Genomic DNA, 71,406 nt, shown 5'->3' with positions numbered 1-71,406 from the left:
CAAACTATTCTTTATAAATTAACATAGATTTTAACTTCCACTATTTTCTGTAAATGTCCGTCTAAATTTAGAAGTTTGACATATCTTGCAGAATCTAGACGTGACTAACTAATTAAGAATGTGGAGGCTCAAGTGTCCTTTTCAAACAAATAAATAATTAAAAATAAACTTCATACAGATTTATTCGAGGGCTATAAGTTGTAATCAACAGTGTAAATTTGCAACAATACAAGGGATATTGCTACTTTGAATTTTATCAAGATTGTGAAGATTATTCACAACTATTCTCAATCAAGAAATCTAGATCTCCAAAGACGTAATTTGTTTCTCATCTATGCAAAAGTTTATTTATTAAGAAAAACTATGATTAAATATTCGCATTCTAATGATTGAAAACGCAATTGCTAGTTACTGAATAATATTGATTTCCCCTTTTCTTTGTCTGATTGGTGGTAGTCGAGTCTTCTAGCTCATCATAATTCCTCTAAGTGTCATCATGTTAAACCTTGACAAAAAATAAAGATTGCACACCCGGAGAAGATGAAGATGGAGGACGAAGACTAAATCAATTTGAAACACAAAAACATACAAATAAGAAACTTGTTTTTGCTAATTTATTGTACCCATTAATTACCCTATAAGTATTTGATATACAAATAAGAAACTTGTTTTTGCTAATTTAATGTACCCATTAATATACTATTATGGTATGGAGATTAATTTATTTATAACATTTTATATAGTTTCAATTAAATAGTTTTTATAGAAATTCATTTAACTAATCATTAATTTGTATTATTTTCTAAAAAAATGGAACTAGCTAGTGATTATAATTTTTTGTATATTTTATGATATTATGAACGTGACGTGTTTAAAGTAATATATTTGTTTACTTACTATATTGTTAGATTGAATTATATAAGTTATTGAACTATGCAGTAATTATCTGGGAGTTTACGGGTAAAAATAATAGTTAATGATTAATAATAGTGTACTGTATATAATTAAGGTTACCGCTCTCTTGCTTCCGTCCCCCAAATTTTGCTCCTCGTTAAATTGCACTGATTATTGCAAAAAATGTGGTTGCAGAATATCAATCATATATAATAACTGAAATGGTCAAATGGAAATATAGAAGCAACGTTAATAACAACAATTAATATATTATATAGGCTGCATTACCTCTTAGAACCCATTACAATATTTTAAGTAGTAGCTCTTGTCTCCAGTAAAGCAATTAGATCTCGAGAATTTGAGCTTAGAATAATAAGTAGACAATAACAAAAAAAAACGTCATTCGAGTGCAGCAAGTTTATTTTTTTAGGAAAAACCTGGATCGCGTCCATGTTTAATTGATATAATGCCACAAGTTTATGTGCCACAAAAAATCAGAACCTAATTTTGTAAAATAAATTAATATATCAAAATTAATCTTACATAGATTAATTCGATCAACTTTTTACCTCCAGCCTAAATCAATTTTAGTATAAATATCATAGTGAACTTCCTCAGCTTCTAGGGTAAACCTATTTTCTTTCTACCACCACAAATTCTACTTTTTAATATCTACAAAGAATTGTCATCACTAGATAAAAGAATAATTTATTCTCGACTACATATCCAACTAAAAATTTATATTCTTTGCAATATCTCAAAATTTAAGTTTAAATTCAACTTATTTATTATAAATTTACATAAATTTAAAAAATGCCTTCCATTTATTAAAATTGTCCTTCAAATTTAAAATTTTGACTTAAATCCTGCAAATCTCTATTCTATTATTAAGCACGTTGGGTGTCCGATCCGCCAACGGCTACGATTGAGGGATGAAACTACGGATTTGATCTCAGCTCTCCAATTACATATTTTGTCTTCTTTTGATTAAATACATCTGTTTTATGTATAGAAGTCTAAATTTAGTTAAAAACATATCCACCACATATGCTGTCACACGATACATTACAATTAAAATTGAATAAATTCTGAAATTTAGCGATATATTTATCCATTTCTTTATTTTTTTTCTTTCCATATTTCTCTTTTTCAATTGAGAAGACTCCACATTTTATTTTCTTATTTATTGTTTCCTTACTTCTTCGTTTCTATACGGATCACAATGGAAATCATTTTTTGTTTATTTTCTTATTTCTCTTTCTTTGTTTCTATACATATTGGTGTGGACAATTTAGAATATATTTCCGATATAGAATATATCAATGTGTGTGTCTGTGTTGGAAACAAAGAAGAATCTAAATTGGAACGTGTGTGTGAATATACATTTTTCTTATAATATGTGTGCGTGTATATATATCATATACATACACACGATAACACTTTTTATTTATGTTTTTTGATATCATATTATATGTTGATATTGGATTGTTGTATGATATTTGATATTAGATTCGAATCGAGCTATTATTTGATATCATTGGTACTTAAAAATAAAAAATTATCACATCATCAAATTGTTATCAGAGATCACGATTAAAGTTAATTAAAAATACAGAATCATATAAATTTTCTATTAACATGTGTTTTAATTTTTAGATAATTATTATTTTCATTGATATATTTATTTTTTATAATATGTCCTCATTGTAACGCACGGATATAATACTAGTATTACTATATATTAGCTAACTTACAAGAAGCACGCGTTTGTTAAACAAATGATTAAAAAAATAGGAGAACTCCTCTCGTCTCAAACCAAAATGGAAAGATAATATGGTCGCTATCTAAAACCATTGTCGTTTGTGCCCTTGCACCCTCCACCCCCCGCCCCACGGGAGTTTGGTAAACAAATAATTAAAAAAACAATCTACTTTCATTTCATTCTTACTAATCCGCCATGGAAACGACATAAAGGGATACAAACCTTTCCCTACTTTCCCCACTGGCCCACAAATTCCCCGGGGATAACTTCTCTTATTAGTACTGCTCACTTCCAAGTGAATAACTTGAGAGGTTTAATTTTAGCTCCGCCTTTCACATCATGAGAAACATCATATATGCAGGTATATTTGCTCATATCTAGAAGCAAAATTAAAATTTTCTGGTAATTAAGATTATGTTCCTTTTAACAGACAAATTTCCCCCAACTTTAATAAATTTTAAGTTGTGAACACAGATGATGGGCTCCAAAGCATAAGGCTTATTTTTGAAGCTCTGATCACCATTGGTTTTCTCAAGGATACTCCGCCCGAGAAATTTAAAGATATACCAACTGTGGATGTTTATCAAGGTACTTTATTACTTGATTTTAGCTCCCTTTGTATCTGACCCCAACTCCAACTCTAAACCCTATAACCTAATTTTCTTTGAGTGGGAACAAACAACAGATGACTGGAAGGCACAATTAAATGACCAAGATGAAGCATGGATAATTACTCCCCTTCACTACTTTCCCGGAAGTAAGAGAATTCATAGAAAGACATCAGGAGGTGGCACATGGAATAATCGTGACCAGAAAGAGAAGAACAATAAACAGGCCACTTGGTGTGTACGCAAGTTCAAATTTGTTGAAAGCACAAATGAACAGCAAGCCACAAACGATGGAACGGGACTTCAAAAATACACCATGATTGAATACTTACCTAAGGAGGATAAGGTAAAGAATGAAACCCTATATTGGGATGAAAGTGTACTTAATTTTCTCTTGTTTATATTTAAACTCATCTCTAATTACAGCCATATTCCAATTGATTTCAGCCCGAGTATGCTCTATGCCGAATTACTGTAGATAATAAGAAGTCTGCCCATGACAAACCACCATCAAACTCTCATCAGCAGCCAAAAATCATGGTAAATTAATGCTCTTCTGATCATAGGTAGAGATATATAGTCTTTCACAATTGCAGTTGGTCCTCTACACAGGCATTGCACCTTACGGGTACATTAATTTGATTCATGCATTAAGTATCAAATTTATAAGTTATTAAACCATAAACTTGACCGATATAAGATAAATTTTGGATGAGTATAGAGAGACAAATTAAACAGTATGTTAACTTTTTATCTTCCTGCTAATTAAAATTATAATTTAAACAAACTGGTTTTGATGATAACAACTTCATTGCAGGAAATTGATAACACAGACGCCAACAAGGGGGATAAAGGTGAAACTTCTCAATCGCACGAACCCTTGCAACAAGGTAAACCTGCAATTGCAGCCACGGCTATATAATTTTAGAAAATGGCTGCTAACACAGGGTTGACATGTCTATAATTACCTCCAATTACCATGTTTTCAAAATGTAATGACATTAATTTCTGCAAGGCAATGAAAATAGTTAGGCAGTTTAGCCTACGTTTAGAAAGCAAAAAGAATAAGAAGAAGAAGACCACAAAATTACCCCAAACTGAAAAAAAATTAAGGAGATGACAAAAAAGTGAAAAACTTGAAAGAAATTTATTCCTTTATTCTCCCTGCTACTCATTGCTTCAAACCTCGTCCCTACCCCCATTATAGAATCTAATCCATCTTTCAGGATGCCCCTCTCTATACAACTACTCATTGCTCCTATCTTACAATCTTTCATTTTGGGTTATAAGAGGTTGGAAAATTTAAATTATAATGTATTCTAAGTTTTTGAATCTTGGTTACTAGTTCCTCCAAATGGTAAAATGTACTCATACCGACAATAAAGTATAAAACTCTATGGATCCACTATTGCTATTTTAAACGTTTGAAAAACTCTTTAAGTATATCACAGTGCATTGAAAAGTTAATACTTGAATTTCTTCTAAAACAAAGTTCAAATGAACTCATCTACTTGCCATTTATTACACTGGAGTTCTAATTTCTTTTTTTAATAGTCTCAAAAGCTAAAAGTATACTATAGGTAGGGCTATCTTTTTTCGTAATTGAATGGAGAATTCACCATCCGTATATATGGTAATTATAATAAGAGTTTAAACCCATGACTTCTTGGAGGTTATCCTAGTAGTAAGGCCAATTTTGAAAGGATAACTAAGCAATTACTAAAATATCTGTCATGCATAGTTATGATAACATAATTTCCACCCAGTTCACTAAATTTGGTACTTATTCACAGATTTTACCACAAGCTCTTGTCCATTTTTACAATGTTTCATAGTAAGTTTTTTAACTGCTTATATGGTACAACAGGTGGTACCTTTGAAAATGTTACAGGGAACTATAAACTGCCATTTCTTGGGGTAAGCCAGGACAACATAGATTGTTTTCTTTATTCTTTACAGTCACATATCTTTCTGCCAAGTTATGGTTCCCTAATGGGCATTGTGTAAATTGTACAGAGAAAACTACGTAAGCTTATAAAACATCACTCATTTGCTGACATACGCAAGGTAAACAAAAATTACCTATCATTAGAATATTAGGGAACTCTCTGCATTTGTTATTTGCTAATAAATGCAATTTATGATAGAGGCATGAAAACAGTCGCCCAGAATATTTTTGATTCTGGGCTCCCTCTGTAATATTGTGCGACAGCATCATCCTCAAGCATTACTAGTTTTTGTACAAGATTTGAATTCTATGCAAAATATGGTTCACACTTTTAAAAATAACCTACCGTGTTTTACCATTAAAGATATATATCTTAATTTGCTATGTTCCACATTATCAGTAATAAAATGGACAAAATCATATGTTTTCCCCTTTCTAATTGATGTTTGATCAGGAGCAAAAGCAACCAAAGAGGAACAATAATAAATTTTTTATTTTATAATTTTATGTATTTGATGGTTAGTTACACAATCACTTTTGTCCACACCAGCTAGTCTTTTGTTCCTATTTATGCTCTTGCAGGTATTAGATCAGATTGAGAATGAAAAATTACCAGCTGCAAGCCCAAAGGAACACAGTACTGAAGCACCAGTGAGCAATACGTAAGAACTTTTCCGAAAGAAACTCATATTTTGATGCATAACTAATTACTGAGACCAGGCCATAGGTTTAATCTTGAACAGTTTGTTCAGTAATATACTTACATTTGTAGACGAATTCTGAAAGTTACTGACAAATAATTCTCGAACCTTCAAATATTTTCATGTTATATATGCTTGACGTTCTTGATATCCTTTGTAAAGTTAATTAAATTACAGAAATAAAAATTGTACATCACCTCCAGAAATGGAAATATAGTTAACAACATATAGAAGCAGCATAAATTATGGACTTTAATTTGGGACTATGATAGCTTTTATCTATTCCTGTCTCAAACCTTATATTGTAGTAAACTAGTAATCATATATACTTGTGCACTTTTACTCCTATGTTATCATATACAGGAACATCTTGTTTACATTTATTTCTTCTTCAATAGGAAATGTGGTCATTGCACTTACACGAACACAATGGAAGCAGGTACATCCACACAAGGGCAAGAACAAGTCAAAGTGGAGGTAATGGTAGAATCATGTACATGCTGATAGCATTTTTATTACGGTTGTTAAATGTCATTTATTCAGATTTGAGAGTGCAATATTCTCATTTTGCATTATGAATTGATGTCTTGCCATGCAGTTCAATGCAATGAACTCACCTACCATATACCAAGGGAAAATTCAGGGTTTAAGCAGGCAATCTAAATGAAGATAGTATTTTGGAAAAAGAATGTCAAGGGACCTAGTATACTTGGTCAATATAAAAGAAGAGAATTTTTTCTTCTTGTATGAACTCTATGTATGTGTTTCATTTGAAGGGTAAAAAACTGATAAGTTATGCAGTTTATTACAAAAGGTTACGCTCATTGTTAATAAAAGTTCTCTTTACTCTTCTTTAATGCTTTCTTCCATACTTGTATTTTCGGTTAAAACCTTGTTGCTTTTTGGTTTTCCTCTGAATCGATGATTTATACATTTGTCTTCTTTGTGCAGATGGTGGAATCAAATTCATGTCGAGGGGATACTACTAATTTGCATGATGGTACCTACAGAAACTGTATAGAGCAAAGTAGTCATCATGGCAACTGCAACGAGAAAAATGCTGAACAGGGTTCAAACCCAATCAATCTTGCAGATTTTGCTGAGCCATGCACTTTTGATGATTACGAGGTAATATATATACAAGGACATAATTTTTTTAACTCATGAAATAAGTTAAAAGGAATCTTTTAGTGTTCTTTCATTTACTTGTTTTATTTCATACTTCTCGTTTAATTGATTAATCTTTTTCTTTATGTGCATCCTGCTCAATATAATGTACTATGCTTTTGTATTCATGCATAGATGGTTGAACCGAATACAGCTCTACACGATCCTAATCAATTATCTCCAAATTTTATTGCAAATTCTATAGAGCCAACCGACAACCAGAATATAATTGCACCCGATCCAAGCACAATAAGCTTTAATGCAACTACTGTGGGCGGGTTGGGTCACCAGGTAAAATGCTAATATGCTACGTGTAGCATAGAGGGCCTCCGTGCAAGGGCTCAATATTTGAGTTTTTAAAATCCTAACGGTCAATCCGAACCATTCAACATGATCTCCATATTAATATGTACTTGCAAACAAAATTTTACCTTTTTTAGAATCTTTTTACTATTTTTTTTAGTTAGGTAGAAAATCACTTCATCTGAAACTATTGTCACGGGACATTTGGTGCTTTACGCCCTTTTGTACTATTGTCAAGGTCCAAACAGCTGATCCAAATGCTCAACATGATATCCATATTGAAATGTGTTTGGAGACCAAATTTTACATTTTTTGGAGTTTCTTTTACTATTTTTTAGGACTTTTGAAAACCATTGTTGTTTAACGCTCCAGAATTATATGAAAAAACATTGCTTTTCAGAAATAATAAAAAAACCTCCATAAAATGTAATTTGGTCTTCAAGCACATTTCAATATGGATATTATATTGAGCGGTTCAGATCGGCTACCATGGAAGGGCGTAAAGCACCAAATGGCTCGTGCTTTATAAAGCACCTTAACCCATCCCTATATATATATATCGCATCCCTATATATATATATCGCTTTCTTTTCATCCGATGTTCAGCAAATGTTCAGCAAATTTAGGGTTTAAGCAGGCAATCTAAATGAAGATAGTATTTTGTAAATATAAAAGAAGAGAATTTTTTCTTCTTGTATGAACTCTATGTATGTGTTTCATTTGAAGATTAAAAAACTGATAAGTTATGCAGTTTATTACAAATGGTTATGCTCATTGTTAATAAAAATTCTCTTTGTTCTTCTTGTGCAGATGTTGGAATCAAATTCATGTCGGGGCGATACTACTAATTTGCATGATGGTACCTACAGAAACTTTATAGAGTTTGGAGAGCAAAGTAGTCATCATGGCAACTGCAACGAGAAAAATGCTGAACAGGGTTCAAACCCAATCAATCTTCCAGATTTTGCTGAGCCATGCACTTTTGATGATTACGAGGTAATATATATACAAGGACATAATTTTTTTAACTCATGAAATAAATTAAAAGGAATCTTTTAGCGTTCCTTCATTTACTTGTTTTATTTCATACTTCTCTTTTAATTGATTAATCTTTTTTCTTTATGTGCATCCTGCTCAATATAATGAACTATGCTTTTGTATTCATGCACAGATGGTTGAACCGAATGAAGCTCTACAGGATCCTAATCAATTATCTCCAAATTTCATTGCGAATTCTATAAAGCCAATCGCCAACCAGAATATAATTGCACCCGATCCAAGCAAAAGCTTTATTGCAACTATTGAGGGGGGGTTGGGTCACCAGGTAAAATGCTAATATGCTACGCATAGCATAGAGGGCCTCCGTGTAACGGCTCAATATTTGAGTTTTTAAAATTCTAATGGTCAATCCGAACCATTCAACATGATCTCCATATGAATATGTACTTGGAAACCAAATTTTACCTTTTTTAGAATTTGTTTACTATTTTTATAGATAGGTAGAAAATCACTTTATCTAAAACTGTTGTCACGGGACATTTGGTGCTTTACACCCTTCTGTACTGTTGTTAAGATCCAAACAGCTGATTCGAACCGCTCAACATGATATCCATATTGAAATGTGTTTGGAGACCAAATTTTACATTTTTTTGGAGTTTCTTTTACTATTTTTTAGGATTTTTGAAAACCATTATTCTTTAACGCTCCAGAATTATATGAAAAAACATTGCTTTTCCGAAATAGTTAAAAAAGACTCCAAAAAATGTAATTTGGTATTCAAGAACATTTCAATATGGATATTATGTTGAGCGGTTCAGATCGGCTAGCATGGGAGGGCGTAAAGCACCTTAGCCCATCCCTATATATGTATTGCCTTTTTTTTTCATCCGATGTTCAGCAAATGTTCAGCAAATTCAGGATTTAAGCAGGCAATCTAAATGAAGATAGTATTCTGTAGATATAAAAGAAGAGATTTTTTTCTCCTTGTATGAACTCTGTGTATGTATTTCATTTGAAAGTTAAAAATCTGATAAGTTATGCAGTTTATTACAAAAGGTTATGCTCATAGTTAATAAAAATTATGTGTTCTTCTTTAATGCTTTCTTCCATACTTGTATTTTTGGTTAAAACCTTCTTGCTTTTTGGTTTGCCTTTGAATCGATGATTTATACATTTATCTTCTTGTGCAGATGTTGGAATCAAATTCATATCCAGGGGATACTACTAATTTGCATGATGATACCTACAGAAGCTGTATAGAGTTTGGAGAGCAAAGTAGTCATCATGGCAACTGCAACGAGAAAAATGCTGAACAGGGTACAAACATAAGCAATTTTTCAATTATTCCTTCATGAACTTTTCAACATGTGCAGATGGTTGAACCGAATGCACGTGCAGGATCCTAATAAATCATCTCATAATTTCGATGCAAATTGTACAGAGCCAACGGATAACGGGAATAACCTTCCCATCTGTAACCAGCCAAGCACAACCAATTATGCAACAATTGAGGGTGGGTTGGATCACCAGGTTAGTATATATTGAATTAATCAACATACGTGTACAACAAATGTTAATTAGCATTTATTTTGCATTTTATTTCATCTAATAACTACATACGTGTAAGCATGTCATGTTTACGAATTACTAGGAATTCAGTATTACATTGTGATTTCTTGTACTTGTTTTTTTCATACTTTTCTGTTAATTGATTAATGTTCTTCTTCTTGGGAATCAGGCTCAATATTAACTATATTGTATTCTTGTACAGATGGTTGAACCGAATGCAGATGTACAGGAGCCTAATAATTTATCTTATAATTTCAATACGGATTCTACAGAGCCAACGGATAACTGGAATTACCATCCCATCTATAACCAGCCAAGCACAAGTTATGCAATTATTGAGAATTGGTTCGATCTCCCGGTACTGTATAAGGAACTAGTATTATTTTCACACAAAAATAAGTTAAATAGATTGTATCTTTTGCTCTTGTTATCAAACTAATGTTAGCTATTATGCAAGTTAAATAGATTTTATCTGGTAACTACATACCGGTCATGCTTATGATTACCACGAATTCAGTATTGCAATGTGATTATATTTGCTTGTTTTCTTCCATATTTTTCTTTTAATTGATTAACCTTTTTCTTTGTGTGCATCTTGCTCAATATAATGAACTATACTTTTGTATTCGTGCACAGATGGTTGAACCGAATGCAGGTGTGCAGGAGCCAAATCCATTATCTCAAAATTTAATTATGAATTCTACAGAGCCAATGGATAACCAGAATAGAACTGTACCCAATCCAAGCACAAGCATTTTTTCAACTACTGAGGGCAGGTTGGATCACCAGGTAATGTATAACGATCTAATATATTTTCACTCAAAAATATGTTAAAAAGATTTTTATAAATATATTTCATTTGATGTTCAGCAAATGTTAACATATATAAATTTTGCCTTTTATTTCATCCGGTAAAAACATATGGGTTATTCTTCGGATGCAATTAGAATTCAGTAAACTTTCTTTTCTTTCATATTTTTCCTCTAATTGGTTATTCTACTATTTGCATATTTCGCTCAATATCAGGGGTGGATCTAGGTCCATTGTTTTATCCCTATGATTTTAAAATTTTAATTATGTATATTGAAATTTAATTGAATTTATTCTTAGTATTTTTTGTATAGTCTAGACCCTCTCATAGAATATCAAATATTTACTTTTAATCTAGGGGTTAGAGTCCAAATTTCACCCACAACATTATACATTTTAAATTCCAGTCCTCCCTATCAAGGTTTTCTAGTTCTGCCCATACAATATAATGAACTATACTTTTGTTCTTGCGCAAATGTTTGATCCAAATGCAAATGTGCATGATAGTGATAATTTATTTGTCAACTTCATTGAAAATTCTATGGAGGGAATGGAAAACAGTAATCAGCATCCCTGCTATAACCAGAATACAATTGCACCCGGTCTAAGTACAAGCAACCATGCAACTACTGTGCCCGAGAACATCGGTAGCAATAATAATTTTGCAACTATTCCTTCATGGACTGTTGAAAAAATGAACAATTCATATGTTCAGGGGGTAATATATATACAAGGACCTAATTTTTTTAACTCAGAAAATAAGTTAAAAATAATCTTTCAGCGTTCTTTCATTTACTTGTTTTCTTTCATACTTCTCTCTTAATTGATTAATCTTTTTCTTTATGTGCATCCTGCTCAATATAATGAACTATGTTTTTGAATTCATGCACAGATTATTGGACAGAATGCAGGCCTACAGGATCCTAATCAATTATCTCCTACTTTCACTGTGAATTCTACAGAAGCAACGGATAACCAGAATAGAATTGCACCGGATCCAAGCACAAGCACAAACACAAACATTTGGTTCAACCAGGATCCTAATCAATTATCTCCTAATTTCATTGCAGCTACTGAGGGCAGGTTGGGTCACCAGGTAATGTATACCGATCTAATTTTTTTTCACTCCAAAATAAGTTAAAAAGATTATTTATTTTTCTAGTTAACAAATTTATAAATATATTTCATTTAATGTTCAGCAAATGTGTTAACAATATATATATTTTTCCTTTTATTTCATCCGGTAACAACATATGGGTTATTCTTCGGATATCAATTAGAATTCAGTAATTCAGTGTGATTTCATTTACTCTCTTTTTTTCTTTCATACTTTTCTTCTAATTGGTTATTCTACTATTTGCATATTTTGCTCAATATAACAGGGGCACGTCTAGTTCATTTTTAGGCTCGCTAAGCCACACCTGTGATTTTAAAATTTTAATTATGTATATTAAAACTTAATTTAGTTTAATTTTTTTTAGGGGCAGATCGACTTCCTTGCGAATTCTGCTGAGGGAATGGAAAACAATAATCAGCTTCCCAGCTATAACCAGAATACAATTGCTCCCGGTCCAAGTACGAGCAACCATGCAACTATTGAGCTCGAGATATCTGATTGGAATATCATAGGGAAGGAAATGTCAGATTACCTTGATTTCAATTAGTTGTTCTTGTGGATTTGTATTGGATACATTAGTTATACAGGGGTATACTTGTAATTAGTTGATCATTTGTAACTAACTGGTAGTTAAGCTGCTGTCTTCTGTTATGTAGAGATACAGCTGATTACAAAGACATATGCTTGTTATATATACCAAGCTATTGTATCATTTGAAGGTTAATGAAAGATATCATTCTATTCCATAATAATTCTCTCTATCTCTCAATCTCTCTGACTTCTATCAATTTGGTTATCTCTGGCCTGAGTATTAGCAACCCACTCTGTTAAGCAATTATATCCACTCTACTAAAACAGATTCTAGTATACATTAGGTACTCGTACAGGTTTGCATCATTTTTTCTCTCTAGCTTTACTTGCTAGCTGAGAAAGCTATTGATAGAAGCCAGTTGAATCTGATGTAGTATGTTTTTTTAAGGTTGGAAACTTCAAGCTCCAACAATCTGAGGTAGTATGTTGAGTCTGTGGAACAAATTTTCAGGTTATTTGGTGATATTGATGAAAGTACTGGTACATAATGGATACTGCTGTACAGTAAAAGGATGTTACATAATTTTGTGGTGTTAAATTTATATTACGGATGCTGTCAGCTGCTTTTTATTTTTTGACTGACTAAAGGATTTAGGTACCTCCCAACTATTAGTGAGTTTCATATATTCTCCTTTATTTCTTTAATTTTTTATATTTAGTTCCTACAAATTAATCTCCGAACCCTTTTATATTAGCCCTAATGCTATAAGAGTTGAGAAAACTATCTGTCTGTCTGTCTCTCTCTCTATATATATATATAAGAACAACAGTTTAGTTTTAAAATAATGGACTGCGGTCTTTATCCTATCTTTTACATATTAGCCCCCAGCTTAAAAGTACAGTTCCTTCACTCTGTGTTCTTGGACTTTGTGCTTTTGTAGTATTAATTTGTGTATTAACATTCTACAAAATAGATGAATTATCGGTATATAAAACTATGCACTAACTAAGATATATTTGAAAATATATCTGTTGACACCTAAAAAATAATAAAGAAAGAAAGAAATCCGAAAAGAGGCTCTGCTACTCCAAGTGAAAGAAAAAAGAAGAAGAAAGTCTTCAGCCCAGACTTAAGGAAAAGAGATGAGGTTTGGGCCGAGAAAAGGAAAAGAGCAAAATAAAATAGAAGAAAGAGCGTAACTGGATATATCCAGCACTATGGGAAACTGGAGAAGTTGAATAAAATGAAAAGAGAGGACTCATTAACCCTTACAGACGGGGCCCTTTTCCGGTAACCTTTTCCTACATAAACCCGGTTTCCTACATAACCATGAAAAGAGAGGACTCATTTACAGCTCATGTACACCGGGTCTAAATGAATGAAGGGATCATCTCTGACAAGGTCAAGGATCTGTTTGAAATAATCGGGATGAAAGTTGAAGGAAGAAGAAAATGGTGAAAAGGAAAAGGAGAAGGGACGAAAAATGGGAAAGGCAGAAATTGATCTCCTCCGATCAAATCATTTGCAGCCAATGAGGGGAGGGAGTGAGTAAAATTTGGTGCTACCTCTTGTTAACTGAGGTAGGAGGAGAAATTGATCTCCTTCGATTAAATCAAGATCCGATTCAAAATCACTTTCATTGATAAAGTCAGATCCTGACACGGCTGACATGATCATCACCAGACACCAAAAAAATTCATAATGTAATCTTCTCCCTTCAGCGACGCCATTGTGTCAAGACCTCAAAGCCATACACAATCTCAGATCAATAAATAGAGGAAGAGGAACAAAAGAGAGTTGAGAACTTAGCTCGATTTGTATTATAAGAGAAAGATACTGAGGCTATCGCCTATTTAGTTATAAGAGAAATTACAGAATAGAATTGTTCAAAGCATGAAATTGAAATGACCTATGCCATCCCTATATATAGGCGATGCAGTAAAAACAGAAATTATTCCAATTGAGTAAGAAAAGCGCTCTAACGCTCCAGCGAGTGCCACATCAGCCAAGGACTTCGCGCGTTGCCAGTGATTCAACAAACTCCTCAACAGAATGGTTCGCTTCTTCTCCAGTTATGATGCCCATCTTCTTCTCTGGTTCTTTCTCACTGGGACCCTTGTTGCAGCTGTTCAATTTCACTTGTCCCGTTATTTCACTGGGACCCTGCTGCAGAGGCACTTCTTCATTTACTTGGCTGCCCGCTCTGCCCTTGGTCTCTTCTTCTCCTTCTGAACTCTTGACCGAGTCAAAATTGAGTTCTCCTTCCATTATAGCAAGCCCAACTCGTGACACATTGATGGCCGGACTTTGATGAGCCGTGGTTAGAATCCTCTCCTTCGAAGTTAGGATCGTTATCAGGTCGAAACCCTAAACAAATCAAACCCAATAGAAGTAAACCCAACAGAACTACTGATTACATTTGAAAACTAAGTATAAACCTAATATCTTCTAAAAACCCATAAATTACTTCATGCATCAACAACCACACTCAATCTAAACTACTGATCCTTTTGCATCTCAAATTAGCATCATAGACAGAAATCTAAACACACAATTTTACCCCCAAAACCTTAACCTTCCTAAAATTAACACATCTGGTTCACTATTCAAAAATATTTTTAAGCATATATACAACAGAAATAAGAAAAATTATACCAAATAGTCTTGAGTTGTGATTAGCGACATCATGTTACAAATAGTTTTGAGCTGAATACCAGAAAAACAAATCTCATTTCTCAATTCTCCACAAACACCAATAAATAGCACTGATAACAATGAGAAATCTAATCCAATTGCTACAAGAGGTAAATAATAACAACCAAAGCAGTAGCTTCAAGTCGGTTAGTTGTAACACAACTGCTTGTGCTAATACTAGTAATTTAACTACACCTAAACCTGAGGTGGTGAATCCACCAATGGACATGTCTAAATTGGACCAAATCATAGACTTCATAGAATTTTGTCTTGACTGATGAATCCTTCTACAAAAGAATCGTTCTTTGGTTTGAACATTTCATCAAACACCTCAAATGCATTCATCTATTCAATAAAATCAACTAAAATATTAAAGTATTCTAACAATTTGATTGTATGAGATTACTTACGGTTTTTGATATCAACAACTTCTTTTGTGCCTTCATTTTTCTCTCAAAAAAAAAAAACAACTTCTTTTGTGATTTCGTTTCAATCTAAATCTTGAGAAAGAACAGCCTTGAGGTGTTTTGATTGAGCCGCGCAATAGTCTTGTGCAGAAATATTAGAGAATCGAATAAAAGGGTGACAAATCAAACTAATTCGATTACATAGTCTAGTAGCAGGAATTGTGTTCTTTTTCTTGACAAGTGAAGAAAAACAAGAATCGCAAGATGATTGAAAGAGAGAAACGAGAAACATACGAACTCAAGACTCTTGAACCGGTTTTGTTTTGCGGTCGATTCATCCGTTTTTTAATAAAAATCGACCGGTTAAATAGTTTTTTACCGGCCCAACAACGGTCCAATAACATAATGATATTTGAAAAGAATTGAACCGGACTGGTGATCGGGTCCGGTTTTTTCCAGTCGAACCAACCGGTCTGATCCGGTTTCGATAACACTGGTTACAACAGTTACAATTCAATTACTAGATATAAAATTAGGGAAGAATGATACAATTAGAGAGAAGGGAACTTTAGAGTTGAGCATTTCTATTTTGGCCAGTAGGGAGGAGAGCCATGGGAGAATAGGAGCTCTACTCTTCAAACAAGGGGATGATCATGATGTTGATGGAATGGAAAACAAAAAAAAGAAGAAAATAAGGAAAAAAAAAATTAAGAAAAGAACCGTTTAAGTAAACATATTAGATAACATATATAAGGGCTTGATAAAATTGGTTTAAAGTGTTAAAGGGGGTTTAATTTGAACCTACAAAAATAATTTATGATTTTATTTAAATCAAATTAATTAAAAGTTTATGCCGGAGTTGAAAATAATTTTATCTCTGGACCAAATTGTAATGTAAGAACTTTCCATATAAGCTATTTTACACTCCTTTTTTCGCCTTGAAAAATTAAGTTTGTGTTTCACTGTATTTATACTTCTTAAAGTAGTATACTTTAATTCACGCGATATATATATTATAAACCCTAAATATTATATATACTTTGTAACCCTAAAAAATTAGGCGGCGGTACAAGATGATATATATATAGTGTTTGAGATTACGGCTCAAATCAAATCCCCCTTTATAAAAAAATTAGGCGGCGACTCTCTCTCAATTTCTTTGTTCCCTCCCGCAACCCCCCTTCATAAAATAATCTTCTAAATTAAATTCATATCCTACTAGATACATCACACACAAAAGGAATGAAAAAAAGATGAGTCTCACGAGCTCGTTCTCAAATTCAAGGTCCAACTCTGTTGGTATCGGCCACTATTTTATTGGTAAGCCTATTTCTTTCTTTTAGTACTAATTTTACGTATTTTTATTGTGGATGTAAATCTCCTCTTTTATTGAAAAAAAAATGTTCTTCCATTAGATAGATGCATATTAATTTGTAATAATTAAATATTCTTTGTGATTAGTGCAAATTATATCTAAAAGTCGAAAAGATACAATTTATGGTCACAGTTAATCAGAATCTCAGATATATTAGTATTATAACTATGTGGACTTTCTGGACAATAATCTGAATGTTCAGCAAATCTTGTAGATCTTTTCGTGAGCTTTTCTAAATTGAGTCATAATAAGAAATTCAGAGTTTTTTACGGTCTGAAATTCCATTTTGCTTTGTTGAATTTCTCCAGCCTACAAATTAATTTATTTTAATTACAATATATTAGTTGTCAACAAATTACTTTTCAACAAATTAATATACGATCTAAAACTAAAAATTAATTTATTCTGTATGTTTATGAGCATACTCTCTCCGACTAAAATTCAACACGTTTCTCTTTTGATTTACATAATTAGTATTATATTACAACATATAATATGTTTTTTCATATATAATATTATAAAATTGTATAATTTTTAATAAATTAACTTTTAATTTAAAAATAATATAAATTTAATTTTTTTCTTTTGTAAATTTATAGAAAATTTATTAAAGAGATGGTCGGAAAAATGAAATAAGAGGATCGGTTTGGTTCATACTACCATGTTTATAATTGTTGTGAAATCTGTACCATGTTTATATAAATTGAATTTTATTAATTAATGCTATTAATAAAAAAAATCGGCTGAAGGATGCCATTGACACCTACTGAGTCCGTAAAAGGTGTCATCCCACCGGGTGCGTATCCTCTGAGATATCTCATATTTTGCATGACCGACGTGTCCGGTGCCTATTCGGGAGAGACGTGGGGGCAAGTATTATTTTAGCTTTGAGATTCGCACAAAACATATTGTAACGGTTGAGATTTTGCAAACTGTAAAGCAAAATATGAGATGTCTCAGAGGATGCGAATTCATCCCACCGGTCCCTCTTACGGACAAGTATCGTCTCCAATATTGTATAAATTCCTTCCCTTTACGGTTTGAGATTAACTCCCATCTGCTTTGAGATTCTGGTTAGCTCAGAACGCATTATTAATGTGCTTGTAGATTCGTGTCAAGTTAAAATGAACGGTCTAGATCCAATAATTCTAAAAGATTCTCTATTACAATAGTGGAGAGGATCTGAATTCCCCCCTTACTGCGTTAACAATAGAATATATATATATATAGACTCACTTTAGACAAAAGTAGAATCTCGCGTCGTTTGGTTTCTCAGGTCGGCACCGCTGCTCGGATTCTAACAACTAGAGAGAGGTCAGTCTCCCTGTCATTTTCTGATTGCGTCGATCGGATCGACAAAATCGAGTTTGTTAATTTCTTCAAATCATTTGTTCGCTCAACTGTGAAAATAAGGCAATTTCAGTTTTGAATCTAATCAATCGACGACGTCAACTTCGTTCCTTTGATTGATTTTGAATTTGCATGCACAAATTAGTACAACATGTTGCTTCCGGTCACAATTTGTTGATCTTAGTTGAAACCCATAAAGTTTAATTTTGAAGAGAATTGGAAATGATATTCCAAAAATCTTAGTGTAAATCTCAAAATCAGGGAAAAAAAACTTATTTAAGGCGCAATTGTGTTACCATGGAAAATCATTTGTGAGGCAGTGGTCTTCAACTGTGCTGAATCATACAAAAATTATGGCTTCTGAATTTAGAGCCCTTTTTAAAAATATATATATAATTGGTAAACAAATCAGTGGGGGTTATAGAGAACCAATTTGGGAAGCAAACATTGGTTTTGGAATGAACGTTGATAAAATTGACTCGGTTAAATTTTCTGAAGAGGGAATAGAAAGGAACGAGCCGTTAACTCTTGCAGTAAAATAAGGGAAAAGACCGACAGATGGGGTCGTGACTGTCAGAGTTAATTGAAGGACCCACTTTAGACAATGACGTGGGGCCAGTCAACTCAAAAGTAACAGACAAAAGGAAAAGAAGGGGGATGATGGATCTGTCATTTAGGATCCACCATGTCAGATCGTTTCACCCTGAACCGAGTTCGTTTGAGGCAACTGCCTGTGATAAAGGAAACGGAGGTCAAAGGAGCAAAAATATCTCCTAAATTGAGAACTCTTATTACTGTTATTCACTTTTCCCTAATTTTATCTAATTAGTAACTAGGAGCATGATTTATTAGTTGGATATTAATACTGTAATTCTCTACTGTGTTTATTGTTTGATCAAATCAAGATACTCTTTCTTTCCCAGTATTTCTTTTTGTGTCTGTCAGACGTATTCGAATTTTTAAGTAAAGAAGTTTCATGGTTGAAGCCCCTATAGAGAGGAAGATTACTGGTTGAAGCCCCTATAGACATATATAGAACAATAATCACCAGAAATATATAGAATGAAGTTATTGTATAGAAATATATAGAATAAAGTTATTGTATAGAAAAACATGGATAGTTCCTTTGTAATTTAAATGCAGTAATGCACTCAATAAGTTTGGAAAACCAATGAATTGTCTCTTCTTCTTTGGGCCTTTGCACGGCTTATGCACTTACATTTCTTTCTTTTTCTTTTGTTTGCACTTTTTTCACAGAACTGAAGTTCTCGGTTGACGAAAATGGCTCCGCACGAAGACAGACTAAGCAACCTACCGGATACTGTGCTTCACCAAATACTCTCTCTCTTGGACTCCCAAGAGGCCGTTCGGACGTGTGTGCTTTCTAAACGATGGGTCAACTTGTGGACTTTTATTCACTCGTTGGATCTGAGCCTGCCGGACTTCAAGAAAATTAATACACAGAGCCCGAATTTTGAAAGGAGTTTCATGAGATTTGTCGACACCTTGCTTTCCAGGCGGGAACCCTTATTACATCTGCATGCTTTTCGTCTCTTCTGTGAGGAAGATAACTTCACTGTTAACCACCAGAAGATCAACGCTTGGATCCTCTATGCTGTTAGGCACAATGCCAAGGTGATAGAGGTATCTGCATGCCTATTCAGAAAGCTTCCAAAAGACATATTCACCTGCGCATCTCTCCAGGAGTTGAATCTGGACATATCTGGCCTTGGTAAAGGCCTTCGTAAAGGGGTAATTCCTGGGGGTGTTAATCTTCCCCGACTCAAGAAATTGCACCTCTGTGGAATAATGTCATGGAACCGTTGTATTTTAAGAAGACTCCTATCTGGCTGCCCTGCTTTAGAAGATCTACACCTGAATGTGTGCAGCATTGATATGTGTTTTATTTCCTCTCCACAGCTCAAGTACTTGACCATCTTTTCGGGGTTGGATAAAACAAGGATCAAGGCAATCAGAGCCCCAAACCTCATATCGCTTTGCTTAGAATTACGCGGAGATGTGCTTTGCGCGGCAATCTTTGACGAGATGCCATTTCTGGTGGATGCGAGTATTACTGTGCATGACGGCACAGGCTTTGATGGAAATTGCAATATCCTTTCTGCCCTTCCAAATGTGAAAAATCTCAAGCTACGCGGGAGTGTCATGAAGGTATGGGTTTCATTGATGTTCACCATTTGAGTTTAGTTATGTTGCAACTTGAGAAATGGTTGTGTGTACTTGGCCAAGTAAGCAAATTATTTGAGATGTGGAAAAAAGCCCAGGTGTCTGATTAAATGCTTGTTTTGTATGCATACAAGTACTGCGTAGAATATTTGATTCTACATTGTACCAAATGTTTTCAGTTGTTTCTTATGAATACTTCATATCTGACGAGTTGGTGTCCAATCTATTAACATTTTTTGAGAAAACATTGACAACTATTAGCTATTAGATCTCTCTTTTTTGGTTTTTTTATTATAGCTGAGCTTATTTCTTCTGTAAGTGCAGGACTTGCTGAGCATGGAATTACCAAAATGTCCTACTTTTTTCAACCTGACGGATTTGCACATTAGCGAACAGTGTATGTGTTTCAGTTCCAATCTGGTTTCTGGCATGTTGAAATATTCGGCAAATCTGGAGAATCTGCAAATATATAGAAACAAAAGAAGTTTGTGTTATCAGGTACTCAATTCTTGCCAAACTATTGTCAGTTGATTTTTTTGTGAACCTTAATTAAAGAAGAGTGCCCTAATATTAAATTGCTTTTGAATGTAATAAAATTTAAAGAAAATTATAGAATGTTTTGACTGTGTTGAGAAGAACCTTTTTTTCTAGGTAAAAGTTGGACTAAATGTTACGAAGGTAGTTGTTAACTAACTGTGAAATACTTGAGAATTTTGTTACAAATTTAATTCTTAACATAGTACTAAAAGATCTTTGAAAACTCCTGGCTCCTTCTGGGTCCATTTAATGATTAATAAAGGCCTTTATTGAAGATGCTTTACAATATCTTTTAAGATCAGAGGTTGTAGAAGATGGGGTTAAAAAACCAAAGTTGTCTTTGTTGTAGAAAATATGAAGGTAACTTTTTTGGATGGTAATTGTGTCACTTGGGTCATGCGTTCTTTCATGCTGATGACATGGTATTGTGACAGATGTGAAGAATTGCATCTCATAAATTCTAAAAGTTTGGTAGGAGTATCCTTGACCATATGTGGCACAATAATTTCATATGTTAAGGAACCGGCAAATGGATTTTTTGCTTCTGATGACTTGGCACAATCAGAGCCTTGGAGGGCTGATTCCCTATAAACCCTAGAGACTGTAGATTTTTTATATGATAAAATTGTGATGCAAGATATCACATCCACAATTTTTCTCATCTGGACCATTGATTCTTTTTTGTTGTTGATATGGTATAATCACCTCCACACAAGCCCCGCTTCTGATAAACCCTACAAGTTTAATGTTTTGTATCCTTAAGCCAGCCAAATTGCGGCGCAAGAAGTTTACATATTATGACTGGCACACCCACCCCCGACCCCTCTCTCTCTCTCTCTCTCTCCCGTCCAGAACAAATGAAGAAAATGCCTTTGCTTAGCTCAGTCAGATTGCTGATTGTTAATTTGTTGGTACCGGCCACTGTTTTTCAGTAAGCTCTTGCTTGTAGAAAATTGTTTGGTGTCAACTTTTTTTTTCAATGCTACATCTCTGATTCTTACATAAGAAGTAATCCTTGCACAAGACTCCTTTATCAAAATAGTACATCCTTCCTTTATAAGAAGTTTGCATTTAGATGTATCTGCATTCATTTATTTTACTAATTCATCATTCTAATTATTGAATTTTTCCTTTCTTTTTTTGGATCAACAGTGTCGAGGTGATGCTCTAATCAATCATGCTTAAAGAAGCTCCATTAGTCATGGCTTTAACAGCAGTAAGTTTTTGATTTTCTTTAAATGTCCTACTAATTTATATATTCCCTCCCCTTTTTCCTTTTGTCGAGATAGAACTTGAAAGAATTAAGTGAAAGGTACATAATCAATTTATAAAATGCAAAGAGGGCATAAATGGGGAAAAGGGGGAGTGAGAGAGTCAGTTTGGGTGGGTTGAAAGAGAAGAGAATAAAACACTTGCCAGCCGCTGAGAATAATACACTTGCTTCAGAAGGAGCTAAGGGCAGAATTGTCAACTAACAGTAATGCATTTATACTTCAATTCCTTTGTTGTTTTGGATCAAATAATATATTCTCTTTGTCGTTTTGCAGAATTGAAATAGTTTAATCAGACTATACATGGAAAATGATTGAAATTAGGGGTGAGGGAAACTAGGTTGTTGAATGATTTATATAGGCTCAAACAATAGATATTTTACTAACAATTAGTCCCTGAGAAAATTACATTAAGTTACTACATTTTGGCACTTGTTCATTTTTTTTTTCTTTTTCTATCCTTAGCAGGTTTAGTGCTTGTTTCTCACATAATAATGATGATAAAAATGATGGGCCTCTTTCTATTGTTTAGACCTTCGAGTAGTGTACTAAACCATGTAATAGACTTTATTAGTTATGTGGCTTTGTGATATTAGTTTACTATGTAAAACTAAACTTTGGCAAAGTTTGTATGGAAACGACTGCTAGTTTGCATTCACATTGTTAACTCTGGAATATGCCACATATAACTTTTGGGGTCCAAATCCCCTACAACAACCCCCCAAAAAATTTGAGTTTGCATTCAGACCGTTCGATCAGAATCTGAGCCAATAGTACGGTCTAAGTTGGAATGCATGAGGCTTCTTTAATATTCATACCAAAACAGATCGGGCGGTCCAGATCCAAACTCAAAAATTTAGGTTACTTTAGGGTATATGAATTATGTGGGTTATTGAGGCATCTTTGTGTTGATAAAAATATGAATAATACATTATTGTCGATTTGAATTATGCACGTTATTGGTTCCAAATAATGAGTCCTCTGTATACTATAGTATAGGTGTGCATTACGAAGAGGTACGCACCAACTTTGAATTTATTTTTTCTAGTTTTATGCTCTCTAAATATATTATGACTGCGTAGGAGGTGAATGTTCATTAAGACTTGCATTCATATTGTTAAGGAGCATAGTGACAAATGAATAATTCAGGTTCGGTTCAGCAGAGTTAAAAGTTCGTGATAAAGGGATAATTCATAAATTATTCGAATATATTTTTAAATTTTACAATATCAAATAAAAAAAATTATAAGAAAAATTAAGAACACAACACACAAAGTTATACATATTCATCGAACACAAATTTTGGGATAAAGATGCTCCTCGAAAACACAAAAACACATATTACTTCATCTTCTTTATTTAACTTTTCTATGTCAAACTATTTATCTGAAAGGTTAAAAGTTTGTTAAAAGTACAAATAAACGGTTCACATTGTCTAGGAGCATCAAAAGTGTTCGTTCTGGAGCGGTGTTGAAGAAGTCCAAATAACTAAACTTAAAAATCTTACATTTTACCCTGTAACTCATGACCTAAGACTAATAAAACATATATATTGTTTAATATTTTATTTATATTTAACTTTTTTTGCATGATTTTAAAATAATCGGATTAAAATAATTGTTTTGAGTAAAAAGAAATTAATGAAAAGCTAACTAATATGATTTGTATAACAATCAGTTTTCTCCATCACCTTATTCATTTTTATTCTTTTTAGAAAAATTTATATTTTAATAGTTTATATTTTTTTAATTTGTATGTTTCAACTTTAACTAGTAGTCACCAGACAAACCACTTTTTCATTTGTGGTAGATATATGTTTTTTATTTCACAATGTTTACATTTTTCATGATTGATCATTCTATCTACGTTGATTGAATAACTAGTGTCATGCCAAATTTATGAATGCGAGATGAAAACAATTTACAATTTTGTTAATTTGTACTATCATTATTATGTAATCATCGCTTGGTATTTGTGTTGCTTGTGTAATAGATTACTTACCAATGTATAAGAAATAATTGAAAAGATTATTAAATATAGACAACGGTAAATATAGTTGTTTTATAAAGAACAAACTTGTGCTATTTTCTATTATTGGAATCATTGTTGAAGATGATGAAAGTTCAAATAAATTAGCTATTGGTTCAAATCAATTGATACTTAGAACAATTCTAGCTAGTTTCTATTTTGCTAGAATTTTAGAAGGAATTTTATACGTAGTCCTCATATCTTTAAAACTACTAACTGTTTTTGGTCATTTTTTTTTTTCTAAAAAAAATATATAATTAAGTGTGCATTGACACAGTAACTAAGTATGCATTGGTGCAAATAAAGTGTGTATTGAGCACTAATCAAGTGTATATTTTACAAAGTTTGAGAAACAAGTTTGAAAGATCAAAACAGCTGTCAAAATATATTTTAATTTAATCCAAACTAAGTGACAACTTTTAGATGCTTAACCCCACAGGCTTTACCCCCATCACAGTTCACCAATGATAACTCAGAATTCCCAAAACATTTTGCAATATATAATTACAAAACTTCCCAGTTCAATTTTTTATTTAACCTTTTTAAAAGCACTGATAAAAACTTGTTAAATAATCATTGTAAAGTGATCCCTTCTCTTATAAATATATAACATATGACCCGAATATTATTGCCTTAATTAATTATTTATTCTTATAAATTTAATTTGTTGTGTTTGTATTACGGCGGCTATAATTATTTAATTTACTTATTCTAGAATTTTTTTTATAAACCATAATTAATTAAATTAATTTTAGCAAAGCAGCATGATTTATACCTTTTTTTTTTAACAAAAACCATAAGGACCGAATCCCCAATCCGGTCTCCACATTTTCCTCTGTTTCGGCCCCTATTTCGGCCATGTTTCGGCTTTTCACTAACACCTTGTATTTCTGTGATTATGTTTCGGCCCTGTTTCTTCCAGGGACAGCCTCCTGTTTCAAAATAAAGGGAGACCGAATTCCCAATTCAGTCCAGAAAAAAAGTAAAATGTGGAGACCGAATTAGGGATTCGGTCCTTATGGATTTTGTAAAAAAAAAGTAATTATGCTGTTTTGCTAAAATTAATTTAATTAATTATGGTTTATAAAAAAAATTCCTTATTCTATGTGATTATTTATTTTGTAATTAATTTACTGCTATAGATTATTTATTTTGTATTTGATTGATAAACCAATGAGTCAACCTTTTCATCCTAACAAGTGAATTTAGAATTTGAGTTGTTCAATTTCAAGTTTAAAATAGTGATGATCAACTCATAAGTAGTTAAAAAAAATTAATCAACTAAAAAGATATGCATTATCTATTTGAGATTAAAAAAAATAAAATAAGATTTTGTAATAAGATAAAAAAAATTGGGCCGAAAATATCTTTATTCAATCATGCATAATTGTGACATTTAATTTAGCTACTACAATTGTTTTAATTTATTTTAGAAAAAAAACTGTACAAGCAGCATGAATTGATCAAAAATAAAATAATTGATCCCATTTAATATGGAGTTGTGCTAATGAAATAAAAAAATTAATTGAATAGTCGGATATTTTCTTTAAATAGAATTTATCTAATAACATGATAATTAAAGAACTTTTTTTTTTTGTAAAAGTAAAATCATGCCTACTTGTTTAATTCAAAAAAGGGTTCCTATAATAATATCAAATAATTTGTACCGAATGATAATCAATTTTATTATATTAGATCTTTATAATAATTAACAATTTATTTTTACTTATTCAACATAATTGAAAAAGGCTAATATAAATTTGTATAGGTCAGTTTTCTCCATCACCTTATTTTTTTTTTTTAAAGAAAATATTATCTTAATAGATTAATTTTGAACGCTCAGTTTACAACATTTAGAGCAAAGAGAATATATTTTTTCATTATACCAAGTGTGTCCTCATTTAATACTATTAATTTTTTTAATTTAAAATGAAACATGCTTATAAATATTTAATTCATTTTACATTTACTAAAAAACTAGTCTTGTTTTTTTTTATTTTTATAAAAATCATAATTTCGAAATAAAATTTTCTAGCTTTTAGGTGATTATGCAATATATATATATATATTTCTCCAATTATCGTTACTTTATGCGAACATGTACAAAAGCAATTAAATAAATTCAAAACAACTAACGAAAATCACATGCTGGTAGTAAATACAAGAATTGTTGGTTTAGATTTTCAAAAATAAAAAAAACAATGAAAAAAGTAGGCCTCTAGGTGTAAGATTTATGAAATTGTAAAAATAATAAAAATGTGAAACTGATATATATATAATACAAATTTTAAATTAAAATAGGAAATTAATGCAAATAAAAGGGAAGCAAATAAAATAAAAATAATAATTTAAGAAAACATAACATAAATAATGAAAACTCAATATAATATTTTTTTTATTGGAGAATCACAGCAAAAGTATTCATACATGGATAGTTATCATTAGAATCAAAATCAGTCTAGAAGAGCATTAATTTTTCCAAGTAATAAAAGTTATAAATCTAACTATAATAAAAAACAAAAAACTATTATAGCGTAACAATCAGTTTTCTCCATCACCTTATTTCTTTCTATTTTTTTTAAAAAATAAATTATTATTTTAATAATATATTTTTGTTTTTGATATGTATATTTCAACTTTGTGGTTAACCATATTTTTTTTTACCATAACTTGAGTGGAACTTCATAGTCATGATCCAAAAGAATCCACTTAGGGCGTGTTCGGCAGATAGACGGGAATAGGAATAGGAATAGGAATATGAATGTGATTGCAAAATTTTTGAACTAAATTTTACTGTTCTCGTGGGAAAAAAAATTCAGTCTGAGTGAATTTTTTTTTTCCCACGTGAACAGTAAAATCCGAACACGCCGCCCTTAATGTCATTAATTTTTTCACCAATTTTACGGAACCACTTAACATTTGTGGTAGATATATGTTTTTATTTTCATAATGTTTACATTTTTCATGAATGATCATTCTATCTGCGTTGATTGAACAACTAATACTGTCATGCCAAATTTATGAACAGGAGAAGAAAACAATTTGCAAATTTTTAAATTGTACTAGTGTTTTTTTTTTTTTTTTAATTTGTACTACAATTATTATATTTATACGTCTATACTAAAGGAATTATTTGATATCAATAAGTTATTGGTAGTAGTGTTGCTTGTGTAATAGATTACTAATTATCAATGTTTAAGCATATCTAAAATATTAGTAAATATTATTTAATATAGACCACCGTAAATATAGTTGTTTTTATAAAGAAACAAACTTGTATGTACCATTAATCTTTGATCTTTTTCTATTATTGGAATCATTATTGAAGATGATCAAAGTACAAATCAATTATACTTTAGAAGGAATATTATACGTAACCCTTATCTTTTAAGCAATTAATTGTTTTTTTTATCAATATTTAAAAAAAATATTGAATAATTAAGTATTCATTGATACAATAGCCAAATGTGCATTGGTGCAAATACAGTGTGTATTTTACAAAATTTGAAAAACAAGTTTGAATTTTGAAAGATCAAAATAGCTAACTGTTAACAACTATTTAAATGTATTTTGACTTAGTCAAAACTACGTTACGACTTCCAATAGTTATGTCTTAACTAAAATAGACAAGTATGCATTGAAATAATAAACAAGTGTGTCAGTACAATAGGTAGGTGTATGCACGAATCTTAAAATTTTCATTAACTCAAAAGATTCCCTTTTGAGTTAATGCAGAGGATACAAATTCCTACTGTACTGACACACACTTGTTTATTATTTCAAAAAGTCGGTTTAGTTGAATTGATGTAAAATAGTGCATACTATTTGCTGGTGTTTTCAGACAACACTTAAAACTCCCTTTCCAGTTGAATCCTAATTAAATAAAATTCCAAAAAGACATAAAACAGGAATTGTTGATGCGAGATTAGTGCGGTTCCTGACCCACCTTAAATATTCCACTTGATACAAAATCAACCCATACCAGTACTTTAGTAGACCAGTAATTAGTAACTGATACAAAACATCATTGGTACTAGGGTTTAAATGGATTAGAAACAGGATTCAGGGAAAGAGAGACACTACTGGACCAATGCTGGTACCAGTACTGCACTGACTACAAGCATTCCTTCTTCATATATACACCTCAAAAACAAAAATATTCAGAGAAAATTTAGGTCGTCAAAATTTATACGAGTTAAATAAACATTTCTCGGCAAAAAGTTTCAGGTCATCAAATTTATTGTAAAATACTCATCGGCCTAGTTCTATAAACTCTCTGTATAAACTAAGGATGCAAAAACAGAGAGAATCAAATCTTGAGAGAATCAAATCTTATTCAGAGAAAAAATATTTCTAAACATTAAACCCTTCTGCACGAAGGCACTGCTTGTGGGCCTCGATCCATTTCGTGCAAGCATCCTCACCGTGCTCCACTATACACTCATCTCTCAGCCGTTTCGTGTCTGGGCATGCACAGCAGATCTTCTTCTTTGGTTTTACATCAGATACAGGTGCAGATACACTGGCAGTTGAATTTCCATTTGCAGCAAGTTGTGAGTTTAAATGCAACCCGACTTGCTTGTTCTCAGCCAACTTGCTTGTTCCAAAGTCCATTGTACCAGTATTCTGAAATTATGGAAAGGGATGAACAGATTAGGAAAGGCAAAAATCAGAGTATCAGTAAAAAACAACTTAGACCTGACTGGTACAGTACCAAGCCCATTGTACCAGTATTCTGAATTTATGGAAAGGGATGAACAGATTAGGAAAGGCAAATATCAGAGTATCAGTAAAAACCAACTTAGACCTTACCAGTACAGTACCAAACTGGTACAACAGTTATGTACCAGAGCAATATTCATGGACACAGTACCAATTAAGTCTATTGTAACAGGACAACACAGATACCAGAATGAATGGTACAGGATTGGTATACTATTATCCAAAAATTAGTCTGGTTGAGCTCTAAAAGATAAGCCCCATTTTGGTTCTATTTAATTATCCAGTTTGGGGGTATTGTTGGGTTAATAGAAGAAGCATAAATCAAGCTGAATACAAGTTACAGATTAAAATAATAATAAATTCATCCTTTAAAAATGTTATACCAAACACAAAATTAGTGAAGAGATAAGCAATTAGGAAGATAAGCAGATAGAAAAACCTTCATGCCTAGGGTTTACTCCTTAACTATACGCAAGGAAGGAGAGAGCGAGAGAGAGAGGAACTTACTGTACAGAAAGAATGGTCTGGTCAAGCTTGCGTAACAAGAAATGGAAAGATACGGAGAGAGTTCCTCTTTGATCGCCGCTTGCGTAGAGGAGAGAAATGGAGAGAATAGAACGATAGCACTCTGTTCGGATCGGGTCCTACTTTTATTGGGTTTAATCCGTTTTATTCGATCGGACTTCTCTCTCTTCGTAATCCGATTTGTCAACGAATATCCATAATCCGATTATTCGATCGGACTTTGAATGAATGAATGAACTCAGGTATAATAAATCTCAAAATGCATTCGATATCTTATTTGATCCGAATCTGAAATATGTTTAAGGATTTGATAAGTAATATTATTCTAGTTTATGTTATATATAATTATATATATCACATAAATTTAAAGCATTAAATAATAATTAGTCATTTAAATTAACTTAATTAAAACAATTATTTATAATTTCTTTATAATATAAAATCATTATATTATATTCACTTTTGATTCAAATATAATTCGAATCCGTTACAACAATAAATTATAATTCGCATGTAGATTCCTTTTGTTTATAATTTTTTTAATAAAATTATGTTTATGATTCTAACTAAAACCTATTAAAATCCGATTCATGGAATCTGCCGTAAAGCACTCTCACATTCTCTGATACAATTTAGTCAAAATGTTGATCAGCATTCTCAATTTTCCAGCAGTTTCTAACGGTTAGTGGGTTCAACCTCTCTTCAAACCGCACCCGATACCCAAGTCGATTGCTCCGTTCTAATTACAACTTCCACCGCCACTTTGACTCCAAACCTCTCAGTTAACTCAAATTTTGGGTTTAGCTCTTGACCGTACGATAAAAATACAGGTCAATCCGGTCCGTTCCTGTAATGCCCAGGATATTTTAATATTCGTGCCGATATAAATCGAACGGTCCAGATCTAAAATAAAAATTTGAGTTAGACCAGAGAAAGTAAATCCAAGGTTAATTTTTTTAACAGAGCAGTGTTAACCTCCTGCTGCGCAAGAACCATATGCAATGTTGTTTTGACTCTATAGTCTTTGCGCTGCACAAAGCAAAAGCAGCTCTGTTAAAACATATACCCGAATTCCGGCACTTTCACAACTTTCTTGAGAAAACAAAAAACACTCTCTTGCTATTTCTCTCACTGCGACAATGGTGGCGACGAATCTGAAATCGGAAACAAAATCCTTGATGGATCAAAGAGCAGCCACGGAGGCGGAGATGAACGCCTTGATCGAGACCCTCACCGGTCCCGGTGGCCCTGGCCTCTCTGGAAATCTCACTGATTCCGAGGTAAAAGTAAAACCCTGATCTTTCTTCCATTTTGAAAACCTAGTGGCTGTGAGAAGTGAAATTTTGATTCTTTGTAGGTTAAGTGATTGTGATTACTTGAAATTTAGTGGCTATATATTGTAATTGGTTAACCACCCCCATTTATTTTTTAGGGTTTTCCTAGGTCAGATATAGATGTCAACACTGTTCGAACACAGCGCAAGCGACTGACTGGTAATTTAGCCATTTATTTATTGTGATTATGCTATTTTATTAGTTCAGAGCTTCATGGGTCTGTTCCAGATTTGAAGGAAATTTGAGCACTTTAATTACAATAACTTGCTTTCATTGCAGAGCTTCGCAATGATCACAAGGATATAACCGACAGAATTCAGAAAAACATAGAAATATTGCACTCGGCAAAATTGCCCCAAAATGCCAATACAAAGAACCAAGGTATGCGTGAACCTTTAAATTGTTTAAAACTGCATCTTACAACTTAAAAAATTATTTAAAACTGCAGATGTGTTTTTGCTTAGAAGGATTCATACATTAATCGGATTGTCTTGCAATTTCTTCTTTCCTCTTTTAAATAAGAAGGAATTTGTTGTGTATGGCTAAAAAATAAATCAAAATTATGTATTTCCCCCTATAAACTTCATAATATCATATTACCCTTATAAAATTGAAAAACTCACAAAATTACCCATTTTATTGTATTTTCTATTAAAACTCATTTCAGACTTATAAAATACCCATTTTATCCTTTATTAACAAAATTAAAAAAATACGTTGTCAGTCTTCAAATTTGTCACTTTCTGAGAGGAAGCGGTCTATTTCTCTACTTCTGACATATAGACAAGCGTATAGCTTATGAACAAGTATGAAGAGCGAGGTACCTTTCAAAGTAATCTGATAATTAAGTTAACCCTTACTACTGCTTCTGGCAGGTACATCAGCATCATCTGAGAACCATCCAATGGAGGTGGACCCAGTTGTCAGGATTCCATTTGCAATGATCGATGAAATTGCGGAGGACTCGCCAGCAGCAGAGGATGGGTTTCAGCTGGGAGATGAAATTGTAAAATTCGGAAATGTTGAGATAGGAGAGAGGCTGCAGGAGAGGTTCATGTCAGAGGCACAGTCAAATCAGGGTTGTCCCGTTTCTGTGGTTGTGAATCGCCGTGGCGCACTTTTGAATCTGACAGTGACACCTCGCCCGTGGCGTGGCCGTGGTCTACTCGGGTATTTTTTTATATTAGTAATTTTATGAGTTAGTCTATTGTACTATATGTAGCGCAGATTTTTCCATACTATTGATTAATATCTCTGTTTTTGAAGTTCAAACAGTCAATCTGAACTATTTCAACATGATCTCCAAATGAAAAATGTACTTGTAGATCGAATTTTACATTTTTCAGAATATGTTTACTATTTTTGTAGATAGGTAGAATCTTGATCTAAAGAATCTGGACCATCAAAAAAATTAGTAAAAAAATTGTAACAAATGTTAAATTTGGCATCCAATCACATTTTCATGCGAAGATCGTGTTGAGCGGTAGGGATCTACTGTCCGGACTTTGAAAATGGAGATATACATCCATAGTACAGACCAAAGTGTGCTATGCATAGTACCATAGCCTCACTCTTCTCTTTTTTCTGTGAACTCTGTTCCTAATGTTTGGCTAAATTAGTCCATTTAAACCCTGGTACGAATTGCTTTTGTTTTATCTGAAATTAGAATACTATTTTTTTTTTCTACCATGTCAGTTTCTAATTACTGGTCCTGTTATGTACTGGTATGGGCTGGTTTAACTCCTTTTGTATCAAATGGAATAGTTAAGGTGGGTCAGGAACCACACTAATCTTGCATCAACAGTTCCTGTTTATGCCTTTTTGGTATTTTATTTTATTCGGATTCAACTACGAAGGGAGTTTTAAGTGTTGTCTGAAAATACCAGCAAATAGTATGCGCACCATTTTTGGTGCTTCTACTAATTGAATGACTTGTTGGAGAACTTTTCACTTTAATTTTCTCGGCTTCTTGAGCCTAAATTGAATCCATATTAGGCAATTTTTTAAATTTTTACTGATATGCTTCTTTTTTAATTAATGCAGCTGCCATTTCCGTTTTCTATGACGAAAACCCAGTGGAGGTGCATTTACTCCAGTGTTTGATAAATCTCTCGTCATATACATCTTTTGTCAAGCATTTGCTTCTCTTAACTCTTTTTTTTTTTTTTCCCTAGGTTGTAGCATCTCGAGTTTTATTACTCCTAGATTTTGCTGGTAAACATGTTTTATCCCTTTGGAATTGTTCTAACATTTGGTTTTGGAATCAACTCCATGCTTTTATTAAAATAGAAAATATTACAAATTGAGCATTTGAAATGGGCGTTTTCAAACCTCATGTTTTTGCCATTATTTTTATTGTTTAAAATTTATCAAGTGCCATGGCTGTGGGACTACTTTCCTTCGGATGATTTTTATTTGTAAAGTTCAGTTGAATGTAATTATTAAATTTTTTTTTGTGGAAATATTTCAAAATTTGGATTTTTGGAAGCTACAAGGAAATATCGAGTTTTGGATGTATCAAACAATATGAATCCGAAAATTGAAAAGCATGAACTTTTTGACTTGAGCGATTTGAAATTTGAATTTAAGCAAATGCAAAAGATAACTTGTTTACGTTCTGAACTAAAATTAAATATGCTTCTGTAGGTTTTTTTGGGAATGCGATATATCAAATTTTCGGATATTTTTGCAAAATGTAGTGGTTTTGAATTTTGAAATGATAATACAAATTTCGAATGTAGTAAATAGAAAGTATAAAAAGTTTATAAAGAAAATTTTAGTATTTACCATTATTTTAATTCTTATAATAAATAGCCTAAGGTTTTATAATATGATTTATTGAAGACTAAATACAATGTTCCTTCTAAATTTCTAGCAAATTAGGAATTGGAATTGTAATTTTCAATTGATTTGAACTTTGATAATCCTCAACAATAGTTCCAAAAATGGTTATCCATATAAAGAACAAAGATTGAAAATTACAAATTAGATTTATAAATAATTATATTTATAAAGTATTTATAGCACCAGTTTACAAAGATTGATAGCACCAGTTTTATTCTTTATAAAGTATTTATAAAGAACAAAGATTGATAGCACCAATTTTATTCTTTATAAATAATTATATTTACGGTTATCCATATATAAATACTATCTAATTAGATTTCAAATTATGCTTTTACATTATCAGATAGGTAAGTAATTATCTATTATTCCAACAATACAACTACCAACTTATTTATGTCAAATAATCACCCTTAAGTGTAGATATAATAATTGTAAGTGGTCTAATGTGTTCATTACATCATAAAGATAATACAAATTAATTAAATTAAATTAAAAATTAAATTGAAAATTGTTTTCTCCTCTCATTCATAAATTTGGAATGACACTAGGTATTCAATCAACGCAGATGGAATGATCAATCATGAAAAATGTAAACATTATGAAATATAAAAGAATAGATCGGTGAGGATAAGAGGGATTCAGATGGAGATACAGTGTGGAGCTGATTAGTTTCACCCCAGATTAGTGAAAGGATGATGTATTAAGTGGTTTTGTTTTGTGACGAGTAATTATTGTATTCCACTCGAGTTATACTGACATAGTAGTTAAGACGCAAAGTCCAATATACAAATTACAAACAAAAATAACCTATTAAGGTAATAATTTCTCAAAACAAAAATAAGGTGATGGAGAAAACTGACCGATATATAAATCATATTAGTTTTTTCTTTTCTTAATAAGTAAAAAAAAGTAAATTTTTTAAAAAAATTCAAGATAACTAAATTTAATTTAATTCAGAAATATTTTGATATTATTGTATAGAAATTTTTTTTGGATTAAATTAACATGCAAGAGTTATGGTTTTACTTTTGTCGAAAACAATTCTTTTATTATAATATTATATATTATATAAATTAAATCGAATGGAGATTTGAAATAAATATTGTACTAGTAGATTTTGTTATTTCATAAATTACGTAATAAAAATTGCCATTTCATTAACACAAGAAAAATTAACTATGGCTCCACATTTTCCAGTGAAATTAATGAGATAAATTGTTCTATTTATGGCTTATTAATGATACTTGTATTATTTTCAAAGATAAATGAAAACATTTGTTATAGCTTAATCAAAAGTCATAATTATGCAATATTGAAAAACAATTTTGGTTCAAAACCTTTATGTTATTGTAAAATCACATATTTAAAAAATAATAATTTCAAATAGATAATGCACATCATTTTTTGAGTAAAATATTATAATTACTTGATCAAAGAGCTTCAAACTTGCAATTGAGCAATTCAAATTCTTAATCCACTTGTTAGTAGGATGAAATGGTTGACTTGTTGGTTTATGTATCAAACACAAAATAAAAATTTAATTAAAGAAACATATAAATAGACTATAGCCGTAATACTATCACACCAAAGAACCAAAGTTTATCTTTAACATTTTACAATATGAATAAATAATTAAAGCAATAATATTTGGGTCATATATCCAGTGGAAAGAGTCATGTACAATTATAACAATCTCTTTTGGTCAATTGTTATGTAGGATTAGTGTATATTATATCAATCATTTTTACTTTCAGCACAAAAAGAACCTCTGTACCCACAAAAGTTATATGTGGCTTATTCTAGATCAAGCTTACTTTCAGCATAAGTTTGATATGAGCAAATTTCCAACTAGCAGTCACAAACTTTGCCAAATTACATACCAACTTACATAGTACACTAATCATAAAGCCAGATAACTAATAATGCCAAATTACATACAAACTTACATAGTACACTAATCATAAAGCCAGATAACTAATAAAGTCTATTATGGCTTAGTACACTACTCATAAAGCAAGATAACTAATTATGTCTTATTACATAACATCTAACATGTCAAGGAGCCCATCATCTTTATCATATTTATTAGGCAAGAATCAAGCACTAAACCTGTTACAGATAGAAAAAAGAAAAGAAAAAAAGTTAACCAGTGCCAAAATAAAGTGCAATCATTCATAAAGTGATATCTTATTTAATGTCAATTTAGTAAACCATATCTTCTTTTCTTCTTCTTCCCTTTTTTTTTTTCTTTATTTTGAAGACTTAACAGCGGCTGGCAAGTGTGTTATATATTCTCTTCTCTTTCAACCCACCCAAACTGACTCTCTCGCTCCACCTTTTCCCCATTTATTCCCTTTGATCTCCGGAGCGAATCTTTATCAATTGTAAAAAATACCTTTTGCTTTATTCTTTTTGACTAAATCTTTTTGACCGATTTAGTAATAGATTACAAGTTCTATCTCAACAAAAGGGAAAAAAAGAGAGCAAAAATATAAATTAGTGGGACGTTTAAGGATATAACCAAAAACTCACTGCTGTTAAAGCCATGAACAATGGAGCTTCTTTAAACATCATCCATATCATCACCTTGACACTGTTGATCCAATAAAAAGAAAGGAAAAATTCAATAATTATAATTTTCAAGAATAAGCATGATGAATTAGTAAAATAAATGAATGTAGATACATCTAAATGCAAACTTCTTATCAAGGAAGTCTTGTGCAAGGATTACTTATAAATTCTTATCAAGGAAGTCTTGTGCAAGGATTACTTATAGAAAATCGTTTACTTTCAACTTATTTTTTCAATGCTACATCCTGGATTCTTTTATAAGCAACAGCTTACTGAAAAACAGTGGCCAGTACCAACAAATTAGCAATTATCGTTACTATAAGCAACAGCTTACTGAAAAACAGTGGCCGGTACCAACATATTAGCAATTAGCAAACTGGCTAAGCATCAAAGGCGTTTTCTTCATGCTATTTCTTTCTTTTAGTTCGGGATGGGAGAGAGAGAGATAGAGAAAGAGACCGGGGGTCGGGTGTGCCAGTCATAATATGTAAACTTCTTGCGCCGCAATTTGGCTTTAAGGATACAAAACATTAAACTTCTAGGGTTTATCAGAAGCGGGGCTTGTGCGGAGGTGATATAAATTGTGGATGGGATATCTTGCATCACAGTTTATCATATAAAAAATCTACAGTCTCTGATTGTGCCAAGTCCCCAGAAGGAAAAAATCCATTTGCCGAGATGAAATTTTTATTGGAAAGCAGGCTGATTCCTTAACATATGAATTTATTGTGCCACACATGGCCAAAGATACTACTAACAAAACTTTTAGAATTTATGAGATGCATTCTGCACAGCTGTCACAATGCCATGCCATCAGCATAAAAGAATGCATGACCCAAATGACACACATACCATCCCAAAAAGTTTCCTTTATATTTGTAAATCATCTGTAATCTAGGGTAATTTTCAAAAGCAATTTAATATCTTTTAAGATCAGAGGTTGTAGTGCCCGAATCTAGGACAGAGAATTAAGGAGCTAGTAACTCTAGTATTTCACAGTTAGTTAACAACTAACTTTGTCCAAGTTAGTCCAACTTTTACCCAAAAAAAAGGTTCTTCTGATCTTCTTCTCAACACAGCCAAAACATTCTATAATATTTTTTAAATTTTATGACATTCAAAAGCAATTTAATATTAGGGCACTTTTCTTTATTTAAGGTTCACAGAAATATCAACTCACTATAGTTTGGTGGAGTACCTGATAACACAAATATCTTCTGTTTCTGTATAGACGAAGATTCTCCAGATTTGGTGAATTGTACAACATGCCAGACACCAGATTAGAACTGAAACACATACACTGTTCGCTAATGTGCAAATCCGTCAGGTTTGAGAAAGTAGGACATTTTGGTAATTCTACACTGAGCAAGTCCTGCACGTACAGAAGAAACAAGCTCAGCTATAATAAAAAACCCAGAAAGATCTAATAGTTGTCAAAGTTTTCTCAAAAAATGGTACAACAGATTGGACACCAACTCGTCAGATACGAAGTATTCATAAGAAAAAACTGTGAACATTTGGTACAATGTACCATCAAATACTTGTGTGCATACAAAACTATTGGAACAGTACCGAGGGCCCAAGGCCCAAATAGTTCTTTGTGGATTGTTCAAGAAACATCGGTAAAAGATTAATGTATCCGGTATTATCTAGAGGTCAAAACACTTTGCTTATGTCGGTAGAAATAAATGAAATTTGTAGAAGATTCTTCTACCGACATATACTACTATAAATAGAGCTAATCATATATGAGTGAATCATAGAATCAGAGAAATATATAGTGAGGCGTGAGTAATAGTGAGATAATATATCATAGCCTTGTAATCTTGTATACTCCATTAAATAAAAGAAATCAATTTATATAAACTCCTCTTTCAATTTCACAATCCGATTATAATTTCCAACAAAAACAAGCATTTAATCAGACACTTGGGATTTTTCCAGAATTCAAACGATTTCCTTACTTGGCCAAGGAAACAGAACCATTTCTCAAGTTGTAACACAACTAAACTCAAATGGTCAACATCAATGAAACTCATACCTTCATGACACTCCCGCGTAGCTTGAGATTTTTCACATTTGGAAAGGAAGTAAGGATATTGCAATTTTCATCAAAGCCTGTGCCGTCATGCACAATAATACTCGCATCCACCAGAAATGGCATCTCATCAAAGTTTGCCGCACAAAGCACATCTCCGCTTAATTCTAAGCAAAGCGATATGAGATTTGGAGCTCTGATTGCCTCGATCCTCGCTTTATCCAGCCCCGAGAAAATGGTCAAGTACTTGAGCTGTGGAGAGGAAATAACACGCATATCAATGCTGCACACATTCAAGTTTAGATCTTCTAAAACAGGGCAGCCTGATAGGAGTCTTCTTAAAATATTACGGTTCCATGACATTATTCCACAGAGGTGCAATTTCTTGAGTCGGGGAAGATTAACTCCCCCAGCAATTACTCCTTTACCAAGGCCTTTACCAAGGCCTTTACCAAGGCCAGATATGTCCAGAATCAATTCCTGGAGAGATGCGCAAGTGAATATGTCTTTTGGGAGCTTTCTGAATAGGCATGCAGATACCTCTATCACCTTGGCATTGTGCCTAACAGCATAGAGGATCCAAGCCTTGATCTTCTGGTGGTTAACAGTGAAATTATCTTCCTCGCAGAAGAGACGAAAAGCATGCAGATGTAATGAAGGCTCCCGTTTGGAAAGCAAGATGTCGACAAATCTCATGAAACTCCTTTCAAAATTGGGGCTCTGTGTATTGATTTTCTTGAAGTCCGGCAGGCTGAGATCCAAGGAGTGAATAAAAGGCCACAAGTTGACCCATCGTTTAGAAAGCACACATGTCCAAACAGCCTCTTGGGAGTCCAAGAGGGAGAGTATTTGGTGAAGCACAGTATCCGGTAGGTTGCTTATTCTGTCCTCGTGCGGAGCCATGTTGCACTTGAGTTATATAAAATAATGCACAAACAAAAAGAAAAAAAGAAAGAAATGTAAGTGCATAAGCCATGCGAAAGCACAAAGAAAAAGAGGCAATTCCAATGTCATTGAGTGCATTACAGTATTTAAAATACAAATATCATGGGTTATCCCATGACTACCTGCTTCTATCCATGTTATTTGTTTCAATAACTTTATTCTATATATTTCTGATGGTTATTGTGCATTTTACATGTTCCTTTTAGTTAAAGTATTTTAAAGTTTCCTTCATTTGGTATTAGATCACCACATGCATCTCTTGGGTTTTCTTCTAGGAAAAAGAAAGTAAAAATAAAAAGAGGTCAGTGAGGTTTTAAGGTGAGAGGTCACAGAAGTGTGTTTCATAATATAACCGTACTTATATTTATAATTGGCTATAGAGGCTTCAAACAGTAAACTACCTAGGCCATCTTCCTCTCTATTTTCTTTTTGATAAAATAAAACTTCTTTACTTAGAAAACTAGTACAATTGGGATGAAAAAAATCTGACTAAAAATGCAACATTACAAACAGCATTGGATTATAACACCTATTTGATATTTTTTTGAATTTCATTGAAACTTCTACCAAAATTTCGAGTACGTTTGACAGAGACAAAAATAAATACTAGGAAAGAAAGAGTTTCTTGATTTGATCAAACAATTAACACAGTGCTGCTAGTTACTAATTAGATCCAATAAGGGAAAAGTTAACTACAGAATGAAGAATAAAAGTAATAACAGTTCTCAATTAAGGAGATATTTTTGCTCCTTACACCTCCCATATTTCCTTAATCACAGGCAGTTGCCTCAAACAAAATTGGTTCCGGGTCAAACGATCTGACATGATGGGCCCTTAATGGTACATCCAGCATGCCAGCACGGCAGCACTTTTACTTCTGTCTGTTGCTTCCGAGTTGGCTGGCTCCACGTCACGTGTCTACAGTGGCTCCATTTAAATCTGACATTCATGACCCGATCTGTCAGTCTCTCCCTTTCCATATTTTTCCGCAAGAGTTAACGGGCCCGATCCTCCTTTCAATTCCCTCTTCAGGAAATTTGACCGAGTCAATTGTCACAACGTTCATTTCAAAATCTGGTTACACCGTTACTGACATGCAATATATGGCTCTGCTTCCCAAATTAGTTCTCTACAACCCACCGATTTGTTTAGCACTACTCTAATTTAGCCATAGTACTACTCTAAATTAGCACAGTTCAAGACAAGTGCCTCACAACTGCTTCTCCATGGAGACACAATTGTGCCTAAAACAAGATTTTCCACCTGATTTTGAGAGTTACACTAGGGTTTTGGAATTTAAATATTTCCTGTTCTCTTCAAAATTGAACTTAATTTAAGGATTTCGATTAAGATAAAAACAAGCAGTCGCAACTACCAGAGATTAACTAGCGTTAGTAAAACCAATACGTTCAACATCATTATTTTGATTTGTGCATGCAAAATTTCTTATCAAAGGAGACAAATTGATAAGGATCAAAACTGAGTTGTCTCATTTTCACAGTTGAGCAAACAAATAAATTGATAAGGATCGAAGAAACAAACCCGATTTTCTTGATCCGATTCAAATAAAAATGAAATAATTAAGCTTGACGAATAGCACAAGGAGACTAACCACAATTTGATAGAATCCGAACAGCGGTGCCAAATTTCACCTCTAATTGATAACACCAAGCGAGAGGAGATCTTGCTTAATTTGTCTCAATCTCAAGTGAGTCGATATATATTTTATTGTTAACGTAATGGTGACTGAGTGAGCGGTGGGATGGCACCTTTTACGGATTCAGTAGGTGTCAATGGCATCCTTCCGCCGATCTTTTTTTATTAATAGCATTAAAAATTACAATTTGTAAATTTCACACCAATTATAAATATGCGCTTTTTTTTTATACAGCTAATATGAACCAAACCGGTCCTCTTATTTCACTTTTTCGGTCCTAATATATTTTCTATAAATTCACAAATAAATTAAATTAAATTTATATTATTTTTAAATTGAAAAGTGAATTATTAAAATTATACGATTTTATAATATTATTATTAATAAAAACCATATTACATGTTGTAATATATTTATTATGTAAATCAAAAGAGAAACGCAAGTACATGTTGAATTTTAGTCAGATCGAGTATGCTCATAAAATAAATAGAGATAAATGAATTTATAATTTTAGATCACATATTAATTTGTTGAAAAGTGATTTGTTGACAACTAATTTATTATAATTAAAATAAATTAAGCTGGAGGCTGGGGAAGATTCAACAAAGCAAATGGAAATTTTTAACTCCGAATTTCTTATTATGACTCAACTCAGAAAAGCTCACGAAGAGATCTACAAGACTTGCCAAGCTTTTAGGTTGTAGCCCGGAAGTCCACATAGTTATAATACCAATATCTCTTAAATCCTGATTAACTGTGACTATAAATTGTACTAATCACAAAGAAAATTTAATTGTTATAAATTAATACACATCTATCTAATGGAATCACATTTTTTTCAATAAAAGAGGAGATTTACACCTAAAATAAAAAGTATGTAAAATTAGTACTAAAGGAAAGAAATAGGCTTACTAATAAAATAGTGGCCGATACCAACTGAGTTGGACCTTGAATTTGAGATCGAACAAGCTTGTCAAACTCATCTTTTTTTCATTACTTTTGTGTGTGCTGTATCTAGTAGGATATGAACTTAATTTGAAAGGTTGTTTTATGAAGGTGGGTTGCGAGAGGAAACAAAGAGAGAGAGAGTCATCGCCTGCTTTTTTTTATGTGAAGGGGGGTCTAATTTTTTTGGGTTGCAAAAGATATATAAATTTTAGGGTTTACAAAACATATATTGTGTGAATAAAAGTATACTACTTTTTTGAAGGTTGTCAACAATTTGTCGACAACGATATATATTAAAAGAAGTTTATTTACAATACATTCTAGCTAATTGAAAAAGTATACTACTCTGAGCAGTATAAATACACTACACGAGCGAAATACAAAAAGTTTCTTTTTTAAAGTGCAAAAAGGAGTGAAAAATAGCTTATATGGAAAGTTCTTGCATTCTAATTTAGTCCAGAGATAAAATTGTTTTCTAACCTCGGCCTAAACTTTTAATTAGTTTGATTTAAATAAAATTATAAATCATTTTTATAGGTTCAAACAGTAGTGCTCATCAAGAGAGTTTGGTGAGCACAATTTCAAAAGTATATCAGATCGGCTTCAAATGACAAATTTAAACCGTTGAAATCCATGTACTTCATGAGTGATGCATGTACATATAAAATTTTAAAATTTTCGAATTCATTTGATACAAGGTCAAGTGGTAAAAAAAATTAAATGAACCTTTTATAAGTTAAAGTTGTTTTATATATTCATTTTTCATCATTTCTTTGACCATTTTACCTTGTAGCAAATAAATTTGAAACTTTCAAAAGTTTGTATGTACATGCATCACTCATGAAGTATATCGATTTAAACGGTTTGAATTCGTCGTTTGAAGCCGATTCGATATACTTTTGGAGTTCTCACCAAAACCTCTGGGTGAGCACATCACACCCTAGCTTTGCTCTATATTATAAGTTGTTTTATATATTCATTTTTCATCATTTATTTGACTGCTTTACCTTGTAGCAAATAAATTTGAAACTTTTAAAATTTTGTATGTACATGCATCACTTATGAAGTACATGGATTTTAACAGTTTGGATTTGTTATTTGAAGCCGATTCGATATACTTTTGGAGTTGTGCTTACCAAAATCTCTTGGTGAGCACATCACACCATAGCTTTGCTCTATTTTATAAGTTGTTTTATATATTCATTTTTCATCATTTCTTTGACCACTTTATCTTGTAGCAAATAAATTTGAAACTTTCAAAATTTTGTATGTATATGCATCACTCATGAAGTACATGAATTTCAATGGTTTGAATTTGTCGTTTGAAGCCGATTCAATATACTTTTGGAATTGTGCTCACCAAAACCTCATTGTGAGCATATCTAGCCAGGGGCGGACCCAGCAGAGACCAGGGTGATTTATCGATACCGATCGACTTTGCCCCCCCCCCTGGAAATTTTTTTGCTCCCGTCTGAGTGTTTGATTTGTAATTCAGGTTAAATTTAGTGTTAAAATCAAAATAAATTTCTTGAATTAAGATTCGTAATTAGAATTTTAAGTTAAAACATTAGAAATGACAAATCAGAGCATTGGAAAATATAAGTCAAAGCATTGTTTTTTTTATCGAGTACCCAACTAGTTAATGGGTTTAAATTCGATAAGCTATTTAAACCCGATTCAATATTTTTTTTGCCCCCTCCTAATGAAAATCCTAGCTCCGCCCCTGACCCTAGCTTTGCTCTGTAAAGAATATATAAAATTTAGTCTGCAAGTATATTTTGAAAGGGATATCATCTTTGAACGGTTCAGATTGATTATTTGAATTTTAAAAACGATTATATTTATATATAGTACATGAAATTTAAAAATTATTTTCGTCTATCTGATAAATTCAGAATAATATTAAAAAAAAAACTGGTAATACGACAAGTGAAACTTTCTTATAATAAGAATAAGACAGAATAATGTTTCATGTTACTGAGTCTTTGTTCCTAGTATTTAGTGAACTTAATTATAATAATATTCTTGTCAAAAGACCTCTCATTAATTAAAAAATAATCACCCAATCAAATCGATATTTATTGTCTATTTTTTTTCATATTTACCGAAGACATCCAACATTTTGTTGAGGACTGGTCGACTTAACTAATAACTGGGTCTGTCTCACACACCAACCAAAGTTCAGCGCTTTAGTCCAGTATTTATTTATTTATTTTTGGTACAAATTTTGTGTTACCTTTTCTTTATACTTGTTAAAAATATTATTTCTCTGTTTTATTATTTATTTTTTTGTTATATGTGAATATATAATTTGTTTTTAATGGGGCAAAAGCTTAAGTGAACTACGAATAAAATACTACCAGAACAGGAAGGAGATAATTGAAGAACTGAATTTTAATATATAGGCGTTGTAAAGTTACAATCTCACCTAATAAATTTGTACTAAAGTAGATTAGGATGTTAATTTTTGTAAGAGCGAAGAGATGCAAGAAAAACAATTTTATTATTGCATTCTTATTTTGAGCTTTTACATGTATCTTTATTTATAGAAGAAATTTTAAAACTAGCCGTTACTATTAATTACAGCTACCAACTACTAACTACATACTAATCTCTATCTCCTAACTTATTAATTACAATACACTACTCCCTAAACTAGCCGTTATAATTCAAAAATTATAACTAGCCGTTATTGTACATAGAAAGTACTAATTAACAAATGAATGGTACAAGTAGTCTTAACAAAATTATGAAATTATATGTGAATGCTGAAATCAGTTGAGAAAAAGAAAAATATTACAATACAATCCAAATATATGTTTGAAATTATTGAAACAAATAGTACACCTTAAATAACCAAGCAACAATATCCATAGTTCCATACATTTGTTGGACCCTTATTTTTCATTATAATCTAGCTAGCATCCATTCATGTAGGCAATAATCCATCATGTCTCCTCTTCATAATGCCTTATGAGTAATGCGATATCTCACTGCATTCCCGCTATGAAAAGTCTAATTTCATCCCCTTTCAAACAACACCTACCCTCAGGGAAGTTTTGGAGCATGGGACATTCCACATATTCCACATACTTCAAATTCTTAAATAAGCGTTTGAGGTCAATCCAATCGGTTTCCAAATTTGTCAAGAACCTAAGACGCAATGTCTCCACTTTCCAGTTTTCATCGTTTGTAAAATTAGTAAGCTTCCCACCTCTAATATATAATCTCTTTAAGTTTTTCAGTTCTGCAGGGTTTAGCAGATTTGATGCCTCAGTGTAAGGATAACACCTAATATCCAATTTTTCCAGATTCTTTGGGAAAGAGAAGGTTGGTATGGCAGAATTGGACTTATTTCCTCCCCATATAATAGTCAACACCAACAATCTATCCAAATGTTTTAAGCTACTAAAATCTGCAGGAAGCAAATAATCGCTGGCAATTCTAATACTGAGCTTTCTAAGCTTATTCAGTTTTGAGAGATCGCTTAGTTGGCAGGACTGGATTTTGCTTCCCACATTGCTAACCACAAAACCCTTTAACACCTCTAAATTAGAGAGATCACATACCCATTTTGGCATATTATCTAACAGGTAGCACTCTGAAACATCTAAAACCATCAGCTTTTTGAACCACCTTTGTCGAGGTAATGCCCATTTTATTAGTTTTGGTATTATTGTGGACCTTGATTTTTGTGATAATTTTTCTAAATTATGGCAAGCCTTAAGGTCTAGTATCATCAGGTTTTTCAGTTTCCCAATTGATTCATGAAGCTCTTCTATCCTCGAAATACCTTGCAAGCTAAGGTAGGTCACCTTTTCTCCCATCTTCTTTAAGAAATCGGTTTCATCGACTTCGATGTGGTCTTTTAACTTTGTTTCTTCACACTCAGTTTTCTCAACCCCGTTATGAACCTCTGCTTCTGTATAACGCCAACTACCAAGTATAACCAGCCGCATGTCTTGCATGCTGCTAATGTGCTTGGAATTGAGGTACCTCTGGTTTCGATTTAGTAGTGCTTTCATATTGAATGCATCATTTTTATATAAGTGCCAAGTGCCCTCTTCCCTTTTCTCAGAACTAAAGAGGTGTTTCCTTCTACAGGCAGAGATCAATTGCTTATGAATTGTAGGTTGGATTGTCCAGCAGTAGATTACTTGATTATTCTCTATGATATGTTCTGGTATGAGGACACCCTTGTGCACCAGATAAGAAAAGAACTTTTCACCTTTCTCAATTGTTCTACTTGTACCAGCCCAAAAAGGTACAACAAGCCCTAGTCCAATCCACCAGTAAATCAATAATCTCTTCTTTAGTTTTGCATTTTCTGGAAAAATGCCAAGGCTATATAGGCAACCCATCGCCTGGAGGCCTAACGACTCCAAACATTCTAGAACCATGGAGACTTCATCCTCTTCAAAACTTCTATTAGACGGTTCCCCTACATCAAATATTGGGGCTTTCTGAGGCATATCAGATGCCTTTTTAGTGTTCCAATAATTCTCCATGAGAATCCCCGATAGCTGATTATGAACATTTATTAGGTTGGTCCTTGTAGTTTCATTCGATTCAATCGTTTTATTGTTACGTTCAGTCCAGTAATCAATTTGCCTTTCTATTTCTCCAAAGTAACCAGTTACCTCCCTGTCCCAATTTTCTATACTATCAAAAATACCTTTTGCCTTTACAACATCTGCGCTAATTTGGTCGATAATTATCTCCATCTCCGAGTCTTCTAGAACTTGCTCCTTGGCCTGTTTAAGGCGTTGCAGCAGTGGTCCAACAAACTCTGCAATACTGGCCTTTAGCTTGACTTTCTTTTGATGGTTACTCATTGGAATGGTTTGTCGATCCTAAGAAACAACAATTATATATGTTAATTAATTGAGGTTAGAGGACGAACATATTATAACATATATACATAACAAGAAAATGCTGAAATTATAATGTTTTGTCAAAATCTACACTTTTATTCAGTATGTGTTGCAATGTTTTAATGAATAATATTTTAGATAGTAAACATTAACATATGTCAAATTTACAGTTCTTCTCAATTTAGATGAAAATTTTCGTCAAAGATTAAAATGCTAATTTTTTATTTATTTATAAAATTCTATAGTTGTAAGAATTACAATTAACATGAATTTGAATTTCAGTATAATTGAATGTAATTTCTAAATGAAATTAATCCAGGGCCTTTAACCAGCCTTTTTCACAGGCCGACTTGAGATAGGGATGTCAAATGGGTTGTTTTATAGGTTTTTTTTTTGCTCTGTACTATTTATTTAATGAAAGCCTACGGCCTTTCAGTAGAGAAAAGATAGGGGCGCTGTACTTTTTTTCTTTCTTAATATATTCGTTGGTTGAGCACCAAACTTAGGAGTGTCAAATGCATTCTTTCAACCGTTTACTCCACCTATATTGTATTTGATAAGATGGATACGGATAAGATTTTTTTTGTAAACTTATCAGGTACGGTTACAGGTAAAGATTTGTTTTCGTTTTCTAAATGGGTAAGGGTACAGGTACAGTTTATATATAAAATAATAAATAAAAAAATACTAAAATCATTAATAAGCATTGAAAAAAGTACTTTAATTGGTTTAATTGCGGTTAGCATAATCATAATTTTTTTTCAATGAAGTAATATACATGTGTGAAATGAATGTATGTGTTTTAATATTTTATTTTGAAAAATACTAAAATTATTATTATATTATAGTATTAATCGTTATTTACCTACTACCATTTTGTTATCCGACAACTATAATGGATAAGGATAAGATACGGGTAAATATAGAGTATAGGTATGTACAATTTGTAATGGTTCCACCTGTCTCTTACTATACCCGTTGACATCCCTAACCAAAACCCGTCAACTTTAATAAAAAAACTGCAGGGACATTTTTCTTTCTTTTGAAGCTATTGGGTGGTTGTAGAGTTGTAGTTGTTGTAAAAGTCACAATCAACAATCAATTAGCGCAATAAATGAAATTGGGGACAGTGTAATAAAGGAGAATATATTTGTTCGTTGGGCACTAAACCCACTAACCTTTAAAAAAGAATTGTGAGGACAATAAAGGAAGTTGGGGACACTGCGAGAAATTGTGAGGGCAATAAAGAAAGTTGGGGAATATGATACCTCCTTTGGTGAGACGAAAATGAAAAAAAAAAGCAGCCATAGTAATGGAATATGATACCATACTTATAGCAATAGAAGTAACTATCAAATTTTATATATGCTTCAAAAGAGAAAATATTATAATAAAACGTGGAAAAGACATAAGATAATTATTTACCTTGTAAAAGATAAGTTCGCCTCTCCTTTTTAAAAAAATTCAAGTCGCTGCTCCACCATTCCCCGATTTTTTTTTTCCTTTGTTGTTCGGATTGTATATTTCTCCGTTAACACTAAGCACAAACATTCGTGCTAAAATTCAGCGATGGCAAGTTTAAATAGAAAATGCTCGACTGCGTTGATCGCCAACATCCAATACTGTAATTCATTGGTGTAAAAACTAAGTGAACAATTATTTCTATCAATCTAGAAGTGAGAGTGAAAGGAGAGAGGGAGGGAGTCACAGGGAGAGAGAGATATCATGCTTCCATTTTCAAAGAAAAAGAAAAAGAAAAAACAAAGAGAGACCTTGGATCAAGAAAAAGAATCATCAGCGACGAAGAAGCAAATACTACTATTTTTATCTCCTTGAACGACAATAAAATATTTCAAGCAATTTTTAATTGCGAAATGTTCCGGATTTAGAGTTGAACACTTTAATGATGAAGTTTCAAATGCTTATAGCCTCACAATTTTTAGCTAAATTTGATATTAATATTAAATAAAATATTCTTTTAGATATTTTATTTTACTACTATTTAGATAGCTACAAATTATTATTTTTGAATAGTCTACAAACAATAATTTTGTACCTATCTAAAAAAATAAGAAATAATTAAATTTCAGAAAATATAAAATATTGTCTCCAAGCAGTTGAACAGCTCGACTCGAAAATATAAAATGTGAAGCACAATTAAACATGAAAAACATGAAACATTTGAACCCTCCACTTTAATTCACACTCATTTTATAGAAAAAAATTATAAATTATTTTACCATAATTCTAATATATACTCACTTTTATAATATGTGCAACATTATTATAAATATAATTTTAATTAAAAAATTAAAAATGTAGATATATTCTCAATTTTTTAGATCTTATGGCATCTATAAAATTTGAGTTTAAAATATTATCGGTCATTCATCATAAAGACATTAAAACTTCACCTTTAAACTTTTTGAACTGTTTGAAGGGAGTATAAATATCTTTCAAATCATCCCAAATTAATTATTTTAAACACGGCCTATCTAAATAATTAGGTAATTGAGAACACATTTATAATTAAATTTCAAAATTTGTATAAATATGTGTCAAATATATTTACGATAAGATTTTTGGACGCACAATATAAATTGGATATATACTAGAAGTATTCATTCTTTTTAGATAAATTGATGATCAAATTTGACAAGAATGAGACAGTATTTGCGATATTATCTGTTAGGGATACCGTCGGTATACCCTTGCGGATAGTCACTTTTTACCTTCGCGAATATTGTTCAATTCTTGTAGTATATTAAATATCTTAAATCATCGCAGTATAAAAATAAATTCTGAGCCTTTATACTAAATTCTGAGCCTTTAATCGACCATAGAGGAAGGATAATGCTTGGCTAATTACACGTAATTTTTCATATAATATAAAACACTGAATCATGATAAATTACTGATTGTCCATGTACGAAGACAAGGTTTCATGGTAAAATTGAAATACTAGCTAGCAGATGGCTGACGCTACGGGTGTTCATTAGTTCGATTCGGTTGAAACCGAAATAGACAAACCAAAATTTTATTTCGGTTCCAAAAATAGAACCAAACCGAATCGAAGTTTTATGTCTGTTAGTTTGATTTGTTCGGTTCAAAGTGAAGCATATATATATATTTTATTTAAAGCAATTTAGCCTATTAACCAGCCAATGAACGTCTCGCATAAAAGTTCACATGAGCAAAAAAAAACACAAAGTCACAAATCAAGAACATAATAAATCCCGTCTAAAAAAGATAAATTTTGTGTTTTTCCTTTCAATAAAAACCAAGCTTCAAAGTCAAATAATATGAGGCAAACCTCAAATGAAGAGAAGCAATCACAGCCAAGCAATTTTTCCATCCTTCCCTCCGCAACAATAATGACCATGATTTAAAGAAAAGACAAGGTGAGATGTCAAGTTCAAACCAAACGTAAAATTATAGTAAATAAAAAAGACAACAAACCGTGATGAAATAATAATAAATAAAAAATCAAGGAGATCCTACTCGATTAACAGCTGAGATGAACAAAATAATTCTCTCGACATCCATTCTTGCTTGCATCGCCATATAGAATGCGGCTCTTCAAGAAAACCCTAGATTTTTCTTGGGAGAGATGGAGCAAGGAAATTAACCTAGAACTAAAAGCCAGAGAAGGCAATCGGAGTTTTGAGAGAGAAAAGGTGACAGAGAAAGAAAGGGTAGAGGCGATCGGAAGGAAGACAAGAAGAAATGGGAGGAAGAAAAAAGAATGAGAGACGGTGAGAGAGTCATGGAGATACCTAGGTTCAGATAATGGTTCACAATTTAAAATTATTTAATACTTTTTCACCGCTCACTTTAGACTCACTAGTGGAAAAACTAGAATTAGGATCGGCCTATCTAGATCGGCTATATGAAACAACCGATACTAATATCTATCTGGCTCAGTTTTCTTAACAAAACCGATCCTAAAAACTAATCAGATCAAGTTTTTTGGTCAACCGATCCTAATTTGTGAACTATTAGGATCGGTTATTTATAAAAACCGATCTTGATAGTTTCTAGATCGGTTTTTACAAACAACCGATCATAATACTATAACTATTAGGATCTGTTATTTACAAACAACCGATCCTAATACTTAACTATTAGGATCGGTTGTTTGTAAACAACCGATCCTAATAGTGTATAAGGATTGGTTTTTATAAATAACAAATCCTAATAGTATTGAGATCAGTTGTTTGTTTGTTTGTATTGTCCAATTCTACATGACTTAAACTACACATCATTACCTTCAACGAATTCATTTTTTCATTATTACTTTAGTCATCTAATTTTTTAAATCCATTACTTGTAAGTAGTAAGCTCATATATATTTGGGAACCAATAATTAATCCTTAAAAAATATGTAATTAGATTTACGACATGGTCCTTTAAATTTGGCGATTGCCTTGATTTTCCAATCATTTAAATTATTTTTATATTTCAACACTGCATGCCATCTGAATCGCAGACTTAATGTAGTGGTATGAGTCCCGTCTCACTACGGACGTCACAGATTCAATTTTTGAAAATAACATTTAAAAGATCATGGAGTGTACCAGAGTCTTTTAATAAAAGAAACACTGCATGCCATCTTAACCGACAACTATATATTACATTTTAATTATTTCTATTTGTTTTAAAAATTTGAATTTTTCATATGAATTTATTTGTCATATTAGAAATCTGTTGGTTAATTATTTGAAAATTTCTATTTTTGTAACGTGCCTTCTACTACCGAATTAATTATTCTGAATATTTATATTTTTTGCATGGTGAACTTTGGATGTTGTTAATTTTTTTTTTAATCTCAGCTGGTAGCTTCTACCATGCTTTTCAAAAAAGAAAAAGAAAAAACAACAAATGAAGAGGCGCTATAAAATAATTAATTTGGACCTATACTTCTCTTATACTCCAATTCTGATACACATATTCGCGCCTCTTTATTTAATCTCCAGTGTCATGCATGTCCTCCGTGTATCATTGCTTAATTTAATAATTTCTGATGGGTGAAACCATGACAAAAGAAATACTTTGCCTTTATTTTTTCCATTAACTCTCTCATTTACATGATTCATTGATCAGAATTCTTAATTGCTTATTATGTTTTCAATTTTTTTGAATTCCGATGAAATGCTAAATATTTTTTAATAGAGTTAGATCAGAATTCCTAATTGATTAATTAGAATGCTCATCCATGGAGGATTGATTAGGTAACCCTCTAAATTATGACTATATCAGAAGTTTCAATTTATAAGTAATTATTTGGTATATATAAGGTAGCTAGAGCTCAAATGGCCAGTTGGTCTCAATAATTGGTGTAATATTAGATAGGTATAATATTAGATAGGTACAACATCACTAAAATTTTTATAATTTTAAAAATGATATCCATCCTAATACTATTGGGATCGGTTGTTTATAAACAACCGATCCTGATCTTGATAGTATTAGGATCGGTTGTTTATAAACAATAAACAACCGATCCTAATAGTTATAGTATTAGAATCGGTTGTTTGTAAACAACCGATCCTGATAGTATCAGAATCGGTTTTTACAAACAACCGATCATAATAGTATTGGGATCGGTTGTTTATTTAACCGATCTTGATAGTATCAGGATCAGTTATTTCGAAATAACTGATCCTGATTCTTTTTAGGATTGGTTTTTTCGAATTAACCGATCCTAATAAGTCCCTATATAACATGTCTAGGGTTCTTATTTTCATTCCGCGCCTCTCATTTTCAACTTAGTGAAAATCAAACCCGCCTCTCAACTCCTCCGTCTCTCTCTCTGTCTCAGTCTCTCCCTCTTCTAAGGTTCTTATTTTCAACTTAGCAAAAATCAAACCCGCCTCTCAACTCCTCCGTCTCTCTCTCTCTGTCTCCGGCGCCTCTCAACTTAGCGATCTCTATCTCTCTCCTCTCAATTTATTTATTTTCATTTGAGCAAGGCTTTTTGAGATTATTTCATCGGTGGTGAAGAGGTACACTTTGAGGCATGCTAGCTAGGTTTTCCTTGTCTTTCAATTTAAATAATACATATATCAAAGATGCACAAGCAAGCAATTAATATATAAATATGTGTTCAGATTTTGAAGTTTGCACTGATGGAGACGATAAAAGAGGGAGTGCCATACATGTGGCTGAAGAGTTAAAGGAAGCTTGTTGCAGCCATCAAGGCTGAGATGTAATGCTCTTATCAGGACCACCACGCTACAAAATTTCATGCATTTTATTTTGCTATTGCACCAAATTTCTTCAACTATTGTACTTCTTTTTGTCTTTCATGCATTTTATTTTGTGTTCTTAATTGGTTTTGAGCTCCAATAAATCAATGGTAAATAAAAAAAATATTTTATGTTGGCCAGCAAATATATATGGAAGCTGGCCAAATAAAAAAAATATTTTTTTTAGATCCAATATAGCATCAAGATCGATTGTTTGAAATAACCGATCCTGATAGAAACTATCAGGATCGATTGTTTATAAACAACCAATTCTAATAATAACTATCAGGATCGGTTGTTTAACCGATCCAGATTATTGTAGTATCAGTATCGTCTTCATCAGAATCGGTTGTAATCCGATACTAATATGCGTGTATAACCGATCCTGATTCCATATTTTCCACTAGTGACTTCGACTTCATATCTCTAAGGCTGTGCTCTAGAAGTTTATTGCGCAGAGGAAGGGAACGGAAAACGAAGGAAGGGGAATGCGCTCGTGTCACTCTGTCTACACCTCAAATCGAGGAGTACGAATTTCACAGCTTTGTACGCTTGATTTTCCTCTGCCACAGTCCCGTCTCCCTTCCTCTCCTCTCCGATCTCCTTGTTTCTGGAGTGAATAAACGAGGCGGGCAGCTCCGGTCTAAGAGTGTCTTCCCTTCCTTCCCTTTAATGAGGGATTTCTACTCCCGTTGGAGCACACCCTAAAGTTCTGTCAGTTCAATATCTTCGTTTTTAATTTTAAACCGAGCCAAACATTTGAATCTGTCTTAAAAAGCAAACTTAACCAATCCATTAAACCGAAATAACCAAACCATTTTGTCCAGACTCTTGATTTAAAATCGATTAAACCGGACTTGATGAACACCCCCTAGCTGATGCGTTGTAGTGGTAAGAGAATATTTTACAATTCAGAAAGATTCCAAATGAGACGCGTTGTAGTGGTAAGAGAATATTTTACAATTCAGAAAGATTCCAAATGAGATGCGTTTTAGTGGTAAGAGAATATTTTACAATTAAGAAAGATTTCAAATGAGACGCATTGTAGTGGTAAGAGAATATTTTACAATTCAGAAAGATTTCAAATGAGACGTTTTGTAGTGGTAAGAGAATATTTTACAATTCAGAAAGCTTCCAAATGAGACATTTATAAGATTACCATGCTACCCCGCGGTCTTCATTGGATCCATTTTCTTTCAAGGAGATCAACAATATAGTAGTATTTGCTGCTGCGTCGCTGATGCTTCTCTCTCTTGACAAGGTCTCTATTTGTCTTATATTTTTTTCTCTTTTCTTCGAATATGGAGCAAGATTTCTCTCTGTTTTTCTTTTAAATATTGATTGAGGCAGCCAAGTTGTGAGAAAGATATCTCTCTCCATCTCCTCTCACTCTCACTTGTAAATTGATAGAAATGATTGTCCTTTTACTTTTTACAAGAATGAATTACAGTATTGGATGTTGGCGACGCAGTAGAAGATTTTATATATATTGAAGCTTGCCATAGCTGAATTTTAGCTCGAATTGCAGGACTAAGTGTTAACAGAGAAATCAGAGAAACAAAAGCGAAAATCAAGAAATACTAGAACAGCAACTTGAAGATTCAAGTAGAGGCGAACTTATCTCTTACAAGGTAAAGATTTTCTTTGGTTATCTTGAATCTTATTGTATTTTATTCATGATTGTTAAAATCAGAATCAGAGTTGCAATCGGTCACTTAACAGTGAAATCGAAGTCGGCTGAATCAGCTAGAATCGGCTGAATTGAATCAGAAACTCAATTTTTTTCATGAGAAACTTGTTTTGTGCTAAAAAATAAAACAAAATTGGTAAAATATTAAGGTGCTAGAAAAAAAAAAATTACTAGTTTTAATATTGATTCCTAAAAAAAACAAAAACAAAGAAAAAATATAAATAAAGACACTTACAAAAACAAATTAGAAAAAAAAAATGGCGGTGTCCATAAACCTAGAAATAGAGAAGAAAAAAGATAATGCTCCAGACCGGAGCTCATTGCATTGGTCCCACAAGCAAAAAAGTAAAAGACCGGGGGACATTTATATATAGCCTCCTCTAAATAAATGATTTGAAATTTGATCCCAGTCCTCTGTTCGAACCATAAGAATGGGTAAAACTAGCATACTGCTTAACTCAGTCTTAAATTGATTCGGTATCAGTCAATTCTGGTTTGACTCGGCCGATTTAGCAGACTATGATTTTATTATAGCATTTTCCATTTGAAGCATATCATTTTATAATTACTTCTATTACTATATGTAACTATGTAAGGTATCATATATATATATATATATATATATATTCTGTTTTTTAGTTAAGTATTGTGTCATATTCTAGTAAGTGCAAATGGATCAAATAGTAGTAAAATTATATCTGTATTAGTATTTATTTTGCGGATACAGATACAGAACTAATATTAAATGGATACAAATACAGATTGAATATTAAACATATACTATCATATGAATCAGAAATAAATGGATATAATTCAGATTCACAATTCATACATTGTAACAAAATCAGCATATTTTCTTTTTGAAAATATTCACAAAAGTTGCAAAGTCGTGACGAGGAATAGAGCTCTCAACCTTTGGTAACTAACTGTTTTAGAACTTTTTTCCGTGTGCTACCTCCCTTTTCTCAAAATCAACATATTTTCAACCATTATTTTTCTCATTAGAAAAAATACATAAAATACGAATATAATAATCGGACAACAAATTAATTTTTCAAATGTTAAATTTGTTTTTTCATTACAAAATATAATATTTACATATCAAATATAAACACTCGTAAATTCAAATATAAACAAGTAGTACATGAACTAAAAGTACTTTGAGGTGTAAAATATGAATACAATAATAATATCTCATTTATTTATTAGTGACATAATAAATGTTTTACTTGAAAATTTAGCAGAATCGGAAATTGTCTTTTGAGAACTATAAGACACCAAACATAATTATATTTTTGTAATTTATTAGAGATATAAAATATGAATACAATAATAATAATACCTGAGTATCTTACGTAGGCTCTGAAAATGAAATTTGATTTCCCTGTCTTCTCTTGTAGAAAGAGTTTACTTGAAACTAAAGTACCATTTCATATTCCAAAAAGTTTCAGCAAAAAAGAAACAAACTTTCTAAATCTCAAATTTTTAGTACACAATTGTCAATCACTGAGAAAAGTTTAAGGGGTGGGATTTGTGGGAAAACTTTGACTGGTACAAGTGGCGGAACCAGGAATGATCGGTAGGGGGGGCCTAACTAGTTTCTCTCAGAATATCAATTTTAGTTTCATATTATACGATTAAATGAAAAGAATCAATGGGAAGAGTGAAAAGAAACAGAGGTGCCAAGCAGGGGCGGATGGGCACTAATCGGATTTAAATAACTAATCGGGTTTAAACCCATTAACTAATCGAATACTAGATAAAATACAATCAATATGAAAAACATAACAAACAATCTTTCATGAGTTTAAATAAAATTGAAAATTAATCAAAGTTTGAGACGTAATAATTTATGTGAAATATATTTTTTGTCGGAAGTTAGAACAAATAAATAGAGTATTATATCCAATCAATCATTTGGCAGTAATAACATAAAAAAGTTAAGTTACCTGTTGAAGAAACTTAGTTATCTGTCATTATTGGTTACGGGAGCAGCCCAAAAAGGTAGCCCAATTAGTCCCTTATCAACACAGCATCCGGATTGTTATATACAAGTATCGCTGGCTTAATCCCACAACAAAATTAAAAAGCGCTGGAACATATGCAAAGGCTATGAAATAGGTGGGAGGTGCAGTCTTTAAAAGCACTTACCCGTTCAGGTCTGAGAATTATCAAAAAGGTTCATGGGTTGAATCAGGGGTAGGCATTATGTTAAATCATGTAGGCACAAATACTAAATTGTAATGGGCCTACTAAATATTTCAAATTCAGGGGCCTCAGTAGATCCACCCCTGATACCAAGGGCTCATAAACAATGTAGGGGGTGCCAGTTTTTTTTTTTTTTTTTAAAGGGCTCTTTATATTTTTATGGGCCAAGGGGGGGGGCCAGGGCCCAGGCTGGCCCAGGCCTTGGTTCCGCCCCTGACTGGTACTACAGATATTCGGTAAATTAAAACTTACAGATACGGACAATTATCTATATCTGATCTGTATTCATTTTCGAAATTCAAATCATAAATGTAGCCGTATCTAAATATTCAAATCTGCAAAAATTTAGATACATATCCGGATCCGGATCCGGACGGATAATATTCGATCCATTTGCACCGCTATCTTTAGTACAGCAAGGGCTGCAGATTTATTTCATTTTGGTCTCATTAGACGACAAGACAAAACTCCTAATATAATTTAATTAGGAATTTGCAGAGGTCTAATGCGGAAATTGATTGTGATTGATTGCTTCGTCGGTCTATTGCGCTAATTGATTGCTCTGCTCGGTCTAAGGTGCATTCCATGAATGCTCCTTTATTGCACTCGAGGGGCCCCAACTTCCTTTATTGCGCTAATTGATTGATTGCGGCTTCTACAACAACAACCAACCAATAGCTTCAAAGGAGAGAAACATATCCAACCAATGGCTCCCAAAAATATCCAACAATAATATTATATACCCTTAGCTTCGTGCATCTCACATAACATCTCCAGTCAGCAAGCCATTTCCTATGAACAAATTCTCTGTTCTCTCAAAAACCATCCAACTCTCATATTTGGCATAAAAATAAACCTCTCGGCACTCCTTATCAGTTCAAGTACCTTCCAAACTATCAATGGCAGATCTACTACTATCAGCTTTGATTCCAATCCTGTTGGAGAAAGTGACATCAGACTCACTGTTTCAGCAAATCGGGGAGAAGTGGGGCATCGGAGACCAGTGCAAGAGGCTCCACGACATGCTTCTCGAAATCCAAGCTATACTGCATGATGCTGAGGAGAAAGCAAATTCTAACGAAGCCGTGAAATCTTGGCTTGAGAATCTCAAATTAGCTGCTTATGATGCTGATGATATTCTTGATGAGTTTTGTTATGAGATGCTACGCCGGGATGCCGTGAAACGTGGCCATAAGGTTAGCAATGTGAATGCCTTATTTTCTCGTGGTTTTCACTTTAAAATGAGTGAGAAGTTGAAGAAATTTCTGGGGAGGGTTGATGGGCTTGTTGTCGAGATGCAGAGATTTCATTTTGTTCATGGCCGAATTCAGCAAGTGGCCAATCAGCTTAGAACTCATTCTCTTGTGCTTGACTCAGAAGTTATTGGAAGGAGGGATGATAAAGAGAATGTAGTGCATTTATTGCTCCAAGGGTGTGAAAATGATGATCTCACGGTTCTTCCAATTGTTGGCATGGGTGGGCTCGGCAAGACCACTCTTGCTCAACTAGTGTACAACGATGCTAGAGTGAAAGAACACTTCAACTTACTATTATGGCTTTGTGTGTCTGACGAGTTTAATGTTCATTTTCTTGTTAAATCAATCATTGAAATAGTTTTGGGGGAGGAATGTAATATTCCTATTGACAACATTGAGTTTCTTTGTAGGCGCTTACGCCAAGTTTTAAGTGGAAAGCGATACTTTCTTGTTCTAGATGATGTTTGGAATGAGAATGTCAATGAGTGGGAGAAACTGAATGCTATGTTGAAATGTGGAGATTCTGGGAGTGCAATTATAGTTACCACAAGGATCAGCAGAGTGGCAACTATAATGGGTACAGTAGAGAGTTTTAATTTGGGAGTGTTAGGTGAGGAGGATTCATGGAACTTGTTTCACAAAAGGGCATTTAGCAAGGGGGTAAAGGAATGCTCAGAGTTGGTTGAGATTGGTAGAAAGTTGGTTCAGAATTGTGGGGGATTGCCTTTGGCTATTAACACTCTAAGTAGCTTAATGAGTTTTAAGTTTGACGTTCGAGATTGGGTGGCTGTACTCAATGAAAGCAAGATCTGGGAACAAAAGCCTGTTAAAGATGAAGTTTTGCCGGTATTGAGGATAAGCTTTGACCACTTACCTTCATACATGAAACAATGTTTCGCTTTTTGTGCAGTGTATCCCAAGGGTTTTGTGATGGACAAGGACAAGATGATTCAATTTTGGATGGCAAATGGATTTATTCCATCCAATGAGTTGAGTAGCCTTGAAATGAACGGCAACGTTATATTTAATGAGTTGGCTTTCAGGTCATTTTTTCAGGAAGTCACCGAAGTTTTTCCCATCTCCTCATCATGGAGGATAGGTACTGCTCTAATATCATCCCGTTTCGACCAAGGATACCACTCTGAAATCAAGTGCAAAATGCATGATCTGATGCACGATCTTGCTCAATCTGTCATGGGTAACCAATGTCTCACCAAATGAGAAGTGCCAACAGAACTTAACCAGTCAATGATTAAAATCCATCATATTTCGCTAAAGACTCCTCCCTTAGATATTAACAAAGCCATTGATTGCTTCCCTTCTATCCGGAGCCTTATTTCGTCCTACCCTTATGACCACCATTTGGGTTCTAACAATGTCAGAAATATTGGATTTCTAAAATCAAACTCTCTGCGTGTACTTGAATTGAATGTACAGCTTATTGAGAAAACTATCTTTACACCCAAAAAGATGAAATACCTGAGATATATGGAACTTTCAATCCGTGAAATTACAATAATGCCTGAAGAGATAAGCACTCTCTATTTGTTGCAAACCCTAAGGCTCTCAAAGTGTTGGAATCTTGAAAAGTTACCCGAAGGTATGCGATATATGAGTAACCTTCGGCATCTCTATGTTAGTAAACACTGTTATAATTTAAGAAGCATGCCGAAAGGTTTAGGACAGCTTAAGTGCTTGCAAATACTGACGACTTACATTGTAGGCACTGATGCCGGTAATGATATTAGAGAGCTGAATACCTTGAATAACCTTCATGGACAATTGCATCTGTACAATCTGAGGAAAATTAAGCATGTTGTAGATGCAAGGGAAGCAAATTTAATAGCTAAACAAAATCTGGATGATTTGTCATTATGTTGGGGAATGCCAATTGATTGCCAAGGCTTTGATCACAATATACCCGAATCAAACGACCCAGAAGTGATCCACTGCGATCCTTTTGAAGTGTTTGATGCTCTTAAACCTCACAACGGGTTAAAGGTTTTAAAAGTTACATTGTACAGAGGTTATCAGCTTCCAACCTGGATGACAGAGTATCATATGCTAGAAAATCTAATTGAGTTGTACATAATAAAATGCAGAGAGTGCACGGAAATACCACCAGTAGAAATGCTACCTCTTCTTAGAATTCTCAAATTGAAACATTTGGATAATTTGAGGCATCTTTACAGTAATGGTGCTGATTTTGATGAAGATACACGAATAGTGTTTCCCTCATTACAAAAAATGGTATTGTATGAAATGCCAAATTTATCTAGCTGGTGTGAAGGTGAAGAAGGCAATAAGCCATCACTGATTTTTCCTGTGCTAAAAAGATTAAAAATCACCAACTGTCCTAAGCTGACTACAATGCCAATTACACCTTCACTCATATTTTTCAGGTAGCTGTTGTATTTTTTTTTTTATGCTTGCTTTCATCCACTTTTTATTGCATTAACTGATATTGGTTTGTGGTATGATATTAGTTTTGGTACTGGTCTATTTGAAATGGCATGTCAACCATTCCAAGAAATGCCCAAATCATTAATTTTTTTGAGTATCAAGGGACCTACCAAAAAGAACTAGCATAGCTGTTTGTCTTGTATGAACATGTTTTCGTAATTTTCCTGTCGATTATGGTACCACTAACCTTCATTTTTTTATTATTTGATATACTTTATTTTTTAAATGCAGATCCACACATATGAAAGAAGATATCAGACACTTTAAAGTTAAAGAGCAATTTTCAAGAAGAAGAATCTCTTAAGCAGGTATAGGTTATGGCTCTTGCCAGCTTTATTAAATTATTAGATTGCATGGTCAGTCTGTGATTTTTATTTCCATATGGCCTTGAACTTAAATTTTAGATAAACTTAAAATTATATCATAATTTATAATATTTACAAAAATTGAGGGCTAAACTAAAAAGTTTATTCATTTAACATTTTCTGTCGTATCAGGTTTGGCTTCTACTAAATATTGAAGAATCTTCTTTCCCTGCCTTCTAATAAATATATTAATATCTTTGATTTACTCTCCTGGGGTCGCACCCATTAAGCAAAATCAACTTAATGAATACTTGATAGTTTATATTATCCATGACTGTGACTCATAGGGATATTACCGCCGGGATATCAAATTCTTCAAATCTGATTCGAATTTGATACATTTTCTGTTGAAACTATATTTTTAGTTATTTATAAAATAAGCAAAGAATCATGATAATTAGCTATAGTATTTGACACTTTTCTTCAATGATTGTGAGCAATCAAACCACCTTCTCACATTAGCCAAGCTACCACTTTTGTTGTACCAAAATCCACTACAATAAATCTTGCCAGTACTGAATTGTTTTATGTCTGGTACATGCCAATATAGAGGCAAATTGTAACATCGGATTTTTAATTTATTTTTCTGTTGCATGAATACGATTCCATCCTACGCTGTCCAAATGATCAGAGGCATTCTACCGCATGATGTGGGAGCTGTACCAATTCAATTGGAGTGACAAATTGAGACCCTAATACCGCCTGTCATATATAAGCCCATCCATTCACATTAGCCTTTTTTTTCTTTCTAAGGAAACTGTTTCTGCCAAGCATACTGGTACAGGCATGTAATGGATAAGGAGTTCCATGTTTTAATTTTCAGATTTTTGTTTGGTTTGTGATTTCATTTTATCTATTTGCTTCAGTGATATTTTTCTTTTTTTCTTTCAGTTTACATGTTCAACGACTCAAAATATTGAGTCCTTTTTTAAGACTTTTTTTTTGTAATCGGTTTTTCCTCCAAACCTTGAGTTTGTATACCAATTTGATCAATAAATAAACAAGAACTAGATCCTTATATTTTTTTCCCAAAAAAAGAAAAAAGAAGAAGAAGAAGCTATTTGAATGGAATAGGACAGACAGTATGAGATGATTGGATTTTCATTATATTTGTTTGACTTCAATTGGAGGATTTGAATACAATTGGATTTTGAATGTTGTAAAATTATTATGCTGCTACGTTGAATACAACAGAAATTTATTGTATTTGATTGATTATTTATTTCTAGTATGTGTAGTAGGTTGCTTAATTGTTTATTCGAAGTGATCTTAATATTTTTTTGCGCAATACAAAAAAAAGGTGAATTAATTATCTATGAATGGTGACTAGTTTACTTTTGCTCCTGTGGAAGGAATCGTGTAAATTCCAACAATCTCTTTTTGTCAATTGTTATGTAAGATTTAGTGTATAGCCATGTACTAAATTTCATAATTTCACAATTTACTTTTTCTAGTAATTTGGAGCTAAAAGTTCATTATTTTTCAACGAGCTGCGTCGTATTTATTTATTTATTTTATTATTTCTACGATCCTAGGCTGTGTGAATTGAGGCTCATTACTTGAATCTCAAAACCATAACCTTTCATTTCTTCACTAGCTTGGCATTGTATTATGCATACTCTGATCAAAACAGAGGATGACTCTCTCTATACCCCTGCAAAAGTTATATGTGTGGCAATATTATTCCAGTGTTAACAGCGTGATTGCATAGCTTTTAAAGAACATATAGTAATTATATAATATCAGCACAAGTCTGATTTACATGCCAATTAAAATTTGGAAGTGTTGAGATTGGTGAGAGGTTACAGGAGAGGCTTGTGTCAGAGGCGCAGTCAAATCAGGGTTGTCCCGTTTCTGCGGTTGTGAATCACCTCGCCCGTGGCATGGCTGTGGTCTACTCGGGTATCTCTGTATATTAATCATTTGACGAGTGAGGCTATGGTACTATGCATAGTACGGATTGGTCCGTACTATGGATAAATATATCTGGTCCGTACTACGGTTCAATGCAGCTCATATGCGTTTGCGGTCCTTAACCACATAAAATCCGACTATGTGGATTTAATATGTGGATTCAGTCTTGGTATTAACCAAAACCAAATACAACCCACTTAAAATAATTTATTTATTAACAAAAGAGTTCAGATTCGTATCCAATTCGGATCCGCAACCCAATTTAATGACTCATCCGGATAAATCCAGTCAAGTGAGATTTCTCTTAGTCTCTAGTTTCTTTTATAGCCTCCCAATCGGTTCCTTTTATTTATTTAGTTGACGTGGAACTAAAGAATAAATAGCAAAATCCGGATCCAATGTCTAGATTGACACAAAGCTCATCTATTGTTATTAAACCCTGACAATATTCTAATCATGCGTCACGCCTGACATTCAATTCAAAAAGTAAAATACAATATTAATGGGCCGGCCCACTGTTATGTATGTGCAAATTCATCAAGTTTTTTCTTTTATTATTAATTTTTAGAGTAGCCCATTTCTTATATATGAAAATGGGCTGTTGTTGGACTGCATAATTTTTTAAATGGATGTAACTAAATTTATAAATTGTATGAATGTATGAATTGAAAATATACTAAAATCTGCATACGTAAGTCCGCATAAAAATCCGCATTTAGGATTTTTTTGGGAATGCTATTGTGCGAAACATCAAATTTTCGGATATTTTGAATTTTGAAATGATAATACAAATTTCGAATGTAGTAAACAAGAAAGTATAAAATGTTTATTTAAGAAAATTTCAATATTTGCCATAATTTTAATTCTAGAAATAAATAGCCTAAGGTTTTGGAAGTTCCGATTTAAGTGAATGTAAATATGACAACTCTTTTTCAATTTATAAAACATTTTTTAAATCCGAAACTGATAGTTACCAAAAACCACAACCAACTTGAATTATACCAGAGAACCTCAAGAAAAGTTCGCTTGAATGTTTGCATTTTTGTTTTTTGTTTTTATTGTTTCAAATTCTTCAGTTTTAGCCTAGTAGCAATCACCTTGAATTATACCAGCAATCAACTTGAACTCGTTTTCAGATTTTATTTTTTATTTTTTTTAAAATATCCTTGACAATTGTTTAACATACTGGATCGTTTATATAAATATACATTTGATTAATGTGCCAATGCACATTTTCTTGTTCAATTTTTGATATAGTTGACCAAAAACAGTTAGTTGTTTATAGGGGTGTTCATTGGGTATGGTTTAATTGGTTTTAAACCGAACCGATTTAGATTGGACTAAACGGTTTATTTTCTAAAACCAATTGAAAACCGAATAAAACTTTGGTTTGACTATTTATATTCGGTTTTGACTGAACCGAACCGATGAACACCCCTAGTTGTTTAGGATGAGTTATTGAAGACTCAATACAATGATCCTTCTAAATTTCTAGCAAATTAGGAATTGGAGTTGTTGTAATTTTCAATTGATTTAAACTTTGATCATCCTCAATAATAATTCAAAAAACAGAAAAGAGAAAAAATTTACGGCTGTCCATATATAAATACTATTTAATTAGATTTCAAATTATGCTTTTATATTATCAGATAGGTAAGTAATCTATTATTCCAACAATAGAACTACCAAATTATTCATGTCAAATAATCACCATTAAGTGTAGATATCATAATGATAATACAAATTAATTAAATTAAATTAAAAATTGAATTGAAAATTGTTTTCTCCTCTCGTTCATAAATTTGGCATGACACTAGATATTCAATCAACGCAGAAGGAATGATCAATCATTAAAAATCTAAACATTACGAAATATAAAAGAATAGATCGGTGAGGATAAGAGAGATTCAGATGGAGACAGTATGGAGCTGATTAGTTTCACCCCAAATATTTCACAAGATTAATGAAAGGATAATGTATTAAGTGGTTTTGTTTTGTGACGAATAATTATGGTATTCCACTCGAGTTATACTGATATAATGGTTAAGGCACAAAGTCCAATATACAAATTACAAACAAAAATAATCTATTTAGGTAATAATTTCTCAAAACAAAAGTAAGGTGATGGAGAAAACTGACCGTTATATAAATTAATTAGTTTTTTCCTTTCTTAATAAGTAGAAAAAATTGAAATTTTTACAAAAATTCAAGATAACTAAATTTAATTTAATTTGCAAATGTTTTGATATTACTGTATAGGAATTTTTTTCAACAAAAAAAATGGAAGAATACTTTTGTTTAAAACAATTTTTTCATTACAATATTATATATTACATCAATTAAATCGAATGGAGATTTTAAAGTAAATATTGTACTAGTAAATTTTGTTATTTCATAAATTACGTAACAAAATTTACCATTTCATTAACACAAGAAAATGAACTATTGCTCCACATGTTCTAGTGAAAATGAGATAAATTGTTCTATTTATGACTTATTAATGATATTTGTATTATTTTCAAAGATAAATTAAAACATTTGTTATAGCTCAATCAAAAGTCATAATTATGCATGATTGAAAAACAATTTTAGTTCAAAACCTTTATCTTATTGCAAAATCACATATTTAAAAATAATTAACCTCAAATCGATAATGCACATCATTTTTTGAGTAAAATGTTATAATTACTTGATCAAGAGCTTCAATCTTGCAATTGAGCAATTCAAATCCTTAATCCACTTGTTAGTAGGATGAAATGGTTATCCTTAATCCACTTGTAAGGATGAAATGGTTGACTAAGTTAATTAAATAGACTATAGCCGTAATACTATCGCATCAAAGCACCAAAGTTTATCTTTAAAATTGTACAATATGAATAAATAATTAAAGCAATAATATTTGGGTCATATATCCTGTGGAAAGAGTCATGTAAAATTATAACAATCTCTTTTGGTCAATTGTTATGTAGGATTAGTGTATATTAATGTTACCAAATTTCATAATTCCATTTCTTCACTAGCTTCGGCATTGTATTGATCATTTTCTCAACACTAAAAGAACCTCTATACCCACAAAAGTTATGTGGCTTATTCCAGATCAAGTTTACTTTCAGCACAAGTTAATTTGATATGAGCAAATTTCCAACTAGCAGTCACAAACTTTGCCAAATTACATTAGTACACTAATCATAAAGCCAAATTACATACAAATTACATAGTACACTAATCATAAAGCCAAATTACATACAAACTTACATAGTACACTAATCATAAAGCCAGATAACTAATAAAGTGTATTACATGGCTTAGTACACTACTCATAAAGCAAGATAACTAATTAAGTCTTATTACATAACATCTAACATGTCAAGGTCTAAACAGTAGAAAGCAGCCCATCATCTTTATCATCTTTATTAGGCAAGAATCAAGCAATAAACCTGTTACAGATAGGGGAAAAAAAACAATTAACCAGTGCCAAAATAAAGTGCAATCATTCATAAAGTGATACTTATTTAATGTCAAATTTAGTAACCATATCTTCTTTTCTTCTTCTTCCTTTTTTTTTTCTTCTTTATTTTGAAGACTTAACAGCGGCTGGCAAGTTTGTTATATATTCTCTTCTCTTTCAACCCACCCAAACTGACTCTCTCGCTCCACCTTTTCCCCATTTATTCCCTCTGATCTCCAGAGCGAATTTTTACCAATTGTAAAAAATACATTTCGCTTTATTCTTTTTGACTAAATCTTTTTGACCTATTTAGTAAATATACAAATTCTATCTCAACAAAAGGGAAAAAAAGAGAGCAAAAATATAAATTAGTGGGACGTTTAAGGATAACCAAAAACTCACTGCTGTTAAAGCCATGAACAATGGAGCTTCTTTAAACATCATCCATATCATCACCTTGACACTGTTGATTCAATAAAAAGGAAAATTTCAATAATTATAATTCTCAAGAATAAGCATGATGAATTAGTAAAATAAATGAATGCAGATACATCTAAATGCAAACTTCTTATCAAGGAAGTCTTGTGCAAGAATTACTTATAAAAAAATCCGGGATGTAGCATTGAAAAAATAAGTTGAAAGTAAACGAAAGCAACAGCTTACTGAAAAACAGTGGCCGGTACCAACAAATTAGCAATTAGCAAACTGGCTAAGCTAATCAAAGTCATTTTCTTCATGCTTTTTCTTTCTTTTATTTCGCGATGGGAGAGAGAGAGATAGAGAAAGAGAGCGGGGGTCGGGTGTGCCAGTCATAATATGTAAACTTCTAGGGTTTATCAGAAGCGGGGCTTGTGCGGAGGTGATTATATCATATCAACAACAAAAAAGACTTAATGGTCCAGATGACAAATTTGTCAATGGGATATCTTGCATCACAGTTTATCATATAAAAAATCTACAGTCCCTGATTGTGCCAAGTCACCAGAAGGAAAAAATCCATTTGCCGAGATGAAATTTTTATCGGAAAGCAGGCTAATTCCTTAACATATGAATTTATTGTGCCACACATGGTCAAGGATACTACCAATAAAACTTTTAGAATTTATGAGATGCATTCTGCACAGCCGTCACAATGCCATGCCATCAGCATAAAAGAATGCATAACCCAAATGACACACATACCATCCCAAAAGTTTCCTTTATATTTGTAAATCATCTGTAATCTAGGGTAATTTTCAAAAGCAATTTCATATCTTTTAAGATCAGAGGTTGTAGTGCCTGAATCTAGGACAGAGAAGGAGCTAGGACTTCTCAAAGATATTTTACTGGTAACTCTAGTATTTTACTGGTAACTCTAGTATTTCACAGTTAGTTAACAACTAACTTTGTCCAATTTAGTCCAACTTTTACCCAAAAAAAAGGTTCTTCTGATCTTCTTCTCAACACAGCCATCTTCTCAACACAGCCAAAACATTCTATAATATTTTTTAAATTTTATGACATTCAAAAGCAATTTAATATTAGGGCACTTTTCTTTATTTAAGGTTCACAGAAATATCAACTCACTATAGTTTAGTGGAGTACCTGATAACACAAATATCTTTTGTTTCTGTATAGATGAAGGTTCTCCAGATTTGGTGAATTGTACAACATGCCAGACACCAGATTGGAACTGAAACACATACACTGTTCGCTAATGTGCAAATCCGTCAGGTTCGAGAAAGTAGGACATTTTGGTAATTCTACACTGAGCAAGTCCTGCACATACAGAAGAAACAAGCTCAGCTATAATAAAAAAACCCAAAAAGATCTAATAGTTGTCAAAGTTTTCTTAAAAAATGGTACAACAGATTGGATGCAATGTAGCAATCAAAATACTTGTATGCATTTGGTACAATGTAGCATCAACTACTTGTATGCATACAAAACAAGCATTTAATCAGACACCTGGGATTTTTCCAGAATTCAAACAATTTCCTTGGCCAAATAAACAAAACCATTTCTCAAGTTGTAACACAACTAAACTCAAATGGTCAACATCAATGAAACTCATACCTTCATGACACTCCCGCGTAGCTTGAGATTTTTCACATTAGGAAGGGAAGAAAGGATATTGCAATTTGCATCAAAGCCTGTGCCATCATGCACAGTAATCCTTGCATCCACCAGAAATGGCATCTCGTCAAAGTTTGCCGCACAAAGAACATCTCCGCTTAATTCTAAGCAAAGTGATATGAGGTTTGGAGCTCTGATTGCCTCGATCCTCGCTTTATCCAGCCCCGAGAAAATGGTCAAATACTTGAGCTGTGGAGAGGAAATAACACGTATATCAATGCTGCACACATTCAAGTTTCTTGAGTCGGGGAAGATTAACTCCCCCAGCAATTACTCCTTTACCAAGGCCAGATATGTCCAGAATCAATTCCTGGAGAGATGCGCAGGTGAATATGTCTTTTGGGAGCTTTCTGAATAGGCATGCAGATACCTCTATCACCTTGGCATTGTGCCTAACAGCATAGAGGATCCAAGCCTTGATCTTCTGGTGTTTAACAATGAAGTTATCTTCCTCACAGAAGAGACGAAAAGCATGCAGATGTAAAAAGGGCTCCCGCTTGGAAAGCAAGGTGTCGACAAATCTCATGAAACTCCTTTCAAAATTCGGGCTCTGTGTATTGATTTTCTTGAAGTCCGGCAGGCTGAGATCCAACGAGTGAATAAAAGGCCACAAGTTGACCCATCGTTTAGAAAGAACACACGTCCGAACGGCCTCTTGGGAGTCCAAGAGAGAGAGTATTTGGTGAAGCACAGTATCTGGTAGGTTCCGTAGTAATGTGCTGCACACAGTATTTGGTGAAGCACATGTCCTCGAGCGGAGCCATGTTGCACTTGAGTTCTGTAAAAAATGCACAAACAAAAAGAAAAACAAAAGAAATGTAAGTGCACAAGCCATGGGAAAGCACAAAGAAAAAGAGGCAATCCTTATTTTATTAACTACCTGCTACTATCCATGTTATTTGTTACAATAACTTTATTCTATATATTTATGATGGTTATTGTGCATATTACATGTTCCTCTTAGTTAAGTATAATCAAAGCTTCCTTCATACGTATTAGATTACCCCATGTATCTCTTGGGCTTACTTCTAGGAAAATGAGGTTTTCAGGTGAGAGATCACAGAAATCTGTACCATGAACCCTACTCCTAGAAGTAGAACCTTAGAAATCTAATATTTATAATTTGGCTGGGGATTTAACCCATAAACTCAGTAGGCCATCTATCTCTATGCTTCCTTTTCGATAAAATAAAAGTTCTTTACTTAGGAAACAATTACAATTGGGATTAAAAAATCAGACTAAAAATGTAACATTACGACCTGCATTGGTAACACCGATTTGATGTATTTTGAATTTCATTGGAACTTCTACAAAAATTTCGAGTACGTTTGACAGAGACAAATAGAAATACTAGGAAAGAAAGAGTTTCTTGATTTACAGTATTTATATCCAACTAATTAGTCATGCTCCAGTTACTAATTAGATCCAATTAGAGAAAATTTAACAACAGAATGAATAATAAAAGTAATAACAGTTCTCATTTAAGATATTTTTGCTCCTTGGACCTCAATTTCCTTAATCAAACGAACTTGGTTCCAGGTCAAATGATCTGACATGGTGGATCCTTAATGGTACATCCAGCATGCCAACTCCACGTCACGGTGTCTACAGTAGGTCCTTCATGTAAATCTGACATCACGACCCCATCTGTCAGGATCTCCCCTTAATTTCTTATTTTCCCGCGAGATTAAAAGGTCAATTTTCTCAGTGTTCGTTCCAAAACCTTTTTGGCTCTCTATAATCCCCACTGATTTGTTTACCAATTTTTTTTTAAAAGGCTCTAAATTCAGAAGCCATAATACTACTCTAATTTAGCACAGTTCAAGACCACTGCCTCACAACTCCTCGATAGAGACAAAATAATTATGCCATGAAAAATATTTTTCTCCTGATTTTGAGAGTTACACTAGGGTTTCGGAATTTAAATATTTCCAGTACGTTCTCTTCAAAATTGAACTTAATGGATTTTGATTATGATAAAAAATTGAATTGCAACTACCAATACGTTGTACATCATTATTTTGATTTATGCATGCAAATTTCAGATCAATCAAAGAGACAATTGATAAGGATCAAAACTAAATTGTCTCGTTTACACAGTTCAGCAAACAAATTAATGATCGAAGAAACAAACTCGATTTTCTTGATCCTATGCAATTAAAAAATGAAATAAGCTTGACGAAAAGCACAAGGAGACTAACCTCAATTTGATTTGATTGAATCCAAACGGCGGTGCCAAATTTCACCTCTAATTGATAGAAACCAAGCGACGCGAGATCCTGCTTAATTTGTCTCAAGTGAGTCGATATATGTATAATATTTTATTGTTGACGTGGTAAGGGTGAGCGGTAGGATGGCACCTTTTACTGACTCAGTAGGTGTCAATGGCATCCTTCCGCCGATTTTGTTTGTTAATAGCATTAAAAATAATACAATTTTTAAACATGGTACCCATTTCAAAAAAAAATATTTTTTTACGGCTAGACCAAACCAGCACTCTTATTTCATTTTTCGACCAATTTTTTTTCCACCGTCATATAGTTTATATAAATTCGCTGATATATTAAATTAAAATTGTATTATTCAAAATAAAAAATTTAATTCATTTGTGTCTTAGTACATTGAAAATTATAAAGTTTGTCATACTAAAAATTAAAATCGTATAATATATTGTAATACATTTATTATATAAATAAAAAGAAAAACGCAAAAAGATAGAAATAATTATTTTTTATTTATTTAGATGGCATGTTAATTTGCTGAAACATAATTTGTTGATACCTAATTTATTGTAATCTATAATAAAAAGAAAAACGCAAAAAGATAGAAATAATTATTTTTTATTTATTTAGATCGCATGTTAATTTGCTGAAACATAATTTGTTGATACCTAATTTATTGTAATCAGTATATATAAATTAATCTGCATGCTAAAGAAGTTCAACAAGACAAATAAAAATGCAGAATTTAAATAAACAAGCA

At 32.5% G+C, this 71,406-nt stretch overlaps 7 protein-coding genes, 1 long non-coding RNA gene and 1 pseudogene across 12 annotated transcripts; 5 read left to right on the top strand and 4 right to left on the bottom strand.

Moving 5' to 3' along the window:
• The first annotated feature begins 3,719 nt into the window (after positions 1 to 3,719).
• On the top strand, positions 3,720 to 5,179 carry LOC144545618 (uncharacterized). Its single transcript, XR_013508568.1, has 3 exons — positions 3,720 to 3,804; positions 4,082 to 4,154; positions 5,132 to 5,179. It is a non-coding gene; the product is annotated as an uncharacterized LOC144545618 (long non-coding RNA).
• Positions 5,180 to 14,213: 9,034 nt separating this feature from the next.
• Positions 14,214 to 15,850, bottom strand: LOC144545955 (uncharacterized). Its single transcript, XM_078294503.1, has 2 exons — positions 15,515 to 15,850; positions 14,214 to 14,777 (listed from the first exon to the last, which is right to left on the bottom strand). Exons 1-2 carry the CDS (start codon positions 15,548 to 15,550, stop codon positions 14,412 to 14,414), a joined length of 402 nt encoding a protein of 133 aa, XP_078150629.1. The 5' UTR covers positions 15,551 to 15,850; the 3' UTR covers positions 14,214 to 14,411.
• Positions 15,851 to 18,149: 2,299 nt separating this feature from the next.
• LOC144546001 (FBD-associated F-box protein At4g10400-like) lies at positions 18,150 to 22,887 on the top strand. 3 transcript variants are annotated; one of them, XM_078294552.1, is made up of 5 exons: positions 18,150 to 18,200; positions 19,494 to 20,405; positions 20,745 to 20,918; positions 22,110 to 22,173; positions 22,697 to 22,887. In XM_078294552.1, the coding sequence occupies exons 2-4, from the start codon at positions 19,518 to 19,520 to the stop codon at positions 22,140 to 22,142; spliced, it is 1,095 nt and encodes a 364-aa protein (XP_078150678.1). In that variant the 5' UTR covers positions 18,150 to 18,200; positions 19,494 to 19,517; the 3' UTR covers positions 22,143 to 22,173; positions 22,697 to 22,887. The 3 variants fall into 3 exon arrangements, with proteins under 3 accessions (XP_078150678.1, XP_078150677.1, XP_078150679.1); XM_078294551.1 differs by having other exon boundaries at positions 22,694 to 22,887; XM_078294553.1 differs by having other exon boundaries at positions 18,164 to 18,206; positions 19,497 to 20,405; positions 22,694 to 22,887.
• Positions 22,888 to 28,415: 5,528 nt separating this feature from the next.
• LOC144545762 (cytochrome c oxidase copper chaperone 1-like) lies at positions 28,416 to 29,540 on the bottom strand. Its single transcript, XM_078294306.1, has 2 exons — positions 29,491 to 29,540; positions 28,416 to 28,882 (listed from the first exon to the last, which is right to left on the bottom strand). Exon 2 carries the CDS (start codon positions 28,868 to 28,870, stop codon positions 28,610 to 28,612), a length of 261 nt encoding a protein of 86 aa, XP_078150432.1. The 5' UTR covers positions 28,871 to 28,882; positions 29,491 to 29,540; the 3' UTR covers positions 28,416 to 28,609.
• A 974-nt stretch (positions 29,541 to 30,514) lies between these two features.
• On the top strand, positions 30,515 to 33,130 carry LOC144545990 (26S proteasome regulatory subunit). The gene is made up of 5 exons (XM_078294539.1): positions 30,515 to 30,783; positions 30,936 to 30,996; positions 31,117 to 31,218; positions 31,713 to 32,007; positions 32,881 to 33,130. Exons 1-5 carry the CDS (start codon positions 30,643 to 30,645, stop codon positions 32,900 to 32,902), a joined length of 621 nt encoding a protein of 206 aa, XP_078150665.1. The 5' UTR covers positions 30,515 to 30,642; the 3' UTR covers positions 32,903 to 33,130.
• Positions 33,131 to 36,051: 2,921 nt separating this feature from the next.
• Positions 36,052 to 39,264, bottom strand: LOC144545417 (putative F-box protein At1g58310). The gene is made up of 3 exons (XM_078293988.1): positions 38,297 to 39,264; positions 37,454 to 37,627; positions 36,052 to 36,277 (listed from the first exon to the last, which is right to left on the bottom strand). Exons 1-3 carry the CDS (start codon positions 39,194 to 39,196, stop codon positions 36,248 to 36,250), a joined length of 1,104 nt encoding a protein of 367 aa, XP_078150114.1. The 5' UTR covers positions 39,197 to 39,264; the 3' UTR covers positions 36,052 to 36,247.
• A 5,328-nt stretch (positions 39,265 to 44,592) lies between these two features.
• LOC144545841 (disease resistance RPP13-like protein 4) lies at positions 44,593 to 50,442 on the bottom strand. 2 transcript variants are annotated; one of them, XM_078294409.1, is made up of 4 exons: positions 50,219 to 50,442; positions 50,031 to 50,073; positions 48,143 to 48,339; positions 44,593 to 46,696 (listed from the first exon to the last, which is right to left on the bottom strand). In XM_078294409.1, the coding sequence occupies exon 4, from the start codon at positions 46,676 to 46,678 to the stop codon at positions 44,834 to 44,836; it is 1,845 nt and encodes a 614-aa protein (XP_078150535.1). In that variant the 5' UTR covers positions 46,679 to 46,696; positions 48,143 to 48,339; positions 50,031 to 50,073; positions 50,219 to 50,442; the 3' UTR covers positions 44,593 to 44,833. The 2 variants fall into 2 exon arrangements, with proteins under 2 accessions (XP_078150535.1, XP_078150534.1); XM_078294408.1 differs by having other exon boundaries at positions 50,031 to 50,442.
• Positions 50,443 to 54,070: 3,628 nt separating this feature from the next.
• Positions 54,071 to 61,965, top strand: LOC144545415 (putative disease resistance protein RGA3 pseudogene; annotated as a pseudogene). The gene is made up of 5 exons (XR_013508506.1): positions 54,071 to 54,226; positions 54,494 to 54,596; positions 57,362 to 60,521; positions 60,814 to 60,890; positions 61,579 to 61,965. The product of XR_013508506.1 is annotated as a putative disease resistance protein RGA3 pseudogene (transcript).
• LOC144545495 (putative disease resistance protein At3g14460) lies at positions 59,368 to 60,525 on the top strand. The gene has a single exon (XM_078294064.1). It carries the CDS (start codon positions 59,368 to 59,370, stop codon positions 60,523 to 60,525), a length of 1,158 nt encoding a protein of 385 aa, XP_078150190.1.
• Positions 61,966 to 71,406: the final 9,441 nt, after the last annotated feature.

The sequence above is a fragment of the Carex rostrata genome, chromosome 28 (genome assembly GCF_964058835.1).
Source record: "Carex rostrata chromosome 28, lpCarRost1.2, whole genome shotgun sequence".
In the NCBI taxonomy this organism is placed as follows: domain Eukaryota; kingdom Viridiplantae; phylum Streptophyta; class Magnoliopsida; order Poales; family Cyperaceae; genus Carex; species Carex rostrata.
This window is presented reverse-complemented; position numbering and strand designations above follow the sequence as displayed.

What these genes read in the sequence shown, in the direction of transcription:
- LOC144545955 (XM_078294503.1), bottom strand. Translation starts at nt 15,550, where the DNA reads ATGAAGGCACAAAAGAAGTTGTTGATATCAAAAACC. An exon ending in AGTTGTTGATATCAAAAACC is followed by an intron (nt 14,778 to 15,514) that starts GTAAGTAATCTC and finishes TGATTTGTTTAG; the next exon opens with GGTTTCGACCTGATAACGAT.
- LOC144546001 (XM_078294552.1), top strand. Translation starts at nt 19,518, where the DNA reads ATGGCTCCGCACGAAGACAGACTAAGCAACCTACCGGATACTGTGCTT. An exon ending in TACGCGGGAGTGTCATGAAG is followed by an intron (nt 20,406 to 20,744) that starts GTATGGGTTTCA and finishes CTGTAAGTGCAG; the next exon opens with GACTTGCTGAGCATGGAATT. An exon ending in AAAGAAGTTTGTGTTATCAG is followed by an intron (nt 20,919 to 22,109) that starts GTACTCAATTCT and finishes TTGGATCAACAG; the next exon opens with TGTCGAGGTGATGCTCTAAT.
- LOC144545762 (XM_078294306.1), bottom strand. Translation starts at nt 28,870, where the DNA reads ATGGACTTTGGAACAAGCAAGTTGGCTGAGAACAAGCAAGTCGGGTTG.
- LOC144545990 (XM_078294539.1), top strand. Translation starts at nt 30,643, where the DNA reads ATGGTGGCGACGAATCTGAAATCGGAAACAAAATCCTTGATGGATCAA. An exon ending in TGCCAATACAAAGAACCAAG is followed by an intron (nt 31,219 to 31,712) that starts GTATGCGTGAAC and finishes TGCTTCTGGCAG; the next exon opens with GTACATCAGCATCATCTGAG. An exon ending in CGTGGCCGTGGTCTACTCGG is followed by an intron (nt 32,008 to 32,880) that starts GTATTTTTTTAT and finishes TAATTAATGCAG; the next exon opens with CTGCCATTTCCGTTTTCTAT.
- LOC144545417 (XM_078293988.1), bottom strand. Translation starts at nt 39,196, where the DNA reads ATGGCTCCGCACGAGGACAGAATAAGCAACCTACCGGATACTGTGCTT. An exon ending in TACGCGGGAGTGTCATGAAG is followed by an intron (nt 37,628 to 38,296) that starts GTATGAGTTTCA and finishes CTGTACGTGCAG; the next exon opens with GACTTGCTCAGTGTAGAATT. An exon ending in GAAGATATTTGTGTTATCAG is followed by an intron (nt 36,278 to 37,453) that starts GTACTCCACCAA and finishes TTGGATCAACAG; the next exon opens with TGTCAAGGTGATGATATGGA.
- LOC144545841 (XM_078294408.1), bottom strand. Translation starts at nt 46,678, where the DNA reads ATGAGTAACCATCAAAAGAAAGTCAAGCTAAAGGCCAGTATTGCAGAG.
- LOC144545495 (XM_078294064.1), top strand. Translation starts at nt 59,368, where the DNA reads ATGATTAAAATCCATCATATTTCGCTAAAGACTCCTCCCTTAGATATT.